The sequence below is a fragment of the Nansenia antarctica genome (genome assembly GCF_963989245.1).
Source record: "Nansenia antarctica genome assembly, chromosome: 6".
NCBI classification, from domain to species: domain Eukaryota; kingdom Metazoa; phylum Chordata; class Actinopteri; order Argentiniformes; family Microstomatidae; genus Nansenia; species Nansenia antarctica.
This window is the reverse complement of record NC_137676.1, coordinates 14,506,149-14,558,970: the sequence shown is the minus strand read 5'-3', so window position 1 is coordinate 14,558,970 and position 52,822 is coordinate 14,506,149. Positions and strand designations below refer to the sequence as shown.

At 44.0% G+C, this 52,822-nt stretch overlaps 1 pseudogene across 1 annotated transcript; it reads right to left on the bottom strand.

Annotated features, from left to right (window-relative positions):
- Positions 1-1,099: 1,099 nt before the first annotated feature.
- LOC308160311 (filamin-B-like) lies at positions 1,100-39,189 on the bottom strand (annotated as a pseudogene). The gene is made up of 42 exons: positions 38,871-39,189; positions 38,316-38,564; positions 38,038-38,135; positions 37,497-37,614; positions 36,929-37,066; positions 36,511-36,637; positions 36,148-36,284; positions 35,636-35,781; positions 34,971-35,084; positions 34,566-34,709; positions 33,785-34,163; positions 33,379-33,490; positions 32,997-33,189; positions 31,498-31,669; positions 31,256-31,379; positions 30,987-31,087; positions 30,750-30,873; positions 30,260-30,309; positions 28,871-29,652; positions 28,694-28,786; positions 28,508-28,609; positions 28,352-28,395; positions 27,944-28,062; positions 27,631-27,780; positions 25,927-26,050; positions 25,654-25,817; positions 25,453-25,576; positions 25,217-25,322; positions 23,923-24,112; positions 23,304-23,551; positions 23,003-23,125; positions 22,500-22,602; positions 22,224-22,364; positions 21,948-22,076; positions 21,624-21,742; positions 21,433-21,538; positions 8,323-8,493; positions 7,770-7,889; positions 6,671-6,934; positions 5,352-5,468; positions 3,351-3,494; positions 1,100-1,287 (listed from the first exon to the last, which is right to left on the bottom strand). The product of its transcript is annotated as a filamin-B-like (transcript).
- Between the last annotated feature and the right edge of the window lie 13,633 nt (positions 39,190-52,822).

Sequence of the window (52,822 nt, the reverse complement as noted above, 5' to 3'; positions counted from 1 at the left end):
TTATTTCAAGCACAGTCTTGTTATGTGGCTGGAATGATGGGGTCACTTACTTGTTCTGATGATAATGTGTTAATCCCCTGGAGTAGCCTAACTATCTGTCATGGGATGAAGTAGGATGGAGGTCTAGTAGATGTCAATCAGATGTATTGATCTGTCCAACAACATGGATAGCTTTTTGTCCAGTTTATATCCGTGGAATTTATATATTTGCCTTGTTCTTCTCCCAAATGTTGAAATAAAGTTAGCCTGTATTTGAGTTTATTTAAATCCTGGAAATCCTTGCAGATCACAACTATCTGCCTAACGTGATTGATTTGTTGTTTAGAATTAGAAAAACCGGGACACTAAATAATTAGGTCAATATTTTAAAGAGGACGCGCTTCCCTTAGTAATGCAATTTTACAATAAACCCATCTTTCCGACTTTTAATAGGCTACTTGACAGTTATCATCAAGTTTCATTCGTCAAATGGCATTGACGGTAATTACCCAAAAGACACGGTATGATCAGTTTGGGTATACTCTACTTTTTTATTTTTAACATGCCTCGTTTCTGTCCACTTGTGGTGCAGTGATGCAATAATAGCCAAATAGGAGTTATTTTGAAGTTATCTTAATACATTTATTATACAGTATAAAACATATAGCCTACAGTATAGACTACAGTAGCACAAAGGTCTTAGGGTAACAGCAGATAAAGAGACCAATACATTTATGGAAAATATTACTGTACATCACTTAGGAATGAAGGAATTCTAAAGACATTTAAGGTACATATAGGGAATTTCCATGATAAACGTTATAATCTACAGTTCATGAACACCTTCATCCTTCCTTATGTGTAGAACAAATACGCCCTCCTTAATTCAGTCATCTCTCATCTGACAATATTGGATAGTAAAAGATGCAGTATGGTGCTGAAAACTATACTTTCGAATATCCAATCCCGACAGGTCAGTGATCACACTAAGAAGGCAATAGAGCAAAGAAAGGGACATTCAAGAGGCATCTGGATCAGATTTTCTTCTCCTTTCTCTTTTCTCCCCCCTCTCTCTCCTCTCAGGATAACGGCTTATAGGCTGAACCTGAGCCAGACACCTTCATGCTACAATGACATGGAAAGGAGACCCTGGGATATGGTCCTCTCCCCACTTCACTGCTAATATGTAGCTGCCCCTCTCTTTTACGATGTAGCTGACTTCATAACGATTGTCGCCAAGGTGTTTGATTGACACCTCCTCGCAAGGGACGGTAGGACCATGCATACCCACCAGGAGCAGGTTTGTACCTGAGAGAAAAGACAAGATCAGTCTGAAGGTTACGTGGATGTTGTAGGGTGTCACAGAGAGAGCAAACATAAATATGTTGTTATCACTGTGTAAGTACTTTATTTTTTTAAATTATTTTTTTAAATTTACAATAGAGAAAGTGCACAGGGGGGTAGAGGGGATGAAGAGGTCTTTAGGAGGGACAGTTAAGATGTACATGTAGCCTCAAGAGATGGGTCTTCAATCTACGGCGGAAGATAGGAAGTGACTCTGCACTCCTCAGCAGTGGGAAGCTCGTTCCACCAGCGGGGCACCAGGACAGTGAAAAGCTGTGACTGAGTAGCACAACTGCTGCATCCATGTAGAGGCGGCGGTGCCAGGTGGCCATCCGAGGTGGAAGAGCAGAGTGATCGGGCAGGGGTTTGGAGGTTGACCATTGCTTGCAAGTAGGGAGGGGCTGTTCCCTTTGCCACCTGATAGCGAGCATCAGGGTCTTGAATCTGATGCAAGCTGCTACCGGGAGCCAGTGAAGGGAGTTGACATGGCAGAGTTCAATGAGAAGGGACAGCAATGTGTTCAGCTGTGATTGAACCACATCTAGCCAAGCCTTGTGACTGACTCTCTTGTGGACACGAAAAGAAGAACGGGAGAATTTGGGGAGACACCAGGTGGGAGCAGCATGCTGGATGAGCTGCAGTGGTCTGATGGCGGAGGCAGGGAGCTCGGCCAAGAGCGTGTTGCAGTAGTCAAGGCGGGAGATCACAAGTGTCTGGACCAAGAATTGTGCTGCTTCTCTTGTGAGGAATGGATGTATCGTTCTGATCTAGGAAGATTCTACAGTGGGTTTGCTAGGGGTAGTAGCAGTGCTGGAGAGAGGTAGAGAGCAAGAGCTGCTGATGTCATCAACCTTCTTTTCAAAGTAGGTGAGAAAGACAGGGAGGGAGCGGTGGAAGGAGGTGGGTTGAGGTGGGTTGAGAAAAATGTGGAGAACAGTTTCCTTGGGTCAGAGGCAGAGGATTGGATTTTGCACTGGTAGTAAGAAGATTTAGCAGCTGAAGCAGAGGAGGTGTAGTTTTTTTTTTTTTTTTGTAAGTATTTTTTTCTGAGTGCCACTCATATTTTTCATTTTATTGGACAGTTTTAAGACAGACAGGAAAGTAAGGGAGAGAGGGCATGTCAGCAGGGCATGGGCCAGATTCTAACCCATGCCGACATGAGCATATATGGGCACTGTAGACCGCGGTGCTAGACCACTGGACCACCCCAGGCCACAGAGGAGGTGTAGTTAAGGAGGAGAGAGAGATAAGGTTTTAGGTCATCAAGGAGGCCGGTTTTTCTCCATTTCCTCTCAGCTGCCCTGCGCCCTATTGTACACATTTGTAGGGATTCAGACAGCCAAGGAGCATGTGGAGAGGATTGTGCTGGCCTTGAGGTCAGTGGACAGAGAGAATTGAAGGATAAGGAAAGAATGGACGGGAGGGTTGAGGAGGCTGCATCAGTGGATAGAAGGGAGAAGGATTTAACAGAGGGTAGGGAGAATAAGAGGAAGAGAGAGCATGAGGGAGAAGGTATGCAGGTTGCAACGTCTCTAAGAAGTGGCCAAGCTGACCTGAGGGACGATAAATAACAACAATGTGAAGTTTGACAGGGGAGGTGACAGAAACAGTAATCGAGAGAACTCTGCGAGAACCAGGAAGTGGAGGGAAATGAAGCAGACGTAGGCTGAGATAGTCTCTGCTTTCCGGACAGCTGACAGGCAGTTCCAAAGTCCTCCCTTGACAGTGAGGTCATGGTCAGTTGAGCGTGGTGGGTAGATACGATGGAATGGTTGTGAGCTGAGGTGTAGCGTCTATGTGTCCTCCTGAGGGATGAAATAACAGGAATGGGGAGAAAGCACATTGTAATATTTGCCAGTATAGACATATATGGTTTGTAGGAAAAACAAGATGTGGCACTCAGTCCGCTCAGAGTAATAAAAAAAGAATCAATTTGTGCGTGTGGAGGTTGAGGTTGTCCAAACAGAGGGATACAGAGTGATACAATCTTGTGTCTCTGTCCCAACTTCTTGTTTCTAGAGACTCACCAGCTTTACTACAGTCGACAGTGAAGACATTTCTCTTCCCTACAATGGCTGCTCTCAGGCCTGGGCCACTAGAGGCATCAGACAGGAAGGAGGGCCACAATGGGGACGTCTTGCAGCCATCTGATAATCCCCTCAGATGATGACCTGCAATAGGTCAAACACTTTAATGAAACAGTTACTACTGAGTAAAGAATCAAGCACTCAATAGTAAAAATGATTAAAGCACTCATTGGGATGTATTGAATCAAAGCTCCCTGGCTCCCTGTCAGTCATAGAATAGACTTTAAGATCCTTTTACTAGTTTATAAATCACTTCACTGTGATGCACCCAATTACATGGTGGACATGCTCATAAGATACACACCAGCTAGACCCCTACGGTCTAGTGGCACGGAACTTTTAATAGTGCCAGAGGCTAGGACAAAGAGATTTGGAGGATCAGCTTTTAGCATATATGCTCCTAGATTGTGGAACACCCTACCTGAGGGCCTGAGGTTGTCTAAAACTCAGGACATTTTTAAGCGTGACCTCAAAACCTACTTATTCAATGTCGCCTTTTGATACTAAGGGAGACATTGGACATTATAGAACTAGGATCACTAGGCCATTACACCATACTCGTGTTTTTGAGATTTGTATTGACAGGAAAATGGACCCGGGTGCTGATGAGGCACTGTCAGCTCCAAATAGCACCTAGAGCAGTACTGGAACCGGTACAAGGGTGTACCAGGACCACCATCAGGTTGTATTGCTGTCATCTTTACTGTCTCTATTGTGTTGTTGCATCATAACTGTGCTTAAGTTTCTCTTTTGGCAGGACCTGTGACCATACTGGATGCAGAACGATGCAAATACAACACAAAATTTATGGACAGTGTGTACGCCGATAATATGCAAGGAATTTTTCCTGGATACATGGTGTACAGGTTTTTGCCCTTGCTTGCTTGCTTTGTGCCGGTGGTCCTGGCCTCCCCTGGGGGACCGCTGGGTACTGGTAAGCAAACTGGCTAGTAGTCGCTCTATTGGTAGAGGGCTGCAAGGGAATTTTTCCTGGCTACATAGTATACAGGTTTTTTTACTTTTGCCTGCTCGCGGCTCTGTCAGTATTGATTGATTGATTGACTGATTGACTGAACATTTTCATTGTGTGAAGCGCATTGAGTTGCATCTTGTAAGAAATGCGCTATACAAATCAAATTTGATTTGATTTGATTTGAAAGCAATAGCCTATAGTGAGGCAATTAAATGAATATACTGTACAGTGCCCTGTGAAGTATGTTTTCTTCTTTAGGCTCTACACTCCAACATTTGAAATCAAGCAATTACAATGAGGTTAAAGTAGAGATTTTCAGCTATTATTTGATGGTATTTATATTGTTTTTATCATTCAGAAATTACAACACTTTTAGGCATAGTCCTCCTGTTTCAAGGGAACCCAAAGGTGATGGGACAGATTTATGAAATGTCCAAGATACGCACTCATGTTTAGTATTTTGTAATGATGATGATTTCAGGCATGAAGAAGACTTAAGAGAGGAATAACTTGGGTGCTCAATTGAAGGGTTAATATAGATCTTTATTAAAGTCAGGTCAATCTGGATCAATCTCTATACCACATGGAAAGTGGAGCAGATGTGAATGACCAAAAACATAGAATAGATGGAACCTTTATACTACGAGGTAAACAGGATGTTGGCCGAAGTGCATCCATCACATGACAGGCCCATGACTAGATAACCTAAGTTACATAAGACTGTGTCATGAGACTGTGTCATGACTGTGTCATACATCCCAAGAAGGACCAGATAGAAACACTTCATATTGTATTTGGTCGATAATCCTTTGCATGAAATAACTGCCTGTATTTTAGCTTCACTGTCCCATTACTTAATCAGGGCGCTGTATTTAATGTCTAAATCCAGTAACAGTTTATCAGTTTAATTACCTCTACGTATTTGCGAAAGTAGTAAACTACCATAACACAACCTTGCTGATTGATACCTGCTGCTTTGGTCTGTCCATCCTCCACTGCATCATCTGCAGGGGCATACACTGGCACCAGGAATGGACTATCCCCAACATGCTCATCATTGAACTTGACTGACACCTCATAGTCACCTACAGGAACCATATCAATTTCAGTTTCCATAATGACACTACACACTGCTATGAGGGGAATTACTATTCAAAAGAGGTTCAGCATGTACAGTACAATGAAATAATGGCAAACAAATAACAGCATATTTAAAGCCATTATGGTATGCATGTTACATAATAGGCAGTGGGTCTGTACCTGGTTTCTGTGCAATGTAGGAGATCCCACAGGAACCATCTCCCCTGTCCTCAAAGCAGAGCTCAGCCCTGCTGGGACCCTCCATTGTCACTGACAGATTACCTGTCAGTACCTTCACGAAGAAGGCCCAGAAGAGGATGTTCTTCCTCCGGCAGCTGAGGAAATTCAGGCTGCCGAGGTCCATGATGGTCCAGTTTTACACGGCCATCATAGAGTCCATCCTCACCCACTCCATCATCACCTGGTTCCCTGCTGCAACGACCAAGGACAAGGCCAAGTTGCGGCGGGTGTTACGTTCAGCAGAGAGGGTGATCGGCTGTCCCTTGCCCTCCCTCAACTCCTTGCATGACACCAGGGCTCTGAGGAGGGCAAGAAAGATCATGGCCGACCCCTTCCACCCCGGCCACGGCCTCCTCACCCTGCTTCCCTCTGGAAGAAGGTTGCGGCTGCCTAAGGCACTGAAGGCCCGCCACAGGCTCAGTTTCTACCCCTCAGCCGCCAGGCTGCTAAATGACTCTGGCTTCCCCCTCCCCCCCGCCCCCAAGTCTGCCCAGGACTGAATATGCACTGGACTCACTGTAAAAACTCTGCACTGCACTTTATATATGTTGCACTATCCAATGCACTGTTGTCTGTCCTGTGTTGTCCTGTTTTTTGCATTTGTTTTTGTATACACGTGAAAAAAGTATAAACGCACTTACTGTAATGCCGAAGCAAATTCCTATATGTGTATGCATAATGGCAATAAACGTTATCTGAATCTGAATCTGAATCTGTACTAGCCTCTCGAGCCCAGATACTGAAACCAGCTGCACAGAAGAACACAAACATAAAGTACATGGGTGCACACACACAATGATGTACAGTCAAATGAAATAATGGCAAACAAATAACAGTATATTTAAAGCCATCATGGTATGGGAAATTAGCTGCACAGAAGAACAAAAGCATAAAGTACATGGGTGCACACACAAGCAATGATGCATGCTCTTGCACATGCAGATGGAACATAATAGTTGTACTTTACCTGGGACACTTGCTTTAGCACTCTGCAGCCCCAGTCCCCACGCCTGAACCTTCTCTGGTCCACCCTCCCCAAGCGGGCCCACGGTATATTGGTAAGGACTTCCTGGGGTTTGCTGACCTCTGTACCTCACACTAACAGCGTGGACACCTGTCTCACTGGGCAGCACGAAGCTCACAGAGTAGGTGTAATTCCCTTCTGTGGTGACTTCCTCTGTGACTCCTGAGGGACTGGACACCTGTGCCGATATGTGCTGGGAGTCGAGACCTGCACAACGGTAGACAACGCTTACACAGGTTGGTTCAGTGACCAATTAGAAAAAGATACTTTTTCACTAGAGTATTTTTCAATGTAGTTAACATTATCATGAAGAGCAGTAAACGGCTGTGAGAGATATACACACACACCCAATACACAATACAATACTTTTGATTGATTGATTGAAAACCTTTATTGTCCCCAATGGGGAAATTTTGTTGTCAAACAGCTCAGTTAGGGCAGAAAACATTCAGTACAGAAAACAGAAAAACATTCAATAAAATACATAAAACAGTGCAGGCTCAATAAGTAAAAAGTTCCAAAAGTTCCATCTCCAGGTCTCCCCCACCCTGCAGGGCCTGGTTGTAGAGTCGGAGTGCAGCTGGAATAAAGGACTGTCCAAATCTTTTTGTACTTTGACGGGGGAGAACAAATCTGTGGCTGAACTTGCTCCTCATCCCTGCCAGCTCGCAGTACATCGGGTGGGAGGGATTGGCCAGCATGGCCGCCAGTTTTTTCCCCATCCAATACAAGCTCTCTGTCTAGATGTGATGGATGCCTGTATAGCTGGCGGATGTAGAAATTGGAGGATGGGCTCATTGTAATGCATGGAATGGAATGAGAAATGGTATCAAACATGTTTGTTTGTTCCTTCCTTGCATTTGATGCCATTCCTCTTTCCATTCCTTGCATTACAATGACCCCGTCCTCCGATCTACCTCTACTAGCCTCCAATGCTGTACTGTATCTATACTATAAAATAAAATATGAATATACTGTATATCTGTCTTGTACTGATAAAATGTGTATGTTTTACATGTAACAGACCAGAAGGCTCCTCTACCTGGTATTTTGAGGTTAATCCCACATACGTTCCCTATACAGGCAATGGTGGCAGCTTGGTAGTGGGTGATGCTCTCTGTCACATGGCCATTCTGTGTCACCTCCGCTGTGAATGGGCTCCCTGGTGAAAACAAAAAACATCATTAAAATGCAGTTTTGATGAACATAAAACTGATGGTAGTTTGGTTGAATGTGTTGGAAGGGGTTTAAAAAATTATGAATGTCAATATACAGTGCCCTGTCTAGGTAATGGGACAGTTACGCGTTTCTTCTTCTTTTGGCTCTATACAACGCTTGGATTGTATCATGTAGATTATTTTTAACAAGGAATTGTGAATGTGGGTCATTAGCTGAAAGGTCATCTGTTTGTCCTATTTTCTAAGTTTGTCCACAGCTACCAGGCACATGATCCTCTGCAAATTTCAAGGGCACACAATTAGAGATGTTCCCTGGTGGGATTTGAACTCATGACCTTCTGATCACCAGTCCAACTCACTATATACTAGGCCACTACTACCCCACAATCACTACCCGGCAACCACTACCCCACTCACCTATGTGGCTGTCAGGCTGCCTCTTGAGCAGACAGGACAGGTCCAGGCCCGAGGGGGACATGATGCTGGCTGTGAGCTGGCTGATGTCCTCCTCTGTGATGTCCAAGGTGAAGTCAGCTGCTGTGCCCAGCCTCACTTGGGACGTCCGGGGGCGTACACTGCTCCCAGCCTCTTTATAGGGACAGGTGGCAGGTGAGACACGTGGGGTGAGGTGTGGTGATGGCCGAGAAATGTGACAGCAGCTGGTGAAAGCAGCAACCAAACAAAATGTTCTGATTTTTATTCAGAAAAATGTAAATAAATGTCAACGTTGTTGAAAATCAAAGACACTAGTCAAGCAAAAATATTGCAATGCAATGGATTTGGTGAGTAATACCCACTACTCTACACTAACTAGGTCCATTGCAGTGCAATATTTTGGCCTGACTAGCGAGTGATTTTACATTGATTTTGAACAACATTGAAATGTATTTACATTTTTCAGAATGAAAGTCTGAACATTTGGTCGTTGCCGACTTGTTCCCGCTTTCACCAGCTGCTGTCACAAATACCAAAAAGCACATTTGGCACTCAAGCACATTTGTTTTCATGCCTGGTAGTCCTTGGGCCAAACCCCCAAATTGAACATTTCACTACCAAATTCTGGGCAAATCCTAGATGTGATTTTCTTATTCCTATACATCCCTAGATTATGTTTTGATATGATAGACCTTTTGGATTGGCAGCTTATTAGTAGTTATCACCAGACCCGTCACCAGGGCCCAGTCTTAGGGTGGGCCAATGAACTGCATGGGGGGGCACAATTATTATTAACTATTTTATATAATCCGATATGCTATGGTATTCGTCATGCAACACTGACATGCATAGTAGGTTGCAGAGGCTAAATTGGACACGTAGCCTACCGATGAAGACTAGACCTAAAATTATCAGAATGCAGCAAATAACATAACAATAAACACAGGCGAAGCTGGTTTATTACAAGGCCTTGTCGATAGGGATGCTCCGATCTGGATTTTTGGGGCCGATACCGATCACCGATTTTTTTCCTCAAGATCAACCGATACCGATGCCGATTTTTTTTTTTATACATAACTGTAGGCCTACTGACTGGATAGCCTACATATTTTTTGCTTTTTAGACAAAAGTTTTGATCCATTAGGCACCAAGCAAACGCAGACCCATTTTTATGGCATAGTAAAGGTCTGGCCTATCACCCAGTTAGGGCCTTTTGATTGATTGATTGAAAACTTTATTAGAAGATTTGCAGAAGTAGGTACATGAAAGTACATATTACATACAAGGTCAACTAACAGGATAAAAACCCAAGAAAGCCAATGGCTTATTTCAATTGGGGTCCTTCATTCTCAATTCATCGCCTGAAGCCCAAGTCAGTCGATATGGCTGTATAAAAGACATCATAAACGTGGCCTTCATGGTTTACATACTGTTACGTCCTCCTATGTTTTCTGTTCAGTTATCTGTCTTCCCCAGGAAAAAAAAAAAAAAAAGGAAAAAAAAGATCGTTTTTTGCGATCGGCCATTTTTGCCGATCACCGATCGAGTCATTTGGAGTGAAATCGGCCGATTTAAATCGGTGGCCGATAAATCGGAGCATCCCTACTTGTCGACCCGAGTAGGCCTAAGCTAAAATTATTTGAATGCAAGTTACTTTATAGCGTGGAGAGGCCAAGTTGTGCATTACAATGCGCACAGGTCAATAATTGGCACCAACCCGGCACACTTACAAGAACAAGAATTAAATAAATGCCAGGGATAGCCTACGTAACTAAAATTAGGAGACTGGCACGCAATCAGTGCACTTCCAAAAGGGATACAGTATGACCGACCGATCGTCTGATCATCACATTAAAACCACCCATCTACAGCAAATAGGATCAGCCAGATCCTCATCATTGAACACGTTATACACAAAGCACATTAAATATAGCATAACCGTGCAAACAGCTCATCTCTCCAGTTGAAAAAGCTGTCGAGAATACAACTAGCAAAACATCACCACGGCGTGTGCTCACACGGACACACACACACACACACACACACCCGGCTCAGAAAAGAAGGAGGCGGCGTTTTTCAGTGCTGAATCTCCTCATCAGTAAGTCCTTCCACTCAGTGGAGCCCCTAGACTTTTGGGGGCCCTAAGCAAACAACATTATGGAGGCCTCTGGTAAGGGTCTTAGGCGGGTGACGATGTGGACATGTTTAAATGTATTTATTTCCCTGACACTAAAATATAATACGGTTTTACGAAGTTCGCGCATATGCGCGCGCTCGTGTGTGTGTAAGTAAAAAAAACTGTCTGAAAGACTAGCGTCTCATTTACAAAGGAGCCCTGGCCAAGACAGCCACAATACAACAATTACATTTGACATAATAAAAGCACATAAAAACATGCAAAGCACATTACATAAAAACAGTAAAAACAGTACATGACCACAGGTACAGTAGCACACCTAGTACACATTGCGACATACTGGACCACAAGTAGCATACAAATTACATGCAACATGGAGCATGTAAATGATGCATGTAAATGCATGTAAATGATGGATCTTATCATGAATCATTTTTAAAGGCTTTAATATAGGCTACATGATGTATTAACTATTTATATTTTGTACCCAGATGTCAAATAAATACGTAACAAATGAATAGTTAACGGGGCAGTTAAAAAAAACTGCCCCGCTGAACCAATGAGAAGGACGGGGGGGCGGTGCTTCCCATCGGTCCGGCCTATCAGTGTCCTAGATTTGCCGCTCGCTCCGGGCGGCACATAGAATCCGTTCTATGGATAAAGGTCTCCAGACGTTTGGAGCGAGAGCAAAGCGGAAGTGGAAACGGCTGGCACCGCGAGACTAGCCAGCTATCAAAAAACTACAATTCATCAGAGCAATTGCGCGTCATCTCCCTGTCATCAGAATGATCACGCCCCTTTTTGGGTGATAGAAGGGGAGAAGTTTGACTGGCGGTCAATGGGAATTTCTGGTCTTCGCTACTTTAATCCGATAAAATAAGAAAACCGTAGTGCTTTTTAGATATTAGGAGCCCAAATCCGATGGCCAGTTAGGCAAACTATATTATAGTGTCGTTGCCGATCAATGATCGACGTCGCTATATAGAGAAAATAATGAAATAGGGGTTGATTCATCAGAGCAGTCATATGTCATCTCCCTGTCATCAGGGATTTGTAGTTCTTCATTTGATTTGCCGTGTAAATCCCCAGACTGCCCAAATCCGATTGCCAGTCAGGCAAACAATTATATAGTGTCGTTGCCGATCAATGATCGACGTCGTTATATGGAGAACATTTATGAAATAGGCAATGAATGTGTGTCCTTTCAGTCTGCCTCCATGAACCACCCGACCCAAAGGCCTGAGGTGTTGTAGGAGGTATGAATATGATTTAGGGGGTATTTAGTATAACAGGCTAATGGGTTTATTGTGAGTTTACTTTGATTGTTTGTTTATTGCCTAGATCACCGTATTGAGAAGTCATATGGTTATGGGGGGTGATATTGCAAGGTAATTTAAGCACCTGCGCACCTTGCATGGTGGTAGTGGAGAGAGAGGGGAGCGATGTATTTTTGTTGACTGCATTATACGCATATTCTATACGCATTGTTTGTTATTTTTCTGGTTTTGATCGCTTATGGATTATTTTTGTACTTCGCCAAGTTTGACTGTTCTATTCAATAAATGTCCAATGTGACAATTGCCCTCCTCCACCGGCCCTAGTTTTGGATCTAGCTTGCTGTTCATTATTTTCATGATAAAACGTCATAACATCTTCATATACACCATACAGTAGACACTGAACAGTAGACATAAGACATGTTCATAAATGTTTATCTTATATGTGTATATGTTTGTGAATATGTGAATATGTTTTCTGTTTTTTTGCACCTTCGGAAGAGCCACTACAATTTCATTGTATAGGCAACTGTACAACGACAATAAAGTATATTCTATTCTATTCTATACAGGATAAATACTGATTAACAGCAGGCTACTTTGGCAAATGCCCATTGAACAGATTTATTTATTATCCTATCTTAAGAAAACTAATGTAACACTCCCATCTGGAGAAAAAAAAAAATGTGGAAAAAAATTTGGAGGCCCTTTTTGTTTGGTGGCCCCAAGCAATTGCCTTGGTTGCCTCTATGGACGGGGCGCCTCTGCTTCCACTCATCCTTGAACTTGTGGGTGAGGTCCTTTTCGAAGGCAAGCTGAATCAGTTGAGCCTTGCGCTTGTGCAACATGCTGCGCCAATGCTCAGAGAAAACATTTTTAAGTGTTGAAAAATACTTTTCACAAGTCGCGGTAGACGCTCCCAAAGTTAGGGCGAGTGTATAAGCTTGGATGACAGTTGGCATGGCCTGGAGTGCTGAGTGGAATGTATACTGAGAATATTGGCTATTGTCCATTGTCCATCTTTGGGGGGAAACGAGGTGTCCTCCATCTTCTTTACCAGGAACCCACCACGAGCCACAGCATATTCAGATTCAACCACTTCAGTTCGAGCTAATCTTAGGAGAGGAGTGACCTTCGATGGATCCATGAAATCCTCGGCCTCTGGGTTTAAAGCAGCCAGCGCACCAATGAGCTTGCAGCTGCGCTCTCCAAAACGCGCATCCATCTCTCCTTGCACAGCATCAATAACACTGTAAAACACTCTCAGGAACTCTGTCTTTTCGCCAGTGTCCCTCTGTGACTGTCCAACCGTTCCTTCAACTACAAATGCACCAAAGCTCTTGTTAATTGTGCGTCTTCTCTTAGTTGGACAGCTGGGACCAGCCTCGTCAGTGGCTGAGGCTGGAGGAGAGCAGAGGTCCCAGAGCGCAGTAAACTCATCCTCTGTGCGCAGTGATTTTATGCATTCAGATGCACTGTTCACAAGAGTAACCGCAGTGAACAGGTCCATGTTCTCACTTTGTAGCAGTCTGTTTGGTGGCTCGAAAAGTAACAAAACTTTCATCGGGGGGCTAGCAAGGCTAGTAGTAGCCCCCTAGCCCTAACAGTTGGGCTAGTAGGACTTACCTCACTAGTGGTAGCCGTCGGGGTGCTAGTGTCAGGCTGCCCACAGTCGCTAATGCTGGTGCTACGTATGTCCATCGGGGTTGGGTGCAGCTGCTAAAGCTTTATCCATCAAAAAGCGCAGATTTCACTCAACTGCTCAGTGCTCGCCTCACACAACTGAAATGGCGGGAGCAGCAGCGTGCGTAACGTGCAACTTTCAACTTTCAACTTTCAAATGATTGGTTGTCACTAGAATCCCGTCCAACAAAATGAAAAACACACTATTGTTTCTCAATTTTAATGTCTTCATTTAACATAAAATATGTTTTTTTTTTTTTTTTTTTAATATCTGGCTGCCAGTTGGGGGGGGCACCAGCACGTCTGTGGGGGGGCCTGGCCCCCTGAGGCCCGCCCATAGTGACGGGCCTGGTTATCACCTCGTAAAGGTACGGAGTGCTTTTTTCAAAACCCGAGTTTTGCCTAGAAAAGTCCCCTGCCATATCCTGCTCCCCTTCGCATGATTCGCGCCTAGCTGTGGTGTGGTTGTGATAGAGACATGAGCCTTTTCATGTTCTTTATGCGCCTGAGTCTCCTAAACACGTAGAGACCAACCCCGAGTCGATCAATGATTCCTACGATGAGCTATGGTAACTTTACCGCACCTACCCCCTACCGATGAATGCCTACTTTTTGCGGTTTTCCGGAGGTATTGTGCGGTAGGTGCGGGAAAGTTACCATAGCTCAGCGTAAGAAGCTCTGATCGACTCGGGGTTGGTCTCTACGTGTTCAGGAGACCCAGGCGCATAAATCTAACCTGGCTCATGTCTCTATCACAAGCACAGCCCGAGCTATGCGCGACTGACGTGAAGGGGAGCAAAATATGGCAGGGGACTTGTGGACCCGAATGCAGGACACTGAGGCGGAGTCAGATGAAAGGTCAAACCCATGGATGGGTACATTTATTGTTTTCTGAATTTGTATGTTTAAATATACAAATGATACATTATCTACTTAAAATATGCATTAATTTACATAGTTTTCCAGAATAAAAATCTAAAACAAAGTGCTTAAAACAAATAAAGTGTGTGTTTACCTCCTCAAATAAATTAACTTAGCCCCAGCCAGATCCATATTTAGAGGTAAGTTACCTCAGGTAACTTTAGCTAGCAAGCTAGTTTAGAGTTAGTGGTAATGTATAGCTGGTTAGATAACGAAGCGACCTTGGGTTCCCTGAAAGGTGCTATATAAATGCAAGTTATTATTATTATTATTATTATTATTATTATTATTATAACTAGCTAGCTAGTTTTTTCTACCATAAATCATCTCCTGAAGCCACAACCATCTCCCACTACTGAGGCTACAGAGCAGCGATGTAACAGCTTCATTGACTTTTTCAGATCCAAGGTCAACAACATTCGCTCTCTGATGCCCAGCTCTTCCTCTCTGTCTCCCTCTGCTACCAACCCCTCGCCTGGGAGTTTGCCATCTCTCCCATGTTTCACAGAGGTTCAACAGAGCCACATTATGGAAATCCTTAGAGGAATGAAATCATGCACTTGCGCCCTGGACCCCATTCCCACTGCTCTGCTCAAGTCATACACCAACCTTGCCTTCCTGTCCAAGGTGCTAGTGAAGGAAGTTGCTTCCCAACTCCAGGATCACCTCAAACACAACAACCTGTTTGAAAGATTTCAGTCAGGCTTTCGCTCAGCCCACAGTATAGAAACGGCTATGCTAAGGGTGACGAATGAACTGCTAATGACATCCTCCTGGACCTGACAGCAGCATTTGACATGGTGGATCACACTATCCTCCTAGAGCGCCTCTACACCACCATTGGACTCTCAGACTCTGCACTGAAGTGGTTTCAGTCCTATCTCTCTGGCAGGACTGAATACGTCTCACTGGGAGGATGCAAGTCCAGACTTCTCCCTGTTACCTGTGGTGTTCCACAGGGGTCGGTTCTCGGCCCCATCCTCTTCATCACCTACATGCTCCCCCTCGGTCGTGTCATCACCAGATATGGGATGTCTTTCCATTGTTATGCTGATGACACACAGCTCTACATTAAAACTGCCCCAAGCCCCTCTGCAGCCATGTCATGTCTCACCACCTGTCTTGAGGAGATAAAGGCATGGATGAACAACAACTTCCTTCAGTTAAACAGTAACAAATCCGAAGCTCTTCTTGTTGGCACCCCACACCAGGTTCAGTCTTCGCCCATATCACAGCTCCCCTTCGAGGGTCAAGTCATCCCCTTCTCCTCCTCAGTCTCAAATCTGGGGGTTAGGTTTGACCCTCACCTGACCTTCAGTGACCATATAAAACACCTGTGCAAAACCTCCTTCTATCATCTCAGAAATATTTCCAAACTCCGTCCCACTCTAACCCTGTCAGATGCAGAGAACTTGTCCATGCCTTTGACTACTGCAATCCGCTCTTCATCGGGATTCCTGGCAAAAGCATACAGAAGCTGCCATACATCCAGAACAGCGCTGCCAGGATCCTGATGAGAGTCCACAAATACAAGCACATAACCCCCGTTCTACACTCACTACACTGGCTCCCTGTCTCATTCAGGGTTGACTACAAAGTCCTTCTTCTCATCCACAAATGCATCAACGGACACGCACCTCCCTATCTACAAGAACTCATCACTCCACAAACCTCCACCCGCACCCTCAGGTCTTCAAACAGTTTGGTCCTCCAGGTCCCCAATACCAGGCTCCGCACCATGGGGGACCGAGCCTTCTGTTCGGCTCCGCCGTGCCTGTGGAACAGCCTTCCTAGCCAGCTAAGGGCAGTACAGAGCCTGTGGAACAGCCTTCCTAGCCAGCTAAGGGCAGTACAGAGCCTGTGGAACAGCCTTCCTAGCCAGCTAAGGGCAGTACAGAGCCTGTGGAACAGCCTTCCTAGCCAGCTAAGGGCAGTACAGAGCCTGTGGAACAGCCTTCCTAGCCAGCTAAGGGCAGTACAGAGCCTGTGGAACAGCCTTCCTAGCCAGCTAAGGGCAGTACAGAGCCTGTGGAACAGCCTTCCTAGCCAGCTAAGGGCAGTACAGAGCCTGGACTCTTTTAAGACAGGCCTTTGACTGTTGAACTGTGTTCATTTTTGTGATTTATTTTGAGATTCTTTTGAATGAAAAGTGCAATACAAATAAAATGCATTATTATTATAGTTAATAACACTTTAGTTAGATAGCTAAACTAGCAAAGTAGCCTGTTGTGTACCCAGGCTTGAGACAGGGTTTTATATTGTAGTAATATTAATGTAACTTAATTTACATTAAATTTACAGAAGATTCCTTGTTTGTAGCCCAGCCCCTCTGTTGTAATGAGATCTGCCCCAATTACTGCACCCTGACAATATTTTAGTTTAGAATAAGGTTGGTAATTTAATGTCAAACTAGATGTATTCCTCTATTTCAGAGACCCACATCATCAGCAGTAAGTGTAAGTTATGATCAACACCAACATCAACATCAACACCAACAGCAACATCAACACCGGACTCTACACCACCCCCCCCTCCCCGTTCGCTGACTCTCTGTTCCATGTTACTTGTTGTGGTTGCTTGTTGTTTTTTGTGTCTCCCCGTGTGTGTCCTATATTGTCAGCGTCTTTGAGCCCTGGAAAAGCGCTATATAAATTAAATTAATTATTATTATTATTATTAAGTCTAATGATGGATCCAACTTCAGGTGAATGCAGCAGCAACCTGCCAAGAAAGCGGCATGGACAGCATCATCCACTGCTCTGATGATGGACAGCATCATCCACTGCTCTGATCATGGACAGCATCATCCACTGCTCTGATCATGGACAGCATCATCCACTGCTCTGATGATGGACAGCATCATCCACTGCTCTGATCATGGACAGCATCATCCACTGCTCTGTCATGGACAGCATCATCCACTGCTCTGATGATGGACAGCATCATCCACTGCTCTGATCATGGACAGCATCATCCACTGCTCTGATGATGGACAGCATCATCCACTGCTCTGATGATGGACAGCATCATCCACTGCTCTGATGATGGACAGCATCATCCACTGCTCTGTCATGGACAGCATCATCCACTGCTCTGATCATGGACAGCATCATCCACTGCTCTGATCATGGACAGCATCACCCACTGCTCTGATCATGGACAGCATCATCCACTGCTCTGATGATGACTCCAACTCAAACCTGGTGTCACCCCAAAACCTGGACTTATGGAGAACTTTGTTGAGGGCGGCAGAAATCAGAAAACATCTCCCAATTTTGGACCACACCTACCACCGGACTCCATACACCTACAGCTTTCACTGCCTTGTGGGCTAAATAAATGTAACTGTTCATCTGCCTCCGCCTCAGTGTCCTGCATTCGGGTCCACTCCCGTACAGAACGTAGGCTAACACACATTTTAAATGACAGCAGTCCATACTTTAAGAGGGGATAAGGTATTAAACTACCAACAACAAGGTCCAACAAGGTCTATCACATCAAATAATAATCTAGGGATGTATAGTAATTAATTACTGTCTTTATCCAATCTGTGGTCCAAATGTTCTTTAAAGATATGCAAATTAACTCATATTTTAAGTAGATAATACATCATTTGCATATTTAAACAGAACATTTCTGAAAACTTGTAATACAAAAAATGATTGTCTCAATGTAAGTAATCAACTGGGGAAGTTTCATGGTGATATCTATTAGGTAACATGTTTTACCCATCAAAAAGTCCCCGGCCATATTCTGCTCCCCTTCGCGTCAGTCGCGCATAGCTCGGGCTGTGCTTGTGATAGAGACATGAGCCAGGTTTGCTTTATGCGCCTGGGTCTCCTGAACACGTAGAGACCAACCCCGAGTCGATCAGAGCTTCCTACGCTGAGCTATGGTAACTTTCCCGCACCTACCGCACAATACCTCCGGAAAACCGCAAAAATTAGGCATTCATCGGTAGGGGGTAGGTGCGGTAAAGTTACCATAGCTCATCGTAGGAATCATTGATCGACTCGGGGTTGGTCTCTACGTGTTTAGGAGACTCAGGCGCATAATGAACATGAAAAGGCTCATGTCTCTATCACAACCACAGCACAGCTAGGCGCGAATCATACGAAGGGGAGCAAGATATGGCAGGGGACTTTTCTAGGCAAAACTCGGGTTTTGAAAAAAGCACTCCGTACCTTTACGAGGTGATAACTACTAATAAGCTGCCAATCCAAAAGGTCTATCATATCAAAACATAATCTAGGGATGTATAGGAATAAGAAAATCACATCTAGGATTTGCCCAGAATTTGGTAGTGAAAAATGGTTTGGCCCAAGGACTATGGGGGTAGAGGTGTTTGTGCCATGCAACATCTGCACTAGGGTGCCACTTAGAATGACAACTGTTTAGGGAATATGGATACACACATGACAGCAATGATAACAAATCTACTGAAAGTCTCCCCAGGCCTCAGGGTCGCATTCATGAGCAGTTTTGTTCCTCTCCATTTGTCCAGTTTGTAATGACAACCTGAATTAATTGAAAATCAGACAGCCTATAAAACAAAGATATGAATTCCCAAATTACATGAACTATTATCCTTGCATTAACTTTGACTGCCAGCCATGTTCAGAGCGGAGAGCTCCACACTGCCAGACTTTTGGGGCATTTTCGCTGAACTTTGAAGACCCACCAAATATTGACTTTTCGGACTACATAAACATTGAACATATCTACCAAAACTTTAGACTCTCTTCTTTCATCAGAAAAAGAAAGTTTGTTTCTAGCCTCTTTGAGTGTTTAGAAATCGGCCGTAGAACATAGGGTGGTTTCAGCAAAAACACCTGATTTTGACCCATAAACAGAGAAAACGAGCTTTTTCTGCAATGCTCCGCGCCGCGTTTGGCACATACCTTTGATTGATTGATTGAAAACTTTATTAGAAGATTTGCAGAAGTAGGTACATGAAAGTACATATTACATACAAGGTCAACTAACAGGATAAAAACCCAAGAAAGCCACTGGCTTATTTCAATTGGGGTCCTTGATTCTCAATTCATCGTTACATGTAAGACAGACAAAAAAACTAGTACTATCTACAAGATAATACAGACAAATAACTATTACTATCTACAAGATAAACATACATCCATCATGGGAAGAACAATACAACAAAACATAAGGTATGTACAGCGGGTAGGACAGGTGGGGACATACACCACAGGTGGGGGCGGGGGACAAAACACAAAGTATGTACAGTGGGTAGTTCGGGTCTTTTAATCTGATTTTTGATTTAGAGGGTCCAGTTACGGATTGCAGCCTCCTGTAAATGTTTTTTGAGAGTGGTTTTGAAGGTGGGCAGTGTTTTGCACTCCTTTAAGATTATAGGAAGGGCGTTCCACATTTTTACTGCATAGTTTGCAAACGAGTTTAACCCCTTGTTTGTGGTGCAACGCGGTTGAACGTGGTTCGTGGAGCTTCCTCTGGTGTTGTATGTGTGGACGTTGTTCACTTTTTGGAAGTATGTTGACAGGTACTTGGGTGTCTTTGTGGTGTAGCGTATCTTGAAGACCAGGCCCAGTGCAAGCTGCTGCACTCTGTCAACTACTCGTAGCCAATCAAGGCTCAAAAAATGAGCAGCGGTTAGATGTGTCCTAGGGTTGAGGCCTAGCAGAAGCCTAACCAGTTTATTTTGGGCTGTCTGGAGTCTTGTTTTATGGGCCTTTGTGGTTCTATAGTACCATGATGTTACGGTATAGTCGAATTGACATTGAATGAGAGCTCCTGATAGGGTCCTCAGTGTGTTTTTACTGACAAGTGAGGATATCCTGTACAAGAATCTAGTTCTATGGTTCACTTTTTTGATTACTTTTGCTGCCATTTTATCTCCGGAAAGATTTGCCTCTAAGATGGAGCCCAGGTATGTAATATCCTCTTTTCTTGTGATATTAATGTTACCCACTTTTATTTTAAAATGTTCAGCCTTTCTGAGTTTAGATGGGGATCCGTTTCCGTACCCTGATCCGTTTCGCCATTACTACAACCCACAGCAAGCCACTTCCTTCTCCAGGCTTTTATCGAACTACTGCCCCCATCTGGGACCGAAATACATTACACCCAAGTCTGAAATTCACTCGCTAGGTGTAGAACATGTCAATAACGCGATCCCCGCGATTTTTTTTTCTTTTTTCTATAAGACGCCAATTGGCGTCTTTGGCAGTCAACGTTACTATTCTATAAGACGCCAATTGGCGTCTTTGGCAGTCAATGAGTTAAGATGGACTGAGTGATTTGTTGATGGTAGTTTCGCATTTTAGCTCATTTGTGTCATTGTGTCATTTGTGTCGATTGAATACTTATGTACATTTTAATAAATTAAAAGTGTTTTCACTTTGTCATTCTGGGGGTATTTTGTGTGGATTGGTGGCAAATTCTTTTAATTGAATCCAATTTAATTTAAATTCACTCTATAACACAACAAAATGTGGTAAAAAAAAGTATTTCTTCTTTGTCAGCTAAATCCTCCTGTGTACCTGAAGTTAGCTTGCTTCTAGAAGTTGTAGACAAGCCTAGCTATACTTTTGGGAGCCAGACTTCCAGGAGCCAAGAACAAGACTCCTGAGTCTAAAAGGAGTTTACGACCCACAGCTGTCATCTATCTTCTCTGTGGGTACTACTATAAAGATGGGTAACATGCACTCAGTCATTGCTCGTTCATGTTTGAATACTGATGTGTACAACTTGTATGAGACCAGATCTGCATACATTGTCTTGATTCAACTTTCCATTGAACAGCAACTTTCTTCTACACCCACGTGGCTTTTATACTTCAATATCAGAAATCATCATTACACTGATGCTGCTCTTTTTAATGTGTCTGTTTTACTGTTTCTATTTCTATTTCGTTTTTTATTTGCATATCTGTTTTATCTATTTGTAAAGTACTTTGAAGGTTGTTTTAAGAAGGTGCTAGACAAATACAGTTTATTATTATTATTATTATTATTATTATTATTATTAATATTATTATTATAAGCTAAATGTCACAACAATATGGATCACTGAATGGCAGATACGGCTTCTTACCAGCAACCCTTGCACTAAAGGGACTGCCTGTGATGTGGTCATTGTTGTGTCGCACCAGGATGCTGTAGTCACCAGGCACGGTGGGCAGGTAGGTCACACCAGGATGCTGTAGTCACTCACCAGGCACGGTGGGCAGGTAGGTCACACCAGGATGCTGTGGTCACCAGGCACGGTGGGCAGGTAGGTCACACCAGGATGCTGTGGTCACCAGGCACGGTGGGCAGGTAGGTCACGGTGCAGGTACCATCTCTGTTGCTCAGGCAGCGAATCTTCGCTTTAGATGGACCCTGAAGGGCAATGTCCAGTTCACCTGGTTATCAAAGCAAGGGTATAACATCTTTTTAAAATGGGCTAGTTTACTAGCAACTAGGTTAATTATTGTTAATGTGTTAAAGCATCAGAATCATACAAATTATAAACACAATGATGTTATTTATTGGCTTGGTGTGTAGTGTAGTTGTTCTTTGCTAATATAGTTGTTCTTTGCTGTCTCTTCCTACTGTGGGAGCTCTTACCTAGAGCTGAGTCTTTGTTGAAGATGGTGAAGGCTGCAATCTTGTTGGCAATGGCATAGACTAGGCCTGGACCATGTGCCATCTGGTCAGTGTTGCTGGCATTGTTCACATAGAACTGGAGAGGGCTCTCTGAAATGCAGGTTTTGGTCACAAACGGAATTTTCTTTGCCTATGACTTTGCAAGTTCAAATCACTGTTGTTACTAAATTTACGCTATTATATAATCAAGGTTACTTAAATTGAGAGGGCTGTGAGCTTATTCACACACAGTCTTACCCGAGACAGCAGTGCCGTAGACCCTGATGTGCATCTGATGCAGGCCTTCCTCAGTAGGATCATACAACAGAGTGACCGTGCCATCTCTGTTGTCAATGACCTCCACTTGGGCCGTACTCCCTGACGGCATGCTCACTTCACCTGAGGAAAATGTTTTTTTAGAGCAACTGATTAAAACAACAATAGGCTCTTGTACAGTACATATGTCAGGTAAATAAAATCAAAATTATGTTAATGTGAAGGTAAACAATGTAGACGCAGGGGTTAGATTCTCACCAATGATCTCTTCCTGTGTCAAGCCAGAGGCCATAACAATGTCAAACGGCATTAGTCCGGTGGAGTTCACACTGCTTAGGGGAATGTAAGAGCCATGTGCTATCTGTAGAGAGAAGGATAAATGAGGGTAAAGGCCAATGCACACGGCGTGCGATTTTATCGCACAACAACATTCGATTCTCAATTCTTTGAATTATTTCAATTGGTGTGAATGGAGAATCGAATGTTGTCGTGCGATAATATCGCATCGCACGCCGTGTGCATTGTCTCATTCAAAACAATGGAATCGAATTCGGCGGTGCGCCAAAATCGGGGCCGTGTGCATTGGCCTTAAGAGACTGATAATGACAGTTTTGTCTAGTGGAGTTTCAATAAAGATCTAGAAAAACTCAGTGTACTGTGGTAGAAGGGGCTAGATGGATGGTGGGAGGCTCCACCATCCATCATCATTTGGAGTCTCCACTTCCGTTCCTTTTCATATTAGCCAGTGAAAGGGGCTTTACTGAAGCTGCGCACCTTTCCTCCTCTCCAATGAGAAGAGATTCCATACCATCTCTGGAGGCCATCTCCATCTTCCAGTTGGACTGCTGCCCAAAACATCCTGAGTCCAAGTCATCGTCTGGTGCCTGGCCACACACACACACACACAAGAGATAGAACACACACAATAGAACACGATGAATTTCATTAAAGAGACACACACAGGAACAGATTTCCAGTGTTATATATTCCTATGTTATAACTTACTGTTTTTTGCTATTTAAAAAAGGGGAAATGCATATGAATAATGAATGACTTTCTCACCATGATCTGAAAGGGACTGGTGAATAGAATCTCCCCTCCAAAACCTGCTGATATGATGTAGTTCCCTGGCTGAGAGGCAGTATAGCAGATCACGAAGGTCCCATCCTCCTTCTCAATAACATCCGCCTCCACCTCAATCCCATCTGGGGTCAGCACGAAACACAAGACCTTCCCCAGCCCGGCAGACAGTGTGTTCACCACGAAGCAAATCTCCTCCCCAGCACAGATGACAGAACCTAACCCAGGACCTGGGAGATGGGGTTCCAAGGTGTCCAGGTCATTTAAAGGGTGCAAATAGGTAGCTTAATAATTAATCAACGTAAAGCTATTTCAAACCTGTTGAAAACCAGTCGGGCTATACAGTCCATTACCCATTTATTATTAGCTTATCAATTGATTTAGAACCAGTGAAAGGACACTCTAGTGGAGATTTGAATTGGAGGGTGAATTTTCAAAACGAAGAGGAGGGTTATGGGAAGGGTTGTAGTCATTGAGGATTACACAAAAAAAAAAAAAACTTCTTTAGTACAAGAGAGATCATAAAGAATCCATTGTCGGCTTCAGATAACTATACCTGTAACTATACAGGTATAGTATACATACTATAAGTATACTATACCTGTAACTATACACTTGTCAGCATCCCCAGTTGTGATGGCCCTGACATGGTAGGGTGAAGTGGGGATCTCGTCACCACCATATTGAATCCTAATCTGGTAGTCGCCCCCTTTGCCAGGGACATAGGACACCAGGTGGGTCCCATCCTGATTATCATGGATGCTGGGTCTTTTTGATCTCCCCTCTGGATCCTGAAATTAAACAGTGAACAAAAATATGTTGATGAATTATATATAATGTTGATGAACAAGTAGGAAGACAATCTCATAGATATGGGGAGGAATGTTTGACTCTTCAATTCTATACTTTAACTATGTGCAACTTTGTGGTCCTCTGTGGCTCAGTTGCTAGAGCATTGCGCTAACATCACTAGGTTGTGGGATCCATTCCCTCTGGGAACATATATACCGAAAAATGCATGCATGCACTCACTGCAATGTAAGTCAGCTCAATGGCATATATTATATATTAGGGAGAGTCAAACATGTGATTTCTACGTATGTTGAAAGAAACATAGGTTTTTGCCCTCATGTCATAACTTAGTTATAGTTACTTATCCCAAAAAGTAACTGAGTTAGTAACTGAATTACTTCATTATAAAAGTAACTAGTTACTAGGGAAAGTAACTATTGCGTTACTTTTTAAAGTAAACATTTAACAATATGAAGTGCTTTTAAATCTTTGTAGTGTAAATTAAATAAATCAAACTGTCACACAACTTCAGACAACTGGTAGACAGACTGTAACTTCAAGTATTTTCAACACAACAAAAGTAAACAGTTAAACAATATGAAGTGCTTTTAAAGTAGTACTGAAAAAATAAGACATGAATTTCTTGGACAAATCCAACTTTAGCTCCTAAACATTCATTCATTCATTCATCTATCCATCCGTACACTCCTTCCTAACACTCATCCATCCATGCATGCATTCATTCATCCAGCCAACCCAGTCATCTAACCATCCTAGCCAATATGAAGTGTTGACACTGAACTATGGTTGGCTTATGGTTAGCTTACCATGAAATGTTCTCTACCATAGCCAATCATGATCACTTAAGCGGTTGTCTCGCCCCTCCCCTCCCCAACAAACAAACAAAAAACACCGTTGCAGCTGTGACTTAGGTCGGATGACAATGAGAAGCTTCAGTAGTAACTAGTAACGCGCCCCATTGAATTACCGGTAACGGTAACGGCGTTATAACGATGGAAATAGTAATTAATTAGATTGCCCGTTACTGAAAAAAGTAACGCCGTTAGTAACACCGTTTATTTTAACACCGTTATTCACATCACTGCTGATAATTGACCCTCCCCTGCTCCTGTGGCTACGATGGTGAATTGTGCCGGCAGGCTGGCAGGTAGACTAGGCATCAGGCCTGGTCCACTGGCACAAACTGTACTGGCATCATGAGAGGACAGCACATGGAAGGCACTGGTCACAAATTTAAATATTAAAATGGATGCAAAAACAATATCTCTGAAATGTAAATTTAATCAAATATTCCTCTGAAAGATCTCCAATATCTTACCTACAAAACTCATCTTCATTTGCATATTTGATCATCAAAGAGTGAGAACCCTGCATGGAGGGGGAGTAGGCCACTGAGTATGTCCCATCCCCGTTGTCTATCACCTCCGCAAGCTCCATCTTCCCTAAAAAGATATAAGCAAAAATAAATGTATCCACAAAGTCCATAGCCACAGAATGATTCATAAGCAGAACCACTCACCGTTCAACATCAGCAGAGCAACAGACGCTGGAGCCTCTCCAGTCTTACTACAGTCAATGGAGAAGGTCTGAGGGACTTTGGCACAGACTCCTGACTCCAAGCCTGGTCCAAAGACCTTCAACTTGTTGGCATCATTAGTGGGCAGCACTTGGAACTGTATTGGACTGTCAAACGTTCAACATAGAAGATGAAAGACAAAGTGAACTAACCACCAAATTCCAGATTTATAACAGAACATGTGCTCTTGAACCCCCCTTAAAATGTCTTACCTACCTGCAGAACTCATCTGCATCAGCATATTTTACCACCACGGAATGGCCTCCCTCCATGGAAGGGGAGTAGGTTAATGAGTATGTCCCATCACTGTTGTTTTTCACCTTCACAACTTCTATCTTACCTACAAATATAAAAACATGGTGAAACCCAACAACAAAAATGAAGGAGAATGAATGAACTGGGCAGGATTATGAAAGACACAAACAATGAATCTATGTCAGTTGATAATTGCAGAAAACATACACCCACCCATTGGTGTCATAACAGCTACAGACTCTGGGGCCTCTCCAGTCTTACTACAGTCAATGGTCAAGGTCTGAGGTCTATTTTGGCACAAGCTCCTGACTCAAAGCCTGGTCGAGATACTTTCATCTGGTTACTGTCATTTGTTGGTAACACTTGGAAACTAAACGGGCTGAAACAAAATAACACAATTGAGGTTAAAACATGGCAGAGTATCTAACACGGACCTGAGTAGTATATACACTGTCCTTTTCTTTGATCTCACATTTGATTGATCTTTTATGACCCTTGATCTTTGATGTCTAAATGAGGTAATACATGTTTTTGCTCTAAGGGCCTGTTTGTTGAGCAGCTGTCGTAAAAGATCAATCAAATGTGAGATCAAAGAAAAGGCCAGTGTATATACTACTGACCTGACCACAGAATGACATAATAATCCAGGTCTCCACCTCACAAACAAGACAACATGGAGAAGTGTTTTACTGTACCGGCAAACCTCATCTTCATCTGCATATTTCACTATTAAAGAGTGAGACCCCTCCATAGAAGGGGAGTAAGACACTTGTTTTCATCACTGAGTAACACTTGGAAGCTGGAGAGACTGGAATATAGTGAATATGTGCATAGAGAAAAGCACATGGTAGTTAGTATGAATGAATGAATGAATGGTCTTTATTGTCATTGCTACAGTACAGGTACCAAACAACGAAATTTGGGAGGGGTGGCTCCCCTGGTGCTAGGAAAGAAAAAAAAACTAAAAAAACTAAAAAAACAAGAAACTAAAAAAACAAGAAGGGAAAGGAGCTGGTTTACATAAATAAAGGCTATGTACACTATCCACTATACTATACTGTACAGATAGACGACTAGGGTTGTCATATTGCACATAGTGTTATTGCACATTCATTAAAAGTGTCGCAGTTTGCAGGCTTGAAATGTACATATTTGTGCCTCAGCACTACACCTGATTTTTTCAATCCAGCAGCTGCCATCAATCCGTCCAGACTGTCCAGGGCCCAGAACCTAGGTCTTTGCTGTGTTCAGGGCCTGGCTGGCCCTGGGGTAGAAGCTGTGCTTCAGTCTGTTTGTCCTTGCGGCCATGGTCCTGTACCGCCTTTTCGAGGGCAGCCGGGCAAAGTGTTCGTAGTATCAGGGATGTTTCCAAAAATGTTATTTCCAATTCATGACAATTCATTCACATTTTATGTTTTGAACATTGGGGTCAATACCTGCAAAACGTATCTTCATCAGCATACTTAACTATGACAGAGTGAGCACCATGCATGGAAGGGGAGTAGGCCACTGAGTATGTCCCATCCTCATTGTCTGTCACCTCCACAACCTCCATCTTACCTGGTTATATGAAATTAGATCTATAAACAAATACATATGCATACAATATGAAAATGTGCAGCTTTATGAGAAATCATTAGAGGTTAATAATAGCAATACACCCACCCATTGGTGTCATAACAGCCACAGACTCTGGGGCCTCTCCTGTCTTACTACAGTCAATGGTGAAGGTCTGAGGTATCTGAGCACAAACTCCTGACTCCAAGCCTGGAGCAGAGACCTTCAACTTCTTGGCTTCATTAGTGGGCAGCACTTCTGTAGCAGGTTCGTGCACAGAGGGAGACGGACAACAGTACTGGCGGGTATAAGAACGGGCGGAGCCCAGTTTATTTCACACACACTGGGCTTGGTCAATGTCTCTTAAACTGAGCCTCGCTCAGGGGAGTTCTTCGCCGTGCACTCGCCTCTCTCGCCCGACCCTTTCGGTCGCGGCTGGCTCGCAGGGCTTTTCGCCACTCTCTCTCCCAGACTCTCTCTCGCCCGTTCTCCTTCTCCTCTCCGGTCTCCTTCACCGTCTCTCTCCTCCACCTGACTGAACTCCCGGGGGAAACAAAGCAACACATTAAGAGGGCGCTTTGATGAGGACCTAATTGGCATAAGCCGGTGCCAATTACGCCCCCATCCCCTTCACCAACCGTCCTGTGGCTCCCCCTGCAGGTCGGAACGCGCCATGTTCCCCACACACCCCCACCACCAGATTAAGGCCGGGCGTGCCCGGCCACCAGCCTACTCCCCGCCCCCTGAACGGGAGAGGAAGTCGGCCACGACCATCTGCGCCCCCGGCCTATGCACCACCGTAAAATTGAAGGGCTGCAGCGCGAGGTACCAGCGTGTGATCCTCGCGTTAGAGTCCTTCATACGGTGGAGCCACTGGAGGGGAGCATGGTCGGAGTAGAGGGTGAACGCGTGCCCCAGCAGGTAGTACCGGAGGGCGCCGACCGCCCACCGGATGGCCAGGCACTCCTTCTCCACCGTGCTGTACCTGCCCTCTCGCTCCGATGCGGCTCAGGTACAGCACTGGATGGTCGGCTCCCTCCACCTGCTGGGTCAGCACCGCTCCCAGCCCCCTATCCGATGCGTCCGTCTGCAGGGAAAAAGGGATGTTAAAATCGGGAGCATACAGGACAGTTATACCACAGAGAGCAGCTTTAATACCTTCAAACGCCACCTGGCACGGCTCCGACCACTGGACCGGGTCTGGGGCACCCTTCCGGGTGAGGTCGGTCAGGGGGCTGGCCAGCTCCGAAAACCCCGGCACGAACTGCCGGTAATAGCCCGCCAGTCCCAGGAACCGCCTCACTTCCTTCCGGGTCGGCCCCGGGGAGCGGCCATCGGCCTCTCACGCCGTGTCCCCGCCACGGGTCCGGTCCGGGCAGCCCCCCCCCCCCTGGCGGCGGGGAGCTGGGACCGGGACCGCGGCGGGTCCCGCCACCCCCAGGTCTGGAGAGGGCAGGTGGTTCTCGGCCAGCCCGATGGCGGTGGTGAGGTTGGCGGGCCGGTGGTAGGCTACCCAGGCAGCGGTCCGCGCCGGCAGGCCCCCCACGAACCTCTCCAGGGCGACCTGCTCCACCACCTCCGCCGCCGATCTCTCCTCGGGCTGCAGCCACCGCCGCGCCTGGTCCAGCACCCGCTGGCCGTACAGAAACGGCCTCCCGACGGCCTCCAGGGTCAGGGCACGGAACCGGCGCCGGTGCTCTTCCGGGCTCAGCCCGAGCCGGTCCCGGATGGCCCTGACCACTGTCGGGTAGTCGGCCTGGCTGGCCGCCGGGAGACTAGCCAGCGCGAGCTGCGCCTCCCCGATCAGCAGGGGCCGGAGCTGGTAGGCCCACTCGTCCTCTGGCCACCCGCTGCTCCGGGCCACCCCCTCGAACGTCTCGAGGTAAGCCTCCGGGTCGTCCCCCTCCGTCATCCGCTGCATCCGGACTCGGGTCCCACCGCCTGCCACACCGTAGTCCCCGTTCCCCTCCCGGCCGCGGATGATGGCCCGGAGGTCCGCCTGGTCCTCGGCCTGGGCGCGGGCCATGTCCATCAGAGCGTCATGGCTGACCCGCGCCATTGCCGCCTGCTGCTCTTGCAGCTGTGCCAGGTGGGCGAGTACATGTCCTAGGGGCGACTCCATGCCCCCGCCTGTCCGTTATTGGGTGTTGGGTCCGCCTCTCCTCTGTGCCTCACGTCGGGCGCCACTGTAGCAGGTTCGTGCACAGAGGGAGACGGACAACAGTACTGGCGGGTATAAGAACGGGCGGAGCCCAGTTTATTTCACACACACTGGGCTTGGTCAATGTCTCTTAAGCTGAGCCTCGCTCAGGGGAGTTCTTCGCCGTGCACTCGCCTCTCTCGCCCGACCCTTTCGGTCGCGGCTGGCTCGCAGGGCTTTTCGCCACTCTCTCTCCCAGACTCTCTCTCGCCCGTTCTCCTTCTCCTCTCCGGTCTCCTTCACTGTCTCTCTCCTCCACCTGACTGAACTCCCGGGGGAAACAAAGCAACACATTAAGAGGGCGCTTTGATGAGGACCTAATTGGCATCAGCCGGTGCCAATTACGCCCCCATCCCCTTCACCAACCGTCCTGTGGCTCCCCCTGCAGGTCGGAACGCGCCATGTTCCCCACAACTTCAAAGTTAGAGAGACTGGAATACAGTGAATATGCATGTCACCATAGAAACATATACAGTACAGGTGTGTGGTTATTGTAAGGGAAGAAATGGTATTTCCCAATACCCTTTGAGTTCTTACCTGCAAAACTCATCTCCATCAGCATATTTAACCATGACAGAGTGAGCACCCTGCAGGGAGGGAGAGTAGGCCACTGAGTATGTCCCATCCCCCATATCTGCTACCTCTACAAGCTCCATCTTACCTGGATATGACATGAAAAGCCTGATTATAAGTATGTGAAACTACAGTATGCAGGTTTTACAAGATATCAACAAAAGAGTTCGCTTGAGGTTAGCTGATGTGATCAGGAAAACAGCAAGCTCTATCTGCTTTATACGTCAGCTCAAAATCATATACTTACCACTCTGGGTCATAACCGCCACAGACTCTGGAGCAGGTACTCCCAACTTTCTGCTGTAATCAGTTGACAACACTTGGAATTGGAATGGACTGAAAAAGGCATAGAGAAGAAATGGTATGCCAGTCAATCAAGTCAGTGTGAATTCAAACTACCAAACAAAAATGGCAAACTAACTAGCCTTTTTAAAATGCTGACTAAAGACTTTACCTGCAAAACTCATCTTCATTTGCATATTTGACCATCAGGGAATGAGCCCCCTCTATAGAAGGAGAGTAGGCCACTGAGTATGTGCCATCACCATTGTCTATCACCTCTACAAGCTCCATCTTACCTGGGTATATGTCATGTACAACACAGCATTAAAAAATGGCAAAATGTAAAGCTTTACATGTTACCTTCCCAGTTTGCAAGAAATCATCTGAAATATATATACTCATTACTTACCATTAGGTGTCATAACAGCCACAGACTCTGGCGCTTCTCCTGTCTTACTACAGTCAATGGTGAAGGTCTGGGTGTCTGAGCACAAACTCCTGACTCCAAGCCTGGTCCAGAGACCGTCAACTTGTTGCCTTCATTAGTGGGCAGCACTTGGAATTGGATGGGACTATCAAAAATCAAAAATCTCTGTCAAGAGGTGATCAACCAAACACTCCAGATTTATGGTATATAATGTATTTTTGAAGCCCTTAAAATACTGTATATACATTTACCTGCCAAAATCATCTTCATCAGCATATTTGACAACCAAAGAGTGAGAACCCTCTATGGAGGGAGAGTAGGCCACTGAGTATGTCCCGTCCTCATTGTCTATCACCTCTACAAGCTCCATCTTACCTGGTTAGATTAACAACACATTGGAGAAGTAATCTCCACTCAAAATAGGAAAGATATGGTAGAAAATCAAGAATTCAATGGACATTCATTAATTGGCTTAAAAGCCATAATTACTCACCACTAGGTGTCATAACAGCCACAGACTCGGGGGCTTCTCCTGTCTTACGACAGTCAATGGTGAAAGTCTGAGGTATCTGAGCACAAACTCCTGACTCCAAGCCTGGAGTAGAAACGTTCAACTTGTTGGCTTCATTAGTGGGTTTCGTTTCACGTACTTGAAGTTGAAGGGACTACAACATAATGGAACATGATGGAACATGAATAAGAAATTCAGACTGTGCTCCTAAAACAAGACTACCTGAAAACAAAATGCATATGGAACTGATCTTTGAGTGAGCATGTATATTCTACAGTAGCTTACAAAGCTTTCGTACCTGTAAAACCCATCTTCATCAGTATATTTCACCACCAAAGAGTGAGGCCCCTCCATAGAAGGAGAGTAGGCCACGGAGTATGTCCCATCACCATTGTCTGTCACCTGCGCAAGCTCCATCTTACCTGGTTAAACAATATATATTCAATAATTCCATCCACTGTTATAAAACCAAGCAGATATCTTCGGCCCAAAAATCCATATACCTACCACTTGGTGTCATAACAGCCACAGACTCTGGAGCCTCTCCTTTCTTACTACAGTCAATGGTGAAGGTCTGAGGGACTTTGGCACAGACGTCTGACTCCAAGCTTAGACCAGACACCTTCAACCGGTTGGCTTAATGAGTTGGAAGCACTTGGAACTGTATTGGACTGCAATGAATACAATCGAAAGAAATGAAACATTGAAGTTGAATGAAGTTCAAGTTCATGCTTATAATAGGCTGATACCTGATATGTCAAAAGATTCCGCAGATGTGTTACCTGGAAAATACCTCCTCGGATGCATATTTGACCACCAGGGAATGAGCGCCCTCCATAGAAGGAGAGTAGACCACTGAGTATGTTCCATCAGCATTGTTTGTCACTTCCGCAAGCTCCATCTTACCTGGTCAGTCGAATGAGAAAATAATTATGTATTCATTTGTGGAAAACTTGATTTGTGGAGAGATAAGAGATAAATAATCATGACATTATTTTAACTCACCACTAGGTGTCATAACAGCCACAGACTCTGGGGCCTCTCCTGTCTTACTACAGTCAATGGTGAAAGTCTGAGGTATCTGAGCACAAACTCCTGACTCCAAGCCTGGAGCAGATACTTTAACCTCCCTGGCATCACAGGCATCCTTCACAGGTACGTTGAAAGGGCTTCCTGATTGATGAATGCAAACAAAATGTGATAATTGTCTGAAAATATCACCACCAAATATAACATTCTAAACATTTATCGATCTAATTTGTATTATGAATTCTCCTGAAGTTTATTGGAAGAACACAGAAAGGGCATCAAAGGGTGATCAAAAGGTCATGAGTTTAAATCCCATCTGGGAACACCATCAGTAATATGCCCTTGAGTATGGCCCAATTACTCCAGGGAGACTGTCTCTGTAATCTATAATTATAAGTCACTTTGGATAAAAGCGTCTGCTAAATGATTCAAATATAAATGTAAACACAAACCACTAGCATATTCCCAGTTAATGGAGGCTTGCCTAGAATGTGCTCTCCTCCATAGGTGATGGTGATGTCATAGAGCCCTGCGACACTGGGCATATACCGTACATCATAGCAGCCATCTTGATTCTCTGTGCAGGAAACCGTAGCATCTGAAGGGCCTTCCACAGTAATGGCCAAACCTCCTGCTCCAGCACCCCTGTGAATAAGACAGAAGAGTTTTTAGGACAGAACAGTCTTAAACTACTGTGCTTATCATATAACTGTCCCCAATCTAGGCTTTTCAGAGTAGTTGTAACAAAGGAGTCAGAGAAATAAGAAACCGTGAAAATAAGGTAATGTAATTGTATTGTGAGGTATTGTAACCCCTAACACGAGGCTGTCTCACCTGGTTGTAATAATAAAGCGGTTGCACTGCCCTGTCAGGCCCTGAAGGAGTCCTATGCCATTGGCAAAGACTCTGGCTGGGTCATATTCTCCCTCAAAACTAGTCACATCTCCTGTTTGAGGATACGTTATTCAGTACATCATAAAGACAACATTGCCTCCGGTGGATAACCTACTGAGTATACTCCCTTTACTGCTGCTACGAGAACTCACACTTATGTTTTACTGTATTTCATGTTATTGCTGTTGATTTTAGCTATTATCCTTTTTACATTCTATTGTTGATGTTGATTGATGTTGTAGAGCTGCTCTCTGCCTCAGGCATTCCATTGCATTGTATACATGTATTCAAAAGTAATGACAGATAAACGAGACTTGACTCAACAAGAAAAACAAGTTTACTCCACCTTCTCGGGCAGCTCCAGTCCCACGCACTTTCACCTGGCTGGTGTAACCAGCTGGATCCACCACCACCTCAGAGGGGAAGTTGGCTACTATTTCCCCTCTGTACTTCAGCCGGAGAGTCTATACCCCAGAGGTGAGGGGCACGTAGACCACTGTATAGGTGCCATCTTAGTTTTCCCTCACCGTGGTCTTGGCCCTGGTGCCCAAGTGAGACACTGCTTCTGCAGACAACTCCCTCAGCCCAGCCAAGGCACAGTCTATATTCACAACACACGGCTCCCCGACCTTACCCTTCCTCAGCCCTGGCCCCGACACCACCACCTTGGAAGGGTCTAGAGGCCTCTGGATGTCACTGTCAACTCTGACTCTGCAAGGGGTCACCTAAAACAAAACAAAAACGTTTTACACAAAAAGAAAGGCAAGACTCTAAAAATATTTTATATACAGTATGTGTAGTACGGTATGGTTCATGTTCCATTTATTCTTATTGAAGGACAATTATCATCTCTTAAATTAAAAAAATTATCTTGTTACTAAATGTGTTTGAGCATTTCAGTGTTCTATTCTACTCTGCTATTTTCTATTCTATCATCCTTGTAAATGGTCCCCTGTGGCTCAGTTGGTAGAGCATGGCGCTGACAATGTTTGGTTGGAGGGTCAATTCCCGCTGGGACCATATATACAGAGAAATGTATTCACTCACTGCAATATAAGTCGCTTTGGATAAAAGCTGAATGGCATTTAAGAATGAAAAAATAGACGTCAAACTGTAAGAGGACTTACTCTGTAAGGACTGCCAGGGACACTGAGTCCTCCCCAGGTGACAGAGATGGTGAGTGTTCCCAGGACGGTTGGTGTGTAGTAGCAGGTGTAGAGACCAGTCTCTGTACGAATCACTTCCACGATGACAGGGTCGCCATCAATACTCTATGGGAATTTGAGGAAGGATATACGTATATTTAAGTATATTTTAGTATACATCTTTCGGTGTTTTTTCTTTACAGTACATAAGCTGTATACTATTGTAATAATACTGGCACCTAATAACACCTAAGTACTATATTGTGGTATGATATTACAACTTATAACAGTTCCTGGGGTAAAGTGGATCATATCATTTGTAGAATGAGGCCCTGTTCAGAGGCCTATCTATGCAGTATTCCTGCTGTATGCTTCAGTGTCTCTTACTTGAGCAAGGATGCCCAATAATCCATCACCAGCATCACCGGTATCCACTGTGAACTCTGTTGTGTTGTTCACAACACAGGCATTCTGACTCACGCCTGGTCCAAACACCTTCACCTGAAAACATCAGAATACACACTGATCTCAAACCATTTGAAATGTGTCATATATTAACCGTTTTCTGTAAATGTGAGGTTATGAAGTTTACTTCTAATTCATGAAATGGCTCATATGCATGTATGCAGGTCTAAACTCAATATCCAGAGAGAAAATAATAGTTTTGAATTGGGGCTGTGTAAATACATAGTATGTACAACTATTTAACTATTATAATACTTGACTTATTTTACTTGACTTTATTCTATTTTTGTTGATTTTGTATCTTGCTGCAATGCCAATGCCAAAGAACCTAAGCCAAAGAATTGTACTCTTGTGTACCTGTACGTTGGATGTAATAAAATAAATTCGGATTCGGATTCGGATCTACAATACTGCATAATAAAATCCAAATCAGCCTAAAGCGCTAAAGACTTCTGCATCGCTGGACAAACACAGATGACCCAGATACAAACTAGAGCAGAACAAACTGACACGGCTACGCTGCCGAGGGAGGTGCTTGCCTTGTGTGGGTGGCATTTCTTCTTATTGGGGATGATGTAGGACATGAAGGGGCTGTCCTCAATCTCCTCCTCGTCACACGTCACATGCACAGCGTATTCCCCTGCTTCTGTGGGCCAGAGCCTCACATCACACCATCCATCACCCTGGTCGTCACACTCAACCCTGGCCTGAGAGGGACCCTCGATGGCAAAGCCTGTGAATCAATCCAATTTTCGATCAATCAAATGTATTTGTGTAGCAGTTTTTACATAGACAAATGTCACAAAGTGCATCATAACAAAAACAACACAAACAATACAATACTAATACAAACCATAGACCCCCAAAAGTAACCTAAGGAAAAAAACTATATAAAAATTTGAAAAATATAAAAGAAAAAAGAAAAACTCCCATGCCACTGTGCCCTATGTGAACAGAGTTGTGCGTACATGTCTGAAGCTTGTTTTCATTCATCTATTTCTACCATCAAAACAAACGTAATGTTACTAACATAACATCCAAAAAACTCTCTCCTTCAGTTTGTATGTGATCTCACTATCAAACAGCCAATCAAACTTACCCAACATCCCTGCGTCAGCACTGGTCGATTCCACCACAAAGTCAGCTGACCTTCCCACCATGCCTCCTTGCAGTCCAGGGCCCCACGCCCGGACCATCTGGGGGCCCGCTCTCATACTGACCCCGACCTCAAACGGACTGCCAGATACAGAGAGAAGCTGAGCTGAAAGGGCTCAAAGCACAAATGGCGCCTACAGTTTTACTGTACCACATTCATTGATTCATACATCAAATGTATGAATCATGGACCAAGTCTGTACTTCACAGTAACTCTCCCTCTCTGCTTTCTCTCTCTCTCTCTCGAGACATTATTGTTGTTTCTTTCTCTGATCTCTCTCCCTGTTACATTACACAGAGTGCTCACCTCTTGACAATGTGCTTCCCCGCCCATGTGACATCCACTGTATGGTTGCCAACAGTGTTTGGGTGATACTGAAAGTCATGTATATCACCAATGGCCTCTCTCTCTTTGACAGGTACATCGAAGCCATCTGCCCCCCCAAAATACACAAACATAATAGTGATTTAGCATTATCCTTAATTCACCGTAGGGATGTTCACACACAAAAAAACAGCATATCCAATGCCTTTCAGCAGAGAGAATGAATTGCAGGCTGCAACATAAACTAATACCCACTTAAACAATCACTGCATGTTTAAAAGTAGTAGGACAACATGCTCAGCCGCAACAGGTAATGTACAGTACATGAGTGAGATGAGGCCAGTAGGTAAACTGAGAGAGAATTTATAGAGAGAAGAAGAGAGTATTAATCATCACTCACCAGGTCCTTTAACATGCACCTCCAGATCCCCAGGTCCAGCGTTACTGGTGTCCACCTTAAAGTCAGCCACCTGCCCAACCCTCACACCCTTAGGCTGCAGCCCACGACCACTGGCCCTGGACGCCTTCGGCTTGGTTACTGAAACATACAATGTCCAAATAAGGACTAGGACCCTATCTTTGGAGTGTAAAAACATAGATAGATAGACAGTGCCAGCCTGCCTATTAGGCAACTCCTAGGGCAAAAATGGCTTCAACCGGTGGCTGTTGGAGACAGTTAGACAGATGTAATCAAGCAATATCTCACTGCGGTGACTTGACCAAAAAAAGGATACAGTTGATATGATTTTGTTTCACTTTGTGTTTACAATAGAGAGTCAAAGCAGAAACAACCCTGATTAGGGTTGAAGGGTTAAAAGTACCCACGTAAGAGTTAACAGAGTTGACTGTTTCTCCTATGAGCACTTTTTTGATACTCAAAAGTGTAAGTCCATGACATCATCAAGGACCAACCAGCGTCAAGTCAAAGAACCACACCATGTTATATTACATTAAAAGCAGAGACACACCTGATTTAGGCTTGAGGGGGGCTCCAGGCTTCAGTTGAGCTTTGGGGAACATAGACAGGTAGGTCATGATGGACTGCTCGTCCACCCAAGGGTCAATAATCTCCTCTGGGGCAATGACCTGAGCACAAAATAGTCCATGTGACGCAATGACACAATGTGGCATTTGTGGCAGGCCTCATCCCCTACAGACCTGCCACTCTCCTTTCTCTAGGGCAGGGACGTGGCGACACAGATCGCCATCGCAACCAAAATAACGTAAATATCATTCTACCCTGTTTTGTTCTGCAAATGAGTTCCTGTTTTCAAACCACATTTCCCTCTAGGGGTAAGAAAGCGGAAGGTAGCCTAGAGGTTAATGAGGCTGTCCAGCAATCAGTAGGTTGTTCATTCGATCCCTCTGTACCCAGAGCTCTGTTCTCCATAGAGGTGTGCATGTGTTGTCTCTAATTACAAACAGTGATTGATTGATTGATTGTTTGATTGACATGATTTTGGGTTTTGGCTTTTAAAGATTGATTGACTTGTCTAGCCAGTATGTCACCTGTGGCACTCCCAGCCACTCATCAGCCTGGTGCATGGCTTCTCTGGCATTGTCCACACGGTGAATTTCATCCCAGCTCTCCCAGTCAGGGCACAGGCCTACCGGCAGACAGGCAGAAGCCATGAGAGACACATACAGTGAAGGAAATTAAAGATCAGCCACTGTAAGCCTATATACAGTAGCAAATGGCAGGTATATCCCAACCAAGCCTGAAACGTGTCTCACTTAGTATGAGTGTGATAGATGGTCTCCTATCTCCTATAATCTCAGTAGTTCACCTGGGGCCAGTCCATCCACCAGTGCTCCCAGTGCCTTGCCATTTTGCCAGTCCTGGCTGAAGTTGGTGATGGGCAGCTTGGGCACTTTGTCCTGGATCCAGCCTAGCAGCCTGAGTTCAGGGGTCTGTTTCTTAGCCTTATCCTGGCCCCCTTCCTCCAGCAAAGGAGAGGAGATAGAGTAATGCAGGATCAGGGTCCACACCAACCCTAGAATCAGCTTCATGTTCCCATCCACTATGGCCTTACTGTCTGTGAGGGAGACAGCACTTGAATGAATGCACTTATTCTATGTGCTTTGGAAAATGTTATAATGACTTAAATCCAACCATAAATGTTCACAAGATATGGGGAAGTCTCACATTACTTCATAAGATTTATCTCTGAGACAGTCTCCACAGGGTGTTTAAAATTAAGTTATGACAACGTTACGGATTACATTTGGATGACAATCCGCTGTTGATGTAACATAAGTGTAGTGATGCAGGGTTTTTGTTTGGAAAAACAAAACTCACCAGATATGTTGATCACAAAAAAAAATAACATTACCTCTCTCACCTATAGACACCAGCTTGATGTTCTCCTGCTCCAGGAACTCCAGTGCCACTGACACGTTATCTAGCCTCATCTGTCTGAAGGCGGGCCGTGTGTGGTATTTCCTGAACATCTTCTTCTGGCTCAGGACCTCCAGCAGGGCGATGAGGGTCAGACCATCCTTCAGGTCAAACTGGAGGTCATCTATAACCGTGTTCACACACCTCAGGTGCTCATTGCACCACTGTGTGAAGGTGTTCTTCTGGATCTTCTTCCACGGTACATCGTCCGACAGGTTACAACATTGTCCAGCCAGAGAGACCTGCCTCTCAATGGAAGACATTTTGCACTAGCTGCTACTTGCCTCCCCTGCCTTGGTTGTTTAAAATCGGATCTGCAGGTCCCGTGTAGTGCTAGGGAGCTTTTAAAGAAGGGCGAGGCGTGGAATATGAGAACCCATAACCTCACAGAGTTCATGTGTTTCTTCTAGAGGGGAGGGAAACCGTTAACACCACCAAGGAGTACAATACACACAGGGAGAGCAGTCCTGCTGACATATCTATGCAATGTCATCATCATCATCATCATCATCATCATCATCATCATCATCATAGCGTCTTTTTATGGAGAGGGACTTGCACAAGAAACTTGTTTGGATGACTTCAATGGGATGGAGGTCAGTGAGACTATCCCTGAGCCTCAGGGGGTAAAGCTGATCCCCGCCTGGGGGCTGGATGGCTAATTTCCAGCCCTGACTTCATCACTTCACCCCCTGCCTGTGTTGACATGATTCATGATGTGCACCAGGAAATGACTTTTACTATGACATGTATTCTTTTGATGGCCTAGCCATGTGTCCTTATGTTCCTGTATAGGAACGAGTAAGCATGAGTCATCGAGATGGATTGCATGACCGCATTGAGGTGTGTGTGTGTGAGTGTGATACAGAAACAATAGATTCCCTTAAACATGTAAGGGTTAAGGGTACTTTTCTGTTTCTCCAATGAGCACTTATTTGATAATCAAAAGTGATATCCATGACATCATTTGGAACAACCAGCAGAGTCAAAGAACCACAGCATGTTAGATTACATAATAACTGCTACAATGAAACCAGCTCCTCTACTTCCTGTGCCATACATTTGAATATATGCAATTGCCCTTCTGTGTTCCATAGTCTGTCTTTGACCCTAGAAACTCAGGACAATGTTGAGACACACCAGAGTGATTGCCCTGCTATTGTTCACTCTGGTGCCATCATTCCTTACCTTGTGTTATACCGTAAGGAAGGGAGGGCCAGATTCCCCCATACCCTTCATCCCTCTTCATCTCCCTCAAAGTACAATACCACACCCCTTGTTAGTGATTGGTTTGACCTCAACTGTGGGCGGATTTGTAATCTAAGTGGATAAAAAGAGATGTGACCAGGTATCTCAACTTTCCTGAGGACCTTTCACTGTCAGGCTTGTCTGACATGCTTGTAAACTGTTCTCCTTTTGCAAAAGTAAATTAAATACCTTTTCCTATGCAATTTGAAATGAAGCAGGCTGCCTTTTTTTGATTCTATATTGTGATATTTTCACGACAATACACATTATCATAGAGCACTTGGAGCAGTTGGAGTTGACTGCTGTATGACAAGGCATTGTATCCACACATGAGAATCATTATCACTGAAGATGTTTAATTGAAGTCACACTTACATTTTAGAGCATGAAAGTTATACTTTGAACTCAAACTATATTATCACTTTCTTCACTTTCTATATTATTCACTTCAAAATACATGTTGCACAATTATTCACATGGGAATAAGCAATGTTTGAATTGTGTAACAGCCTATTTCACAAATAAGTTATTCTGATGACAAAATGTATCACAGAGAACTTAAACACATGCACTCACAGATCTTAACATAACTACCCCTTCAAGATTAATATAAGCATTAACATCCCGTACCATACAATCCCATAGCTCATTTTTGTAGTAGTTTTCTTTAAGTCTAGCTTACAACCAACATGAATGACTAGGTATATCATTTATGTGAAGATTTAGTTCAATTATTCATGTCTATCATTAACAACAGAACTCTAAAAACAAAGTGCACAAGGCATGACTCCGACAGGATGTGTTTAGGGCAGTTGGACCTCCAGATCAGGAAGTCTTTCTGCAGTATTATTTATACAGTAAGAGTGTACGGTATGTATCTTTACATTCATTACTGGGTCCTAATGTGAAACATGTAAGAAACCAAAAGGCTTGTTTCTGCTGAGCTTCTGCAATGATAAACTTCGGAAGATTGAACTTCCCCCTTCAATTTTGCATATATTTGACATTCATTTTCCCCCGCATTTCTCTCTCTTCTAAAATATAGCATTTTTAACAATTAAACAAGTACAGCAGGCGTTGGGTTTCAGAGGTTTAGTGTGCAGAAGTCTGACCATATGTACATACTCATATTGTGTCTGTGGTGTGTGTGTGTCTGTGTGTGTGTGTTACTCTCAGGTCCTGGAGAACACAGCAGCAGTCACAGCCACTACCAAGGCAACTGCAGGCACCCAGATGATCCAGCCTCTCTGACAAAAAGACACAAACAGAAACACAGACATCAGCACCATCTGGTAGGCTGCTCTAGTCCCTAAACAACCCCTGATTGGTTGGTCAAGGTAGTGACAGAAACAACACTGTCATGGAACCTTGTGGAATGCACAGAAAACAATGATAGAGGGTTAAAAAAACTGAAACAAAGAAAAACGGCATCTTCAATTAGAAAAAGTCAAATCAGAGCCCATCTAAAAAGAGAGATTTGTTAGATAGCCGTGATCCAAGCAAGAATGTTAGATGCTGCACACTGTATGATTCGAAAGGTTAGCTCTGTCATGTGGAGACGACCCCCCCCCCCCCCCCCCCCCCCCCCCCGAGTATTTCTGGGGAATGAGGAGAGACTGGATTTGGGGCATGCAGTGTGCTGAAAGAGACGGACGATGATGGATGTAGGCCGGGTTGACTGGACAGGAGTACGGTGTACCTTTCTACCACAAGGCGCCGAAGCACCAATACAGCAATGCCAGGATAAGGCCGATGATTATGGCTTGGACAGGCAGCAATAGGGAGGTCTACAGGAGGGAAGGGATATCACAATAATCAAACTCAAAAGGGACAGAGTTGGGTAGAGGGGAATTTGGTCAACTCATCAGATGTTATTGGTAAATAAATACTGTACATAAATCTACACATTAATTACCGCCCTGCAGGTGTACGACGAACACCCAAGGGGAAAGAGGATGGGAAGGAGGAGGCAGGTGTGGTGTGATAAAGATGCTACTGTGAATCCACGATTCACGTTTCATCACGAAAATGAATTAGGGTTTCATCTCTCCTTCTCGTAGCTTTTTAGGACAAGCAGTCCTCAGGCTCCCAGTTTACAGTGAGAGCGATCACTAGAGATGTTGATGGCTCATTACTGGCTGAACCAAATTCAGGTTTTAAGTGAGTACGTTTTATCCCAACCCATTACCGTACTTTAAGTCCTTTTTCAAACGTTTAGAAAACTTTTAGAAAACATAGATATTTTGGTGTGTGTACATTATGAATTTGTTGAAGATGATCATGTAATACTGATCCCTCCCGGCTGGCAGTATTGTATGGTCAGGCTGGATGGGGTAGTACTTACTTTGGTTCCTTTCTCTTGCAGCGCCTTCAGGTCCACTTTACTCTCCTCAAGCTCATCTGCAATCGACTGCTTTTCCTGCTCGGTTCTCATGTATTTCTCCTTAAGGTCCGCCAGCTCAGTCTGGATCTCCTCATACTGCATAGAGAACAGCAGACCAGTTATACATACATATCAGGCCCTAAAAAATACATTGAAGAAAATCCAACCCCAACCCTAATCCCAACTCCAACTCCACTTGAACTGAAGAACCTTATCATTTTCACAAATGATTGATAAGTAAATGCTTTATCAACACTGATCCCTGAGAGGTCATCCTGCTCATGCCCAGTCCTCCTCTGGGCCCACCTCTCTCTGTAGGTCCTTGGTGCGCCTGTCAGCCTGGTCCAGCTGGGCCTGCAGTTTGGTGTTGTCTTGCTGGTGCTGCTCCTGCAGGCTCTCCAGCCTCCTCTCCAGCTCCCCCTGGGAGAGTTCCAGGGCCTTCAGGCTGCTGCTCAACTCAGCACTCTGGGCACGAGACCTGGGAGAGAGGAGGTGGGGGGGGGGGGGGGGGGGGGTGGATATAGAGCAGTGTTATGCAGTGTGTGCATTATCAATATTAATGACATATCCAGTCATGTTCAAATCTCAGTGTCAGCATAAACGTGTTGTTCTGTATTAGAGTGTTATAGGCCATGGTGCTAGATCACTGGACCACTCCAGGCCACTGCATTAGAGTGCTATGAGGATTAGGAAGACCGAATGTGTTTGTGTCATGTGAGAAAGAGAGAGGTGGAGAGACAGAGAGAGAGAGAGGGGGGAAAGAGAGAGAGAGAGAGAGAGAGAGAGAGAGAGGGAGAGAGAGAGAGAGAGAGAGAGAGAGAGAGAGAGAGAGCGAGAGGGAGGGAGGGAGGGGGAGGGGGAGGGGGAGGGGGAGGGGGAGAGAGACCGAGAGGGAGGGGGAGAGTGAGAGAGAAATTGTGGAGTCATTGTGGCCGTTTTTAGACTGGAGTATATGTACGGTATTGTAGATCACTGAGTTCTTGACTGAGTTTCTATGTGGACTGACCTATCCAAATCCTTCTGTAACTGCTGTTGTTTCTTCAGCATCCCCTCTTTCTCTGCGCGCAGGGTGGCACATTCGCCCTGTAACTTCCCCTTCTCTTTCTTCTGGGCCTTGAGCACCTCCTCCTTTTCAGCCCTGAGGGCAGCACACTCACTCTGCAGGCTGGCCTTCTCCTTCTGGTGCTTGTTCAACACTTCCTGTTTCTCAGAGCGCAGAGTTGAACACTCCCTCTGAAGGCTGGTACACTCCCTCTGCATAGACTCCATTTCACCTGCTGTAGAAACCAGACAGGTTGCTTATAGCAGTACCACAAGTACCAGTACCACAGTAACATGTTTTTGCGAGCACAACTCGCTGGGGAGTTCAATCATATGCCTCACCTCAGAGTTAACCTGCATGGATAGTCGTGGGTGAGGTTCTAAGCAACAAACATTAAACCAACCCAACGTGAACTAATCTAGATCAGTGATGCAATGATAAAGGTCTGCTCATATATGATTACTGTATTTACTGTGATGGTTAACTAAATCAATAAAACCCAATCAATGTGACCTATATGACTGCCCTACAGCCAAACAGATTGGTCATTAGCAGGCTAATCTTTCACTGTTGAGGCATGGATGGATGGATGGATGGATGTGTGTGTGTGTGTGTGTGTGTGTGTGTGTGTATATATATATATATATATACAGTATATATATACATACACATATATACACATACTGTTACTACTTTATTTTATGTTTACATTTTTACTTCTTACACTATATCGTTGATGTTAATTGATGTTGTAGAGCTGCTCTGACTTAAGCATTTTCTGCATTGAATACTTGTATATGACGTAATGTTAAATACACTTGATCTTGGTTTGTCAAAGCTGACATCAAAGAACAGATTGCATAGGTACACACTGATTATGGACGTATGTATGTAACTAACACATCACAAGATGATTACATCTTGAGGACATAGTGTACCTTTATACAGTGAAGTGCTGTGTATAATATATGCTTTGAACATGAACAAAACAATGACCATTGACACAGCACGGTGTATATCAATAGGTTGGGCAGGTTACATTTGTAATTCATGCATCTCTGTCCTGTGTAGGCTATGGTACCTTGTGATTCTGCAGCCTTCTGCCACTGCTTGCTCTGCTGCTGCAGATCTCCCTGCAGGCTGCCAATCTCACGCTCATACTTGCTGGCTGTCTGACGCCATTTCTCCAGCTCCTTGGAGACAGTTGCTAGGTTACCCTGGACGGTGGTGACCTCCCTCTGTCGATCAGCAGTAGCTGCCTCCAGGGCTCGACGCAGCGACTTCACCTCCTCACGGGCGCCTTGCAGTTCATCCTGTGAGCTCATGGTGGCGCCGTCATTCTGCGTCTTGACGACCCCCTGTTCATCCTGTAGCTTCCGTAGCTGGCCTGCTCACACAGAACACAGTTGTTGAGGAGGGATATCATTTTTTTTTTAAACTTTTTTTTTGGGGGGGGGGGGGGGGGGGGGGCAGTCTTATATTTTTCTTTTTTTTCATTGAATAGAGATAGTGAAGAAAGACAGGAAATTAAAGAGGAGAGGGTATGTTAGTAGGGCATAGGCCGGATTCAAACACATGCCAACATTGGCATATGTGTGCACTGTAGGCGATGGAGCTAGACCACCCCAGGCCATGAGGAGGGATATTTCACTTTCAATTTTCACACTCAAGACAGACTCATAATCATGCAAAGATTATTTCTATAGAGAGTGAACAACCACAAAACTGGCACATACATGCACAAACACAGCTCTTCCCACACACATTCCTGGGCATAGTGTCACCCAGCCCATAACTAATTGGGGGGGGGGGAGAGTGCACCCACCCTGGAGGAGCTTCATCTGTTTTGTAGACTCATCAGCTTGCTGCTTGTTTGATCTTTTCTCCTCCTCCAGAAGGCCTGCGATGTGTGACATGACAAAAACATTTGTTTATGTGTGTGTACACAGAACGTGTGTACAGTGTGTTTGTTTTTAATTTCTTTGACACAGTACTATATACACAGTGCTGTGTGAGTGTCCTCAGGCCACATAGATCAAAGTACCTTGCAGTTCCCTGCATTTGAGTTTCCCTGTGTTAGAAAGCTCTCGGGCCTCTCGCAGTTCTTCATTCAAACGCTGGATGACTTTCTCCGAGTCACTGGAGGCCATGTTAGAACGGTTCAGGTCATCTGAGGGAGGAATGGAGATGAATCTGTCAAAGGTGTGACTAATAATTGTATGTGATTAACCAAGAACTGTGATTGGATAATTGATCATTGACTCTGTGTGTGTTTATGTTTCCCTGTTTCAGTGTGGCTGCCTACAGGAAGTGGTGCTGTCCAGAGGCATGGAGGGGCTTATTTGAAAGAGCAGAGCAGAGCAGAGCAGGTTTTGGTGAAAGCACATGGCCAGAAATGTTTGAACTCTGTTGCTAGATCTTAAGAAGATGTACACCTGGGTCAGAATATGCCAGCATGAAAGGCAGGCTGCCATATTCTGACCCCCTCCCTCAAAATGCTCCCTGTTCCAACTACAAACATATGCTTTCTAGCAGTGGTGTAGGTGACTGAAGTGGGTAGTCTATACTATATTATAAAAGCAAACATTCTGAAATTGTTCGGTTTTTACATCAGTGGTGGATAAGAAGTGCAGTGAGCAAAACATGTAGGTTAACCACAATACATGTGAGGGGGGATAAATAATATAATACATAAACGTATTACTTGTAAACTATTATATATTCTAAGTGCTCTCGTAGTGTATTATCGTATTTGCTGAGTGGTAGAAACTGTAGAAACACTCATCTTGTCGAAAGAACAGCGCAGATCACCGGCCAATCAGATAGCGCCTTATAATCAGCTAATGAATATTACGAGTTACGAATCGAGACGGCAAATCAGGGAAATGTTTGTCTCAAAAATACATACGTAAATCCAAGCAGAGCAAAACACGGTTCACAAGGGGTGAAAGTGGTTTGAGTTTCTTACAGGAACTATAGGCTACTACCCCAACCTTCATCGTTTCATATTGTTCTCCTCCTGCCCCCAGCTTCATGCATCCCTGAACACACACATCGTGGTGTTGGTGTCGAAATTAGAAACACTTTAGGGCTGCCATGTTTCACCAAAAGTTTGGAGTGAGAGTTTTTGGTGGTGGAGCGACCCAAAACTGTGCACGTTTTGGTAGCGGCGGCCCCTCTCTCCCACACAATTATTTGTGCTAGTTTCCTGCAATTTTAAACCAGCACAAGAAATGAAAATAATTGGAACATTTGATAAAACAAGAGAAATTCAGATAATATATCTTAAGTCTTAATAAACAAATACAGTAGCCTACAGAGTCTAAAACAAAATTGGGCCTCATCAAGTGAACTCAACCCCTTGGTCAGCAGCAGAAAGACCCTTGGTCATCATCTTATATACAGTGCATAGATGGCTATCATGTTATACAGTACATACCAGGGTTTTTCCTGGGTCAGAATCAAGCCTTGGAGGTTGATGTTGTGCGCGCGCAGTGCGCCCAAATTTTCTTTGAGGGACCCCCAATTGTTGTATTTGTATTGTAAATTGTAATTATTATTATTAATAATAATAATAATAATACGATGCGATTTGAAAGTACCAGTAGGCTACCAGATACGTATGCATATATTTTGCTACCAGGGTTGCCAGCTGGAATTCACAATTTCCAGCCCAACCAGTCTAAAAGCTGCCGAATCCACCCGTCCAGTGTGACCAAAAGTAGCCCAATCTGGCAACACGGCTTGCTTACGGAAGCATAGTGGACTAAATTCAAATGTTAATGCAATTTGAGATTGCATTTGCATGTTCCACTTTTGCATGCATTCTTTCAGACAATATTCAAATTCAAATGCAATTCTAATGAGCGGATGTGTTTCCTAGAACATATAAATGCAATTGCTAATCACATTATTGCATTACAATTTGAATATTGACTCAAATAACGCAGGCAAAATGGCAAATGAATATGCTATTTTGGGATTGCATAGTCATTTTCACATTAGAATGAAAATGTGAATTTTGTCAGCTACAAAGCGGATGTGTTTACTAGAACATGTAAATGCAATTGCGTATCACATTATTGCATTACAATTTGAATATTGACTCAAATAATGCAGGCAAAAGTGGCAAATGAATATGCTATTTTGGGATTGCATAGTAATTTTCACATTAGAATGAACTTTTGAATGTTGTCAGCTACAAAGCAGCGCATGACTTTGAAAATTAAATGTCAAATGGCTTTGCATTATCATTTTAATATTGACAGCGAATGTCAGTTACATGAAAATGAAAATGCAAATCATTAGAATTGCATTTGAATTTGAATATTGTCTGAAAGAATGCATGCAAAAGTGGAACATACAAATGCAATCTCAAATTGCATTAACATTTGAATTAGGTCCAATATTATGCTTCCATACGGCGCGACTGTAATCCCGGTCGGACTGTCTCAGTGCCCAGTGCTGCCCACCCAACCACGTCGCGTCGCGTCGGGTCTACTGTAAAGCGGGTTAACATGTCCTTTTCAAAGGTATTAAAATAGACGCAACGAAACATAACGTCAGCCATGTGTTTCCTTGTTGGAAATTATGGATCGTGAATCGTGATTGCTTCTGCACTCTGCAGCAATCGGATTTTGATTAACAGGCAGCTGCATCTCTTCCCCCAACGGCGTTCCGGCACAGAAAGTCTTGCCGGAACGCCGCACCGGACCGTTCCGGCCCACGGTTCACGAATGGAGAGATATCTGCGGGTCGATAGCAAAACACGCTTGCGTGGATCTGTTCACGCTGGTAGCAAACACGGTTGCGTATTATACTTTCGTACGTGTGTATTTATGATATAAATCTATCTCCACAAATACCTGCTGAATGGCTTCCCATACCTGGGTAAGGATATAAGCAGACCAGCCACGCAGTCCCTCGGAGAGAATGAGTAGACTTTGAATCATATCATTGTAATTGCTAGGCAACGACATAAACAATGCAATGCCGCGTAGAGGCATTTTTGGTACCGTTGCCTATAGCGGTTATAATGCATTTTTATATGTGGGTCGATTTGACGTCGTGGCGGTTATACAGTAGGTATAAATGCCTGTATTTTTTATTTAGATGTATCTATACCATATTTAATAATAGGAAGTGCAACACAACACCATTTTAGGAAAAGTCAAAGACGGGGGGGGACTTCAATATTTTATTAAAACATAGTTATGTACAATTGAAAACCCCACTTGGGTCAAATTGACGTCATGGCGGTTCTAGTGTTAACTAGTTTTAACAGAAACATTTATTTATATAAAAACATTTACTGATTTGAAAAGAAAACCTGAGAACATTTATAAAACTACTTACAATGAATAAGAAACTGGCCTTATTACGTAACTGTAAGTGACTGACAATTGTCCTTTCTTTTATTCTGCTTCATGCTGCCTGCTCAACCCAGACCTTGTGACAAAGTGTTCGGCCATGGTCGAGGGCACATTAAACTGGGCAGTGTGAGGGAGTAAGGTGAAGAGTCTACGTGAGAACTGTAAGCATTAAATGATGATGGATATGTGTAGTTGTAATGTACTCCATATGATGAAAGCTCCATCTATGAGTTGCCATAAAAATAACCGATCCAATATCTCTTGACTGGGTCAGTTTCGCTCACAGCCCCACATATTGCATTTAGCCATGGATGAAATGCCAGATAATTTCCCAAGACGTCCAAAAATAGGCCTATTATATCAACCAATTACTCATCCTAAAATAGACACAAAGGATGATGGATCTCAATTATAGACCTGATCCAAATACCTGCCTTCTCATATCTGTAGGCTCATAATGACATGGATATATTCACAGTTTACACAGCCTCTTTAGTAGGAATAAACAATGGCATCTACTGGTAGGGGAAGGGGTTGATTACTCTCTAAATGGGTTGAAGAAAACTCTAGAAGTCTGCTAATCTGCCATGGCTAGGAAAAGAGATGACCTCATCATAGACTAAGCCTTTTGATGGAGGCCAAAACAAGACACAGAATAGGTCGAGCACCATAAATGGAGATATACTGCAGGAGTTTGACGTTACTATGATATGCTGTATTAGTACAGAAAACAAAGATTTGGGTGTCACGGATAACATGAATGCTGCACAATAGCAAACACACGCATGCCCACACCACATTCCTAATCACACATATACTCTCAGACAGACACACCCAAAGCCATGATAATGAATTTAAAAAATTAAGCGTTTGTTACACTACTAAATGTACATAAATGAAACAGTGTTGAGAGGTTGCTTGAGGCTTGCACACCCGGATTCAGGATTCAGGCACCTGCCAGCTGAGTATGAGGTCAGGCTGGAATGTTCTGGTCTCTGATCTCAGTGTGTGCTAGAATGCATCCATTTGTGTAAGAGTGCGTTTGTGTGAGACTGCATGCATGCATATGCATGAGTGGCTTAATAAGCATGAGAATGTGTGTGGTGGGTGCGTACTGTATGTGAGTGCGTGTAGCTGTGTGACCTTGTGTGTGTGTGTGTGTGTGTGTGTGTGTGTGAGCGCGCACGTGTGCGTCTGCGTGCATGCATGTGTGTGAGAAAGAGATAGGGAGCGACAGAGAGAATGTCCAACGGTGACAGGATGTATTAGGAGGTTTATCTTCGTCAGCAATTATATCTTGGGGTATTTGGTGTCATAAAATGGTGCCCGGTGAAAAGCAATCATGGAATATTTTTCTGTGTCTAAAAATATATCTCAGACTAGCTGGGTCGTTGAGCATCACATTGCCTCAAAGGCATCGCAGAAATAAAATCTACTGAGAATCCTTGTAACCCTTTTTTGTTCACATCCTGCCAAAGGGTATGGCAATCATGTCCTGTCCTCCCCTGTCGTTAAACCTTCTTCAATTAAGGTGACAGCCATCTCACATTAAGAGGGTGAAGATTCCTGCTCATGTCATTTGTTGAGAACAAAATAGACAATTTCTCTTTCTAAAACCTCTGATCAAGTCATGATGTCTCTTATTGCAGCAACAGAATATGGTGTATATATTAATGTCATGAGAGTGATGTTGTTGATTCAATGACATCCATACAGAACAGACATGATAGCCCTTAGGTCAAAAGAGTTACCGTTGTCATGGTGAATAGCCTACTATGTGTCTGCCTACGGCTGTAGCATTACAAATTCATTCATCGTGCAAAATTCATTCACTCACAGACATGCTTTGGAATTGTAGCATACTGTATTCCTACTATTTTTTAAATGTTCTCTGCTTCTCATAAACTCTCTAAAATCTTGTAATACATTGTAACACATGGACTTTGTTCATTAACTTATACTGTCCCTTCTCAAATAAACACATCAAATCAAATCAAATCAAATCAAGTCAAATCAAATCAAATCAAACAGTTTCCAGAAGCTGCAGCTGCATACAGAAACAGAGGGAGGTTTTGTTCAGGGAGGTGAGCTGCTTGTCAATATATGTGTCAATAGGCTCCTACAGATTAGTTTCTGATTCTAGTTGACACCAGAGAAATGTACCCCCTTCCCACAATGCCTAATAAAACAATGTGAGCACACAATTAATCTGTTTACACATGCAACCTTCTTTTACAAATGAGCTTTTCTCACTCTACACAGAGGTCTGCAATGACTTGCAATGTTGAAAATAGGTTGGAGGTGAGTGGTTGGGGACAACAGAACTGCACCAAAACATGTCAGTCCCAACAGTGCAATCTGTCCAAGTACATCGAACAATGAGAGAGTTGTACTACCTTTAATGAGGGAGACATTATTCAAGGGTGAGTTCTGCGCATCCATCCTCTTATCTGCAATAAAGGAGGAATCATAATTTCATACAACATGTTAGTATTGAGAAGACAACTGGTTAAACAGATTTTATTTTATTTTAAATAAAGCTAAATGAAGAGTGAAATGTTGACAAAATGTCATAACAGTTCTTCAATAGATGATTAAGGAGATGATGGACAATAAACAGCAACATAACATTATATCAAGCACATTTCTAAAGTTGCTAATGAGATGCCATCAAAGGCACATCATCATGTATAGGAATGCAACAGAAAAAGGAACTGTATCAAAATTCAATAACAGAAATAACATTATAATAACAAATAACATACAAGTAGGCTACACACATGTATAAAAACAGAAATAGAAACAAATGTGACATTACCTTGGTTGGCCTGACTGGTATTATCCGTGCTGAAGCTACAATAGTGCCTGACATGAAGAACTCTTCTCCAACTATCTGATTTTTCAGATGCGAAATGGAATAGTCCATCTGTAGAGGGGGAGAACAAGCACAATAACAAGGATTGTCTTCCAGGCCACTAAGCTCATTTAAGCTAATTAAGAAAAAGGAAGGTTAAGGTGAATGGCTGAATACCTTGCGGATACTCAATATGCTACAGTAGAGGTAAGGCAGATGAAAGCAGCCTGATTTGTTCCAGATGGTCCCCCCTCTTCTTAGTTGAGGTTCCCAGCCTCCCCACACTAGGTCATGTATTCCGACTAGGGCATCTCAAAGGCTGCAGCTGCATACAGAAACAGAGGGAGGTTTTGTTCAGGGAATTGAGCTGCACCCTGGCCAGTTGGTACTGATGTAAAAATGTGGCTGAGTGTGTGTGCGTGTGTGTGTGTGTGTGTGTGTGTGTGTGTGTGTGTGTGTGAGTGTGTGTGTGTGTGTGTGTGTGTGTGTGTGTGTGTGTGTGTGTGTGTGTGTGTGTGTGTGTGTGTGTGTGTGTGTGTGTGTGTGTGTGTGATTGTGTGTGAAGTGTCTACAAACAAGTACACATGAACAAATGAATGTAACATTGAGGGGGGGGGGGGGGTGTGCGTGGGTGTCTCTGTATGTGTGTGTGTGTCCTTGTGATGCCAAGTAGGGCACAGTCCTTTCCCTTTAACTTAACCCAATGTTGACCTTTCCTGCATCAGCATGAATAGGCATCATCCAGGATGGATTTTGGGCTCTCTCAACAATAACACAGGACATTGTGTCAACAATCATCCAGGACAGGATGATGATGCCCCATCAAGCTAATGTAGTGTGACACTACAAAAGAGTGGAAGCTTCTCCAAGAGATGGAGATAATTAGAGATATTTGGCCGAAACACAGACTTTGAGATGAATTGAATGGGAGAGACATTCTATCGGCCAGACATGGACGGTACACAGCCTAAAATACAACATAGAGAGCTATGAAAAA